Genomic DNA, 62,709 nt, shown 5'->3' on the forward strand with positions numbered 1-62,709 from the left:
GTAAGGCGGTATCAGGAAGCCCCACCAGGAAGGGATGCTTGAACAAAGTCTGACGGAGCTGAGGGGATGGTTTTGTGGTGGGGACGGCGGTGCCTGGCCAGGGCACAGCCAGGTAAAGACCCAGCGAAGGGCGGGGATGCTGGCGTGCGGAGGCCATCGGAGTGGAGTGAGGGGGCAGCGGGAGGCCGGAGGAGAACCCCTGCCCTGGGGCTGTGGCTCCACAGGGCCGCCGGCCCCCTGCACAGCCTGACCCACCCTTCTGCCCTCACCTCCGGCCCCTCCCCCTAGCTCCCTCTGCTCCAAGCAGCCCAGGCCTCTCCGCGGTCCCTCCCCGTTGTGCCGGGCACCCGGCTGTCCCAGGGCCCCCCCAACCCCCCCGCCAGATGCGCCCTCGCCCCGTGTCTCCACAGGGCCCTCACCGCAGAAAGGCCTTCCCTGGCCATCCATCTAACAGGTCCCTCTTCTCCCCCCACTTCTTTATTTTCTCCCTAGCGCCCCCGGAGGGCCAGGCTGCCCCTCTGAGGTTTGTCCCCGCCTGGAACAGCGACTGCCCCCGCCCACAGGGAGCCCGCCCCGCGACAGGCTCCTGGATCAAGGATCTGGGAAGGCTTCCCCGGCGGCGGCGGCGGCGGCGTCAAGGGCGGACGCGTGAAGGACCACGAGGGCCGGGCGGCCCCCACAGATGGGCTGCACGTGCCGGTGTAATTTTAGGTTTCCTCGCCCATGGCCCGCCCTTATTATTGTGCAATTAAAGCACTCGAGGCAGCCGATCAGGCAGTAAAAAACAGCGCATCCCAGTCAGCCACAGGGGTGGGGGGGCGGGGTCTGCTGCGGTCGCCGAAGGTGGGAGGAGGCCTGGCCCCGCCCCCTGCTCGCTGACTTCTCCAAAAAGTGCAACATCGTGGCATCTGGGTGGTCACTCGCCGGGTCGTGAGTTCAGCAGATACTTGTTGGGTACCTGTGCCCAGCAGGCCTGGACAGATGGCATGGGGACAGCCTGGCCCTCCTGGGGGGCTAGGGAGAAAATAAAGAGGGGCGGAAGATGGGGGCGTACATCTTAGATGGAAGGCCAGGGAAGGCCTTTCTGCGGTGAGGGCCCTGTGGAGACCCGGGGCGAGGGCTCACCTGGCCGGGGGCTTGCGGGGGGTGGGGGGGTGGGGCCTGGGACAGCCCTGTGCCCGGCAGGTGGGAGGGACCGCGGGGAGGCCCGTGGCGGTTGGAACGGAATGAGCGAGGGGGAGAGGGAGGAGGTGAAGGCAGGAGGGGACGGGGTGGGTCAGGCCGTGCAGGGCCCTGGGACGCGGAGGGCTCGGCTCTCACCCGGAGGGACGCGGGACCCCCCAGGGCGGCGGGCAGAACAGGGACGCGCCCCGCTCGCTGCTCACACGCGCCCTCTGGCGACTCCGGGGAGAACAGGCCGTGGGTGGCGCCGGGAGACGGGGCGGAGGGGACGGCGGAGGTCCGGGAGGGGTGGCGGGGGCTGACGGGGGCTGGGGAGGGATGGTGGAGAAGGAGGATGGGAGGGGACGGTGGGAGAATGGGGGGGGATGGGGGAGGATGGGGGAGGATAATGGAAAGGGCTGATGGGGTGGATGTGGGAGCAACGGTTGGGGTTAGGGTGGGGAGGTGTGGGGGTTATGACGGTGCCATGGTGGGCGTGGATAGTGGGACCTGACTTGGGCAGGGGCCGAAGAGGGGGCAAGAAATGGGCAGGTTCTGGGAAATGCTTTTTTCGTGTCCTTTCTAATGAAATATAGCTTATATGCGGTAAATGTAAGTACATCAAGTTCAGTGAACTTTTTTAAAAATTGAAGTCACATAAAATCATTCTAACGTGAACAATTCCGTGACATTTAGTACAGACACAACGTGCAACCATCACCTCTAACTCCAGAACATTCCATCTCCCTGAAAAGAAGCCCTGTCCTCATTAGCAATCACTCCCCATCCCCCTCCGCAGACCCTGACAACCACGAATCCACGCTCTGTGTCTGCGGATCTGCCTGTTCTGGACGTTTCCCATCAGTGGGATCACACACTGTGTGTCCTTTTGTGTCTGGCTTCTCTCACTGAGCATCGTGTTCTCGGGTCCGTCCACGTTGTAGCGAGTGTCAGTGCTTCTGTCCTTTTCCTGGCTGAGTGATGTTCCCGTGTGTGGAAGGACACACTGTGTCTATCCATCATCTGTTGATGGACATTTGGGCTGTTTCCACCTTTTGACTGCTGTGAATAATGCTGTTATGAACATTAATGCACAAGTTTTGGTTTGAGGAACAGTTTTCAATTCTTCTGAGTATACCTAGGCATGGAATTGCAGGTCATATGGTAATTTTATGTGTATCTTTTTGAGGAAATGCCAGTCTGTTTTCCGTAGCAGCTGCCCAATCTCACATTCTCTGGGCAGCTGGAAGGTTCTAATTTCTCTACATCCTCTCCAACCCTGCTTATCTTCCGTTTTCCTGATCACAGCCATCTTTCGGGTGTGAAGTGGTACTGCTGTGGTTTTGATTTTCATTTCCCTGATGACTAATGATATTGAGCATCTTTTCATGGGGTACTAGTCATTTGTGTATCCTCTCTGGGGAAGTGTCTATTTGGGTCATTTGCCCTTTTTTTTTTTTTTTTTTTTTTTTTTTTTTTTGTGGTACGCGGGCCTCTCACTGTTGTGGCCTCTCCCCTTGCGGAGCACAGGCTCCGAACGCGCAGGCCCAGCGACCATGGCTCACGGGCCCAGCCGCTCCGCAGCATGTGGGATCCTCCCGAATCGGGGCACGAACCCGTGTCCCCTGCATCGGCAGGCGGACTCTCAACCACTGCGCCACCAGGGAAGCCCGCCCATTTTTTAATTGAGTCATGTATCTTTTTGTTGTTGAGTTGTAGGAATTTTGTAAATGCGTTCTGGATACTTGACCCTCATGAGCCCAGCGAACATTTATAAATAAACACCGAGCAACTGTCACCCAGATGAAAATGCCGACAGAGCTCCCCAGAGGCCATCCTCACCTCTCCTGGCCACTACCCCCAGGTGGCCTGACTTCTGTCTCCAAAGACTCATGTTGGCTGTTCTTGAACTTCTTACCTGTGGAATTGCACAGAGTGTCCTTCACGGGACAACATTCAGTGCTGAGGTCCACCTGGCTGTCACGTGCAGTGGTCCCCTCTCTGCAGGGTCGATTCTGGGCATTTGGAAGGCAGAGGTGGATTTGCTAGCGGGCAGGACTGAATGGGGCCGAGAGAGAGAGGATCTCGCAGATCCCCCACCACACAGCCCTCACATCCAAGCCAGCACATCCCGGACGCTGTGCATCCTTGGTCTCTGTCAAATGTGTCCTGTCCACCTCTGCCCAGCCCAGTCCCAACGCCCTCCCACCTCCTCTGGAATCAGCAGCAGCCCCAGCCCGGTCTCTGTGCCACCCAACAGTGCCCCTTCCTCACAGATGCTGCAGGGTCTAAAACATTAACCAGAGCCCCTCGCTCCCCGAGGCTCCCCACTGTCCTCAAGACAAAGTCCACCCTCCCTGCAGGGTCCACCTCTCCAACTACCAGCCTCCTCGATATGCCCGGGAGTTAAGAACTTCCCGACCTCGGATCCAAGCAGCTCTCCCGTTCTGTGTCCTGCACCTCCTCCTCCAAGAAGCAGGTAGGGGTTCTGGTGACTCAGACCCCAAAACACTGTGAAACAACCATTTTGTGGATTCCGAGGGTCAGGAAGAGGTCGGGGATGCTGGCTGTGGACTGGAAGGCAGGTCAGGCACACACTGAAGACTCCACGGTGCCATCAGCCCAGCCCCCGGAGTTGAGCTTCGCAGCCGCTTTTGCATATGGGGATGCTGAAGCTCCTCCCCGACTTCAAGGAACAAGGAAGGAGTTTCTGTGGCTTGGCTGTGGGAGCTGAGGAAATGTTGGGGGGCAGAGTGGGCTGTGGGGGGCTGGGCACCTCTGGCTGAGAAGCAGGGGTGGCTGAGCATAAGTCAGGTGGCCGGAGGAGGGGGGCTTTCTGCGTCACCATAGCAACCCAGGCCCTGAGCTCCTAGGAAGGGCTTGGGGCAGCGATGGGGAGTTAGCCAAGCTGGAAGGTCAGAGGGCACAGTCTCCACTTCTGACACCAACTGCAAGTTCGGGGGTCCTCCAAACCACCCTCGGGTTTGATCATTCTCTGGAAGGGATTCGCAGACCTCACTGAAGGCACCTGAGAGGCTGCACAGGTTACCAAGGGAGGAGCGTGGGGAGGGCGTCTCGCCATCACCACCGTCCACTTATGCCCCTCCCGGCACCACAGGTCCCACACGGGGGGCCAGTGCCGGTGTGATGCCTGCTCACCCACCAGCTGACCTCAATCTCCAGGCCCACTGATGCCGTCACGCAAGGCCACCCTAAAACGCAAAGTTGGTCTTCCTGGCATGGCCAGTCCTGTCAGGCGGGACATGGATCACGTCGCAGACCTCTCTGGGCAAGGCTAAAGCCTCTACCGCCCGAGGGCATGAGGCAGAACCTCACCGCCCAGCCCTGTTGGGCGCCGTGTCTGTGCTGCGTCTGCCCTCGTCTCCGCCCCCGCCACAAGGGGCAGGAGACAAGGTTCTGGAGAGGCAACCGCGTCACAGAGAGGACGGTGACTTGTCAGGATTCAAACCCAGGCGGCGTGGTCCAGGCGGGCCGGGGGGCCTCTCACGGGGAGAAGGAGCCTTCCAGTAGTGGGAAGGCAGCCTGGGCGGGGTTGAGGGCTCGGGGTCTGCACCCGGCGCTGCTTCGAATTGCGTCCTGTCCCCTGTGAGCTGGGTGGCTTTGCGCAGGCCCCTGTGCCTCACCCGGCCTCGGTTTCCCCATGTGTGAGTGGGGGCGGCAGCGTCTCGCTGAGGATCCAGTGGGTCGTCCCTCTCACTCGGTAGAGGCTTCGTGAACGGGCCTTGCACGGTATGTGCGCAGCTTATGTGCCCTGGAGGGAGTGCGCAATGTCCCCATTGCACGGGGTGGGGGGGGGGGCGCGCGTAAACTGAGGCCCCAGAGCCAGGCCAGCTTGTTCGCAGTGGAGCCGGACTCCGGCCTCGGCCAGACGTTTCCGCGGGGGAGGGGTGCGCATCCGGGGTCCGCTCCCCACCCGCGGCTCCTTTTTATTGAAGTCATTTTTCTCCTCGCGTCAGCAGAGCCGGCTGCGGGCAGCCCCTCCCTCCCACCCGCGGAGGAGCTGAGAAGAAAACAAAGGCTTAATTGAATCCCACACTGGGGCGGGGGAGGTGGGGGAGAGGCCCTCGGCACTCGGAAGCCAGGGGAGCCCCGGCCTCAGTGGATCTGACAGGGCCTGTAATTAAAATCCTGATGTGATTAGATTAATATCGCTGCCCTCACAGCGACCGCGTGGGGAGCCTGAGACCCAGACAAGCCACGTGACTTGCCCAAGAACACAGGGCGAGTGAAAAATCGGGGGCTTGAATTCCGCCGTGGAACGCTCCCCTCGCTTGTCAGGGTTCAGATTCCCAGACCCCAGACATGGGTTGCCAATGACCAGGCCGGGGGAGGTGTATGCACAACGCAAGCTGCCGGGAAAGTGCATGGGTTGCAGGGCAGGGCGCCCGTAGCAGGCCTCCCATGCCAGGGTGTGGGGCCCTGGGAACCATGGAAGGTTTCAGAGCAGCAGGTGAAGGCAGGGGGCAGACTAGGGTGGGCAGTGCATCAGGGCTGTGGTGGGGTGGGATGGAGGCCTACTGCAGGCTGGATTCCCAAGCCCCCTGGAATGTCTCTGCTGCCCCAGCGCTCCTTCCCTGTTTCAGATTCTGCTCCTTGTGCAAAGCCTTTCTTGATGAATGCCCTGATGGAAGCTCACCCCCTCACTCCAGGGCCACCTTCTCCAGCTCTGTGGGATATACAAATCCCAGGCCTTCCCCATGCTGCCTTCCTTCTCTGCTTCCCTTTCCCGTGTCAGACTGGGGCACCCCAGGTCGGTGCTGTTCCTCTTTCCTCAGACTGGAGATGCTGTATCAGTGATCTTTGACTGCAAATGAAAAAAAAAAAAAAAAAGTCAAACTGGCTTAAGCAAAGAAGGGAATTTATTGGCCCTCTGAACTGAAATGGTGAGATGGACTTCAGGCGTAGCTGGATCCAGGTGCCCACCTTGTTGCCAGGCATTTGACTCCTCAACTTTTGCTCTGCTGTCTCCTGTGCTGGCCCCACTCTGAGAAAGGGGCATGGTTTTGCGATCTTCACCAAATCAGGTGCCTACTGCTAGTGGTGGACCTGGATGACCACAGCCCCCGCTGAGAGTAGGAAGATGTTGGATGGTAGCTGGGTTGGAAGGAGAGAGTGCTGACACCACCTTCATTTGCACCCTGGGCTGAACACTGGAATGTTCCAGGTGCAACAACAGACTATTCTGATAGGATCAATATTACAAGGCCGAGTATGACACTAACAAGGAGTATAAAAGGGGTGTCTGACCTCACTGGGGTGGGGGCTGACCTGGGGAAGAGGCAGTGGTTTGAGACCTCAAGGTAGAGGGAGAGAACGTGAGAGAGGGGGTTCCCAGAGGGGAACCAGCATAGAGAGGGGAGGGAGGGGGTCTTCTTGAGTCTATTTATGTCTTTGGGGGCATGCTTTTGGGGGCTGCACAGGGCAGCCACAGCGCAAGCGCACATGCACAAACACACGTACATGTGCACAGCCACACGTTACACAGCAACATTTGTGCACACAAGGTAACATACATGCACAGGGTGCACACACAGAAACGTGCACAATCCACAGATGTGCGAGCACACACGTGCACTCACGTGTTTATGCCCACACTGTCACACATGTGCAAACACGGCTGCACTCTCACATTCACATGGCTACACTAACATTCACACACACGTGCATAAGGCCTACAGCACAGTTACACATGTGCACAGAGGCGCGTGAATGTGTGCATGCACACATACATCACACACACACGCGCACACACCGGTTGCCCATCCATGAGTGGCTGGTGGGAAAGAGGCAAGAAGGCGCCCGGTTGCCCTGGCAACACATCCTGGAACCCGACCAGGCCTGGTTAGCGCAGCTCATCTGGCAGGCTGTCAGCAGGTGGGGGCTGCTCAGGACCCCAACCCGCACAAAGTTGGCGAGGGAACAGCTGGTCTGATTCCACACCCTGGGGCTCAGTTTCCCCACCTGTCAAATGGAGCAAACTCAGCCCACACCAGCTGCAACTCCCACACTCGCGAAGGCTGCGCAGTCCCGGGCTGCACAGACGCCCTCCCGTCCCTGTGCACTGCCTGACCCCCAGGCTTCCGTAATGGAAGGCCTGCCCCCCAGCCCGGGTCCCTGAGTGAAAGGAAGCCACTTCCCAGGGGATAGGGGAAGGCAGGGTCGGACCCAAGCTAGAAAGAGCGGGCAGTTCCTCAAGGGGGAGCAAGGGGGGAGGGCTGGGACCCTCGCCCTCCACTGCCAGCTCCCCGGTTCCCCAGCAACCCTGCAGGAACCCAGAGACAGGGTCAGGCCACGGCTTTCCACGGATTCACACACTGTGAGGAGCCTCCCTGGGGCCCAGCGCAGTGTTGGGGCTGTAGATGGCCTTTCACGGAGATCAACCTGCCAGCCCTGGGGTTGGAGACAGACACGACCCCAGACAGCCTGTGAGCTGAGGTGGGACAGGGAACACACAGCAGAGAGGGCCAGGAAGGCTTCCTCTATGAGGTGCCATTTCAGCTAGAGCCTGAGAGCAGGGAAGTTGAGGGGCAGGAGGCATTCCAAGCAGAGAGAACAAGCTGTGCGAAGGCACAGATGTGAATGGCCCAGAGCCAGCTCCCACGCCCCCAACCCACTGCCCCTGGCAGGGGGTCTCCAGGGTGTGTGACAAGGGTGGGGGCTGCCCTCCTGTCTGACTGCACGGGCTGGGGCAGACCAGACGGGAGCGAGGGGCAGGTCAGCGGCGGCGCTCCCGCTTTGGCAGCTGATGGCATCTGAGGGGGTCCCCCTCGACGACGGCCCTGTACGTCCAGTCTCTGTCCCCAGAAGGTCAGAGCGCGGAAGGGGCCGATCCTGGCATGGCTCTCCCCAGTGGCTGCAGTGAGGGCGTGGATTCATATCCTGGCTCTGGGCTAGGCTGCCTCGGGAGGGTGACTGAAAGGCGGGGTCTCCGCACCTATGAGATGGGATGCTCGTGGCCCTGGCGAGGCGCGCTCTCACGCACACCTGCGGGATGAACGTCTCATGTCCTCGTAACAGGGCCTGGGGGTCCCTGCCCTGCTGCATTCTCGCTTCCCTGCCTCCACTCCAAGCAGGAGAGGCCCAGAAGCTCTAAAAGGCTGGGGAGGGCTTCACTCACCCTGAAGGCTCACGCCACCCTCCCTGGAATTCAAGACAAAACTCCTCTCTTGTTATTAAACAGCAAAGCCAGCAGATCTCCACCCCCGCATCCCTGAAACACCTTTATTGCACTAAAAACAGCAGTTATAAACAAACACTTGGGGTAGGATGTCTTAAAGATGTACCCACAGTCAATTTCAAACACAGATGTCAAACAGTGCAGGGGCCTATAAAATGGGGGCCCCCAGAAGGAAAGCCAGGGATGTGAGCGGTCAGGGTCAGAGAAGGGGGCTGAAAGTCTGAGCATCTCACTCCATGCAGGGCTGTCTGCCTCCTCCACCCACAGGCCTGGCCCGGTGGTCCCCCGGAGCAGAGGGCCTAAGGGAGCAGGCCCAGGACAGAGGCCGGAGGGGGCACAGCAAGGGACCCTAGTGCCAAGGGATTTCGTTCTCAGCCTCAAGGGTGCACAGGTATGTCTCACCACATGTGCAGAAGGGAACACATGCTCCTCCCCCCGCCCCAGGGCTCTGGAGGGAAACATGCTCCTTCACCCCTCCCCCAGGATGATCTGGAGACCCAGAGCCAGTAGGGACAACGTTTGGACTGGGTGGGGCACCCCAGGATCCCCACAGACTGGCCGGGTCCATCCTTGCCCAGCAGGCAGCCCAGGAGAGGTGAAGGGGCAGAGCTGGCCTTGCCTGGCCCCTGCTTCAAACTGTATCGTTTCTGTTTCGTTGAGCAGGAAAGCTCCACAAAAATCATTCAAGGACCCACATACTGACACAATTAAACCCATGCAGCGGTCTTAGCAGCACGAAAAGCCACAACCAGGGTCTCCCCAGCCTCCCTTTTGTCCCACCCACCCTAACCAAAACCTATGTACACGAGTGGAGTAAAAGTCAAGGCCATCAGTCGCTGGGTATCACTTCCTGGGTAATGCACAGGAGCGGGCAGGGGCAGCAGCCCCCAACCGCAGGGGCCAGGGAGGAACGGGGCCCCCGGGCTGGCACTACTCTCTGGGCACGTTCTGAGAAACCCCTCCAGGGGAGGGAAGTTCCCGACGCCCAGCAGGGCCGCAGGGTCCCGAGTAGAGAAGGCGATGGAGGAAAACAGCTGACAGGAGGGCTGTCTCGCTCGAGGGGCAGGAGGGGAGCAATTGCCCCCATTTTCATCTTCTGGGACTTCCTCCACGGCTGCCCATCTTTGCCAGGCAGTGGCTCTCAGACGTGGCTCTCACCTCCAGAGCCTGGGAGGACTGAGGACTGCCCAGAGCCAGCCCACCCCAGGAGGGGATTCTCCCACAGCCCCGAGGGGCACCGTGGGCAGAACTTGGGCCTGGCCCTGATCTCTGGGGGGGCGGGGGGCAGGGTCTGGCAGGCCGGTGGCAGGAGGACACTCATGCAGCAGAGGAGAAGATATGACTGGGCCTCAGGACCGGCGGCCTCTGGGTCTGTGATCGGCCTTAGCTGCCTCCTGGCCCAGGTTCCAGAACTCCGGAAGGGGTGAGGCAGGGGCATGGAACTTGGGGCACAGGGGGACTCGGCCCTGCAAGCTGACCCTTTCTTTTCCCCCGGCAGCCCCCTCCCTTCTCCTCTGGAAACATTAACCCCTGGAAAACAGCATGACCCAGGACACCCCCAACATGGGCTGCAGCATCAGGGCCGGGCAGCCTGAGTGGAAACCACCTCCCCTGCCGGATCCGGGTGGGGGTGGGGTCTCCTCTGCCGGCGGGAGGGGGCGTGGGGGCCTTTACAAGAAGGGAAGCAGAGAGGTCAGGGGCAGCTCCTTCTCCCCGAGCACGGTGTCCCGCTTGAGGCTGCTGCCCTTGTTCACCACCTTGATCCTGAGCGCCAGCTTCCGCACGCTGGCCGGCCCCAGGCCGTCGAAGAAGAAGTCCTCGTTGAAGACGGGGTGGCGGCTGTTCTTGACGATGGTGCTGCGCTGCTTCTGCAGCTTGCCGGGCACTAAGCACAGGCCTACACAGCAGTTGATGCTGCGGGCGTCGCACAGCCGGTCGTAGAGGCCCTCGGCCGCCAGCAGGCGCACGCGCAGGCGGGCCTGGGCCGCCTCATACTCCGCCAGCAGCCGCACGCTGCCCCGCGGGCCTATGCGCACAGCGTGCTCCGCGCGGGGCGCCGCGCCGGCCTCGGGGCCGGGTTCCGGGGTGGCCCTGCGGGCCAGGCGGCGCCGGGCCCCAGGGCTGGTGTCCGGCGTGCTGTCGTCGGCCGACAGGGAGCCGTGGCAGCCCACCGAGTGCCTCAGCTGGCTCACCTTGGCCTGGCTGTCCTGGGCGAAGCCTTTGAGCAGCGACACGGAGCGCGAGAGCAGGGGGGACCCGAACGGCGAGGACTCGGCCGAGGACCCCGTGTCGCTCTCCCCGCCACTGACGCAGCGGCCCGGGCTCATGAGGGCACCGCCGGCCTCCCTGGGCGCCCCATCGCCCCCGTTGGCCTTGACGCCCCCCCGACGGCGCCGGGTGCCCGGGGAGCCCACCTGGGCCAGAGCCCCGTGCTCGCTATGGAACAGAGACTCCTTGCGCCGTGTGTGGGGGCTCTCGGCCAGCGTGGCGAAGCCATAGGATGTCTGGGCCTTGGGCACCGAGGGCAGCGACATGGCCCCCTGGGCCTGGGGGTCGGCGTTGGTGGCGGCCTCCTCGGCGGTCCAGTCCTCCGCGCTCTCGATCTGGATCACATGCCTGGTGGCCGCCTTCAGCAGGCTCTTGCTCTCGGCGGCCAGCTTGGCAGGCAGCCGGGGGCTCCGGGGGGCGCGGCGGGGCGCGGCAGAGGCCAGGTTCTGCTCTGAGGTCGAGGGCCCCAGCTCAGCCTGAGCCTCCGGCTCCGTGGGGCCGGCGGGCAGCTTCGGGGGGATGAAGAAGTCCGGGATCTTGTCGGGCGTGAGCACGTTGCTGTACAGGGGCCCCTTGGCGGCCCTGTCCCCACCCTCGCCCCCCGTAGCTCCATTCTCCCCTGACCCACGAAGCCGCTCCAAGAACCACATGTTGGTTTTCTTCATCGGGGCGGAGGCAGGAGCCTGGAGGGATCTGCGGAGCCTGGGAAGAGAAGCGGGGTTCGGGAGCTGCAGGCCCCCCTGCACGCGGGGGCTGGAAGAGGGGCTCCCGGCACCCGTTGGGGGGAGCCCTGCAGGGGGCCAGCGGGGTCAGAAGGCGCTGAGGCCCAGGACAGCGGCGGGGTGGGCTCGCCCCTCCTCTCCCCTCCCCGAAGGAATCGCGCTTAACTTCCAAGTGCCGAAGCCCGGCCCGGGAGGTGGGGGCGGCGCTGACTCTCGGGAAGCTCCCAGGGGACTGCGGCTCCACTCTCGCCCTCACCCCCGTTCTGAGGATCTCAAAGCGCTTTCTAAAGGGGTCCGCGCTCAGTCCAGGGGGAAGACACCCCAGGGCGTACGGTGGACCCTGGGGTGTCCCAGCTCCACCACCCCCCCAAGCTCCCACCCACCTGTGGCTTCTCCCCGGGCCGAGGGTCCAGGCATCCGGGGTGAGGGAAGGGAGAGGAGGTGAGTCTGGGGGCTGGCGGCGCGGCGAACCGACCCCTCCCCTCCTCCCCCCACCCCGCCCCGCGGGACTCGGCTGGGGGTGGGGCTGGGGTCCTAGCAGCCCCCGCGGAGCGTGGCAGGGCCCCGAACTCACCTGCCCGGGGATGGTGGCCGAGGCTGGCTGCTCCGCGGACACGCCGGGGTCTCGGCGCAAAGGCTGGGGGCGCGGGGACGCGGGCGCAGCCTCGGTCGGGCTGCAGCGGCAGCGCAGTCGGACTCATTCACCGGCGGCGGCGGCGGCGGGAAACCGCCCAGCTGGCCGCCGCGCCGCCGTATTCCTCCTAGTACGGCCGCCCTCCTCCCCCGCCTCGCTTGCCCCCGGGACCGGGCGGGCGGTCTGCGCAGCCCACGGCGGGCAGAACCGAGGAGCCTCACCGGGACTCGGGGACTGAAAGGGTGGGGGGAAAGAGGCAGGTGGTGACGGTTTGCTGACGCCCCTAGAAACCCCAGGCCCCTGCCTCAGTTCGTCTGAGGGCCATTTCCCGACTTACGCTGACGAGTAAAAGAACAGCAGTAATAATAACGGCAGCTGAATTTATTACTGAGCACTTTCTCAGTTCCAGGCTCTTAGCGTCCTCCCCCCAGCTCATTCCACAAAAACAGGCGGGTACGTTCTATGGCTGTCTCCAGTTTGCACATGAGGAAGGTGAAGGTTTCTTTCTAGAAACAAGGAGCTAGCCGCTGAGACGCGGCTCAGTGCAGACACCCGAGAAGCCGGCCAGGGCGCTGCTCCTTCATGGAGAGATGTTTATCGAGCACCTACTGGACACTGGGAACATGGCTGTGACTGGCATGCAGCTGCCAGCTTTGTGATGCGTCCTGGTCGGAAGGACGCCAATACAGAAATACACAGGTAAATACTAACCGTAGGTTTGGTGGCTCCCATGACAAAATGTAACAGGAAAAATGTGATTCGGGGTGAAAGGAGAGAGTACCCCCCTGCAGTTCACAGATGGATAAACCAGCAAGGGTAAGACCAGGAGACTCAGGCCTGGCAGCTCTAAGACCACAGCATGACTTGGGATTCCACCCTCCACCCTTGTGATCTGCTGGCCCCAACCCCCCTCTTCCTCACTCCTTCCTCCCTCCCAGCCTCAGTTTCCTCTTCTGGAATCCAAGGCCGAGTGACCAGTCCCAAGTCCAGCAAGATAATGTATTGCCAAGACTGATGCACAGCAGGGGATGCCTAGACCTTATTTAATTATCATATTCCAGGAGCCTCCTCTCTTCCAGAAATGTCCCTGAGCGTCGTCGTGGCTGGAGCTGGGATGGGGGCTGGTCTGGAGTGACTGCTGGTTCAACAGCAGAAGGGGGGACTGGGGGCAGACTGAGCTGGAGCTGGACAGAGGCCCCTCCAACACTTCCACTTGACCTTGGAGTGAGGTGGGGCTTAGAGTCCCATTGTCCAGATGGGGAAAATGAGCCTCCCTCAAGAGGCCTGTCTCAACTTTGCTCACCCAGCAAACATTGAGCCCCCCTTTGTTCTGGGGGCAACACTGGCGTGGCCACACAGTCTGACAAAGGAGGCAGATACCAATGAATGCATCACTTCACTGCCACCTCCAGGAAGCCTGCCCTGCCTGCCCCACCTCACAGCCCAACAGAGCCCGCGGAACACTAACTTCAGCTCTCAGAACACTAACTTCAGCTCTCATGAAAAATACCCTCGAGCAATTACTCGGTTCATGTCAGTCACCCCTGCTGGGCCTGGAGTGCCACAGTAGGAAGGGTGACCCTAGAACAATGCTCTTCCCTGCGGGGGGTCTCGAGCCACCGCCCAGGATGGCTGAGGTGACTGGCTCAGGCGTCCTGATGACAGGCCGGCCTGGGTACTGGGGCTTCGCTCCCCACACACCCTTGCCTCGCTGGGAGCGGGGTCTTCCTCCCAGCTGGGTTGGGGGAGGAGGGCAGTGAGTTTATTCTGTGCCGGTCTCTGCGCTGAGTAGCTCAGGATGCTAGTCTGGAGCCTTGTATCTGGGTTCAAATCCTGGTGCCAACTATTCCTGCTGTGTGACTTCCGGCAAGCGTCCAAATCTCTCTGTGCCTCTGTGTCCTCAGCAGTCCATGGGCATAACACCTGCCCCTGAATTGCAGCATCAGAGTGAAGATTCCACAGGGTGAGGTACTATTTGCAAAACGCTTAGTACGGGGCCCAGAAACGTGTGAGTTAAGTGTTGGTTCCACGGATGCTGCTACCGGTGAGGAAGGGGACTCAGTGGGGGAGGGGCCCCAGAACCTGACCCCACCACGGCCCAGCTCAGCCAGAAGCCTCACTCCTATCCCCACCCCATCACATTTGGGGAAACTGAGGCACGGCAGGGAGGGTGGGGGAAGGCACCTGGGGAAGGTCCCGAAGGCCTGCCCTGTGGGGCTGGGGACCCCACCCTGGGAGGGGCCCTTCCAGCTGGTCAGCTCAGCTCCGAGCCCAGCTCCATGTCCCTTTCTGTAAACAGGAACCTCTCCTGGTCCACAGAGCCCTCGGCTGATGGACGTGGCAGCCCCCCCAGGACTGCCCCCCTCAGCAGCAGCCTTCTTGGAATCAGAGATGGGGAGGCTGCAGGCTCAAGCTGGAGAGGGGGCCCCTCTGCCAAGTCCTCCACCTCATGCTGGGTGGCCTTTATCCTCAACACCCTGCCAGGGACCCACTGAATGGGGAGGGGGATGTGGCAGACCTAAGGGTGGCTGGGAGGAAGCACCAGGAGGTGGCTGGAAAGAGATCTGAGCTCCAGTCCAGAGGGGCCACCTGGTGCCCATTTGGCTCCAGGCAGCGGCCTCCCCTCTGAGCTCCGCCTCCTTCCCTGGAAAAGGGAGTGCAGGCCTGTCTGCAAGCTCCCGGCAGAGTCCCGGGCCCAACAAGGCACAGGGAAGCCCACGTCGGAGGAGGGCCATCATCCCCAGTTTACAGAGCAGGACACTGAGGCACAAGGGAGGCACAAGCCACAGGGCACCCAGTTCAGAAAAGGGAAGCTACTGGCCAAGGCAGCACGATGGAGTTTGAACCCCCGTCTCTACTGCCTCCCTCCCCAAGTCTCCCTGAGGGCAAAGCTGGGGCAAGCAGCATTTGTTGACTGAATAACTGAAGGTAGAATGGGGCAGGAGCCAGCTGTGCGGGACCCAGGCTCCCAGCCCCCGTCACCGTCGGGGACCCCAGGCCTGGCTTTCCCGACTCAGGGAGCAGCATGAGGGAGGTGATGGGGTTGGAATCCAGGTTCTGCCACCTCCCAGTGGTGTGGCCTTGGCAGTGACCTCATTCCTCGGAGCCTCTATTTCCTCATCTGTAAAGTGGGGAGAAGTTCAGGACTCCAAGTCTGTGCAGTTCTTAGCACATGCCCGGGGTGGGGTGCTAGATAGAGACTTTGAAGGGGAGCCTGGGCCTCAGAGGACCCAGAGATAGGAATGAATGGCCTACAAATCTCCAGAATCTGACACACACACACACACACACCCTGCCCAGTCCTTTCTGCCTGCCACCTCCTAGTCCCATCCTGTCCCCCACAGCTTAATTCCCACTTGGGAATCTTATCACCTCTGTGCTCAAAAGGCTCCAAGCTTTGCCCAGCTGTGCCCCCCACTCCACCGCCCCTCTGATCTCCCTTCCAGCCACTCTGGCCATCCTTCTGTCTCCTGAAGAAGCTGTGCTCCACACACCCAGGGCCTTTGCACACACCATCCCTTCCGCCCAGATCTCTCTCCTCCTCTCTCGGGGCCTCACTGCTTGTCCTCCAGATCATTCCCACAGAGAAACCCCCCTGGATTTCCTGGGGCCCCTAAGCTCCAGGGTACTTTCCTTCCCATGGTTGTCATCATACACTTAGCAGTGACCTGCTAATTAATGTCATTTGACAAACTCCACAAGAGCGGGTCTGTCTTGGTCATGTTGCATCCCCATTACCCACCAGGGGTCCTGGCAGGTGGATAAGAGGAGGTCATGAAGGCAGATTAAAGGATATTAGGATGGGGGTGTGGATGAATGGACAAATGAATGGTGAATGGGTAGTTAGATGGATGGATGTATGATGGATAGGTGGGTAGAGTGATGAACAATGGATGGACAGATAGATGGGTGGGTGAGTGGATGGATGGATGGATGGATGATGGATGGATGGATGGATGGGTGGGTGGGTGGATGGTTGGATGGATGGATGGATTGGTGGCTCTGTCTCCAGGTCTCTGAAGTAAGAGACATGGCATCAGAGTCCCCTTCTGGCTCTGCCTTTTGATGGCTTCCCCCTTAGTTACACGCAGACCAGAGTGGCTTTCACTGCCCACACCCTTACCAGGTCCCCCCACAGCCTGGGACAGAGCCTGCTGACAGCAAAGAAAGCACAGCCCCTCCCCAGAGCCAGACCCTGGGTAGGGGTGTGGCCCAGCCTGGCAGGGATGTGGTGAGGCTTGGGGTGCCTCCTTGGGAAGGATGCCTCCATGTTTTTGGGAGGAGTTGAAGGAGGGTCCTGGGGAGAGATGGGGGTCTCCCTGGGACGTAGAAATCATGTGAGGGAAGGTCAGGAGAAGAGAGTCGGGTGCCAGAGCAGGGAGCTGGGCGTGCGGGAGAAGTAGGGGCTTTGAGGTCGATAAAGGGGCCTGAGAGAGAACTGGGGTCTTCTCAGGAAAATGAGGAGAGACATTGGGAGACCAAGAAGCCAGGCCATCTTTCAGGACAAGTTAGGAGCTATTTGGAGAAGAAAACAAAGAGGTTTTTGCCAGATATCTGGGGGTATCTCGAAGGACAGAAGCTTCTGGCATTTGGGAGATAGAGTGTTTCCAAAGAGAGGCTGGGGGTATGTTTAACAGAGGAGCTGGAGTGTGCTTTATCTCAGGATAAGATTGAGGTTCTGGGAAATGTCAGGGGATCCGGCCCCACCCCAACAGGGCCACAGCCAGGGCCTGGCTCCCTCTTCCTCCGGCCGCGGGGAGGCCAAATCCGGTGCTGCCTTGGCTTCCCCCCCACCAGGAGACTGAACCCAGACCCCCTCCCCGAGAGGGCCTTGTAAGGTGCAGGAGGTCTCACGTGCCCCGTGGTCATTCCCAGGTTTAATTACAAACTGAGTCCAAGTGTCCAGTGCAGGGTGACAGCTGGGAGGGCGGGGGCCTCACAACCAACCCCACCCGGGTCAGTTGTCTTGGGGTTGCCTGGATGCCCCCCATCATCCCAAGGCTGCCCCCCCACTTCAACATCAGCATTTGCCCTGGCCTGAGGGCCCAAAGCACCTTGATTCTCCCCCCAAAAGACAACTGTGCACTAATTTTTCAGGTGGAAAATCTGAGCCCGGCCAGGACAGGAATCCATCTCCATGCCAGGGAACTGGGGACCCGCTGGTTCCAGGGAGGTGAGCTGACGTCCAGCTGGGAAAGGAAACGGTGCCTCCTTGCCCCATCAGGAACCTGGGCCAGGGCTCCGAGATAGATGGCTGCTTTTTGATATATTTTCTTTAAAGGCGAGAAAAGGCTCTGTCTTTGGTATGTGTGCCCTCACTCCAGGTGAAGGCTGGCGGCAGGCAGAGGGCTGTGGGAGAAAGGGGTCGTGGGCTCCGTCTCCTGGCGGGGTTGACCCAGCCCAGCCCAGGGCCAGCTGGAGAAGGAAGATTCCAGAGACCCACGCGGAGGAAGGAGAGACAGCGGCGATTCCGGCCCGACCAGGGTCCAGAGAAAGGCTGAGGGCCCCTAAGGCCACCACAGGGCCATCCGGGGGGGAGCGGGGACAGGAGCCACGGGCTGAGAACCACGACCTGGGGGAGAAAGAGAAGGAGAGGTCAAGGCTCAGCAGAGACAGCAACCGGAGACCTGGCTTCAGGTGTCAGAGGCCTCAGTTACAAGGCAGCAAAGTGAGCCAGCGTCAAGCCTCAGGCTGAGGGCCAGGGTTCAAGTCCCAGCTCCTCCATGGTCTTGCTGTGTGACCTAGGGTAGTCCCTTAACCTCTCTGTGCTGCTGAGAACGCTCTTAGCAGTGCCTTTGTCAGAGGTGCATGGGAGTCGGTGAAGATGTGGAGAAGGGATGAGCTCAGGGCCTGGACGCAACAACTGCTGCGTTAGCAGCTATGATTACCGCCATCAGTGTTGCTTCTTGGGTCACAAACAACTTAGGGAGAAGAAGGGAAGCAGGTCAGACCCCGGCACGTGCACACACATGGCCCCACGGCGCCGCAGATGGTTTCAGGTGTTCCACAGGCCGCCCCCATCCCTGGAGCCCTGCTCCAGATTGGGAATCCTGTCTCTGCCTGCGGTGGTGGCCGAGGCCTGGCTGGGGGCAGGGAGCAGGCCAGCGCTGAGTGGGGAAGGAGGCAGGAAGAGACTGTTGTCATGGGGACGGCAGAGCAGCCCAACCTGGCCCAGAAGCGCCTCTCAGCCTTTGGGGAAATTCCACCAGCCCCTTCCCTCTGCGAGCTGAGCCCCCGGCTCCCAGCTTCCCTGTATCCCCGGGCCCTGCCTCTGTCTGCTCCCCAAAGACTGCGGCTGCCACCCAGACCCCTCTGCGCCCCAGCTCGGCCGCATCCTCCCCTGCCTAGCCAGGCCCCCACCTCACCCCAGCCCCGCACCCCCCCAACCAGAGAGGCCCTGGAATCACCAAGACCTGCCTGTCCCTCGCCCACTCAAGACTTCCCGAGGCTCCAGAAGCGACAGGCACGGGTGGACCTTCTCACCCACTCACCTCGCCTCACACTCCAGCCCCGCCAGACCCACCTCCTCCGGGGGCCTTTTACCCCCAGTTAAACACAGAGTTACCCTAAACAACTCAGAGCATGACTGCTGATGGGCACAGGTTTCCTTTGGGGGTGATGGAATGTTCTGGAATTAGATGGGGTAAGGTGACACAGCTCTGTGGAGACACTGAAACCCACTGAGTTGTGGATGAATTCTGTGGCATGTGCATCTTAGTGTTTCAGACGAGAAAAATCTGGCAAATGTGGGCTGGGAGCCCACGGGGCCGGACGCACCTGGCTCAGGGCTCCCGCTTGACGACACCACGCAGGTGGAGCTCGCTCTCGGCGGCCACGATGGGCTGGCCATTCTGCAGGTGGTAGTCGATCAGGTGGCTGATGCTCTCGAAGAGGACGTCCTTCGTCCGCACCTGTGGGGCCAGAGGCCTCAGCATCACCACCATCAGAAGCTTGTCGGAGAGGCAAACTCTCGGGCCAGCCCCAGACCTGCTGATGGGGAGCTGCATCTTCACGAGCCCTCTGATAGCTCGCGCTCAAGGCTGAGGACCACTGGGTCCAAGACTTCAACCACAGAATCAGCCTCAGAATTCCAGAACTACGTGTGGACACAGGCTCCAAAAGCACCAGCACTCTGGGGCCACGCTTCCTGTAGCGGGTTGAATGGTGCCCCCCCAAAAAAGATACGTCTACATCTTAACCCCTGAAACCTGTGAATGGGCTCTTGTTTGGAAAAGGCCTCTCTGCAGATGTGATTAACATGAGTTCACCTTGATGGATAAGGAAGATGTGGTCCACAGGTACAACGGAATACGACTCAGCCAGAAAATAGAATGAAATAACGCCATTTGCGGCAATGTGAATGGACCTAGAGATTATCATACTAAGTGAAGTAATTCAGAAAGAGAAAGACAAATATCATATGATAGCACTTCTATGTGGAATCTAAAATATGATGCAAATGAACTTATTTACAAAACAAAAACAGACTCATAGACATAGAGAACAGGTTTGTGGTTGACAAGGGGGAGTGGGGTGGGGGAGGGATGGATTGGGAGTTTGGGGTTAGTAGATGCAAACGATTATATATAGAATGGATAACAAGATCCTACTGTAGAGCACAGGGAACTATATTCAGTACCCTGGGAAAACCATAATGGAAAAGAATATAGGAAAGAATGTATATACATATGTATAACTGAGTAACTTTGCTGTACAGCAGAAATTAATACAGCATTGTAAATCAACTATACCTCAATTTAAAAATTAATTTTAAAAAAGAGTAAAAAAGGATGAGTTCATCTTGGATTACTCAGGTGGCCACAAATCCAGTGACCGGCGTCCTTATAAGAAGAGAAAAAGCTTGGACACAGAGACACAGGGAGGGGCCGCGAGAAGACAGAGGCAGTGACTGGGGTGATGCGTTCACAAGCCAGAGAACAAGAAAGTCCGGCAACCATGAGATGCTGAGGGGGAGACCCAATCCTCCCTCAGAGCCTCAGAAGGAACCAGCCCGGCCAACGCCTTGGTGTCAGACGTCTGGCCTCCAGAGCTGGGAGAGAATAAATCTCTGTGGTTTTAAGCTGTCCAGTTGGTGATCATTTGGGAGGGCAGCACTAGGAAATGAATACACGCCAGGAATCTTGTAGACATGGATCTGAAAATCAGAACCACCAAATCTAAAAGCCACCTGCATCTTAGAATGAGAAAACCTTAGCATCCTGCGTATAGACCTGGACACAACACAGACCCGCTGGCCGCCAGCTGCCAGACATTCATGGGCGATGCCAGACTCGCTGGCCACAAATCACCCGGGGAGCGGGCTGGCAATGCACATGCCTGGCCCCACGGCAAACCACCTATTTCCCAGGCATTGGGGACAGGACCTGGGAACCTGCATGTTAACCAAGTATGTAAGGAGGTTCTGAAGCTTCTATAGTGTCTCTCATCCTGGAGATCTGTTTACCCGAGAGGGAATTAGGCCTGGGGGAGGGCTGACAGCACGCCAGGCTGAGGTCACAGCTGTGAGCACTGCGATCAGACACGAGGGAGGAGGTGGCTCAGGGAACTGACAGAACAGGGGCCTGGAGCCGTGGCCCCACCTGGGCCAGGCCACACAGTCGCCACCCCAGTGTGCCCCGTATAGGGCACAGAGCACACGCAGCCCCTCAGGGCGGCGCCGAGGATTCAGCTGGAGGTGGTAAAAGCACTTGGTAAACTCTGAGAAGGCCCTTAACACTCCACGCTCCTTCTCACCAGGGAAACACTCTACAAAGCCCAAGGCCCTTGGACAATGGAAAACCCTTCAAAACCCTAGCACTCCTTGCAAATTGGAAAATGCCTTGTAAACCCTAAGATGCTTTAGGAGCTATAGAATATGCCAAACCTCACTGACGCAAGGCAGCTGCAAGATGCATCACAATTTATGTACCACAAGAAGAGGAAAAAACCTCCAAGTTCAGTCATGATAAAAGTGATGCAGTTGATGGTTAAAAAAAAAAAATCAAGGGCTTCCCTGGTGGCGCAGTGGTTGAGAGTCCGCCTGCCGATGCAGGGGACACGGGTTCGTGCCCCGGTCCGGGAGGATCCCACATGCCGCGGAGCGGCTGGGCCCGTGAGCCATGGCCGCTGAGCCTGCGTGTCCGGAGCCTGTGCTCCGCAATGGGAGGGGCCACAACAGTGAGAAGCCCGCACAGCAAAAAAAAACAGAAACAAAAACAACAACAACAAAAAAAAAAATCAAGACTTTAGAGATGTCAAAGTGAGAGGAAAGTGTGTACCAGAGGGTTGAAGCAATTCCGTTAACTTGCAGGCCCTGAAACTCCTTGTAAATGGAGACGTGCTTTGTGACCCCTCAGATACGTTAGAAATTGAAACGACCAAATTTATCGCTCAAAGACATCACTGTTTGCAAGATGCGTTAGCGATGATAGAATGTGGGGGAAAAAAGTGCATCTTGCAAATGATGGAATATGTTACTTTGTAAGTCCTAAAAGGCCTTGAGATTGGAAAAGGTTTTGTAACCCCTCTAAATGCTTTATAGACTGGGAAGTCCTTTGTAAAACCTAAAAGTCTTCTAAAACTGCAAAATACTTTGTAATTCTAAAATACCTGGTAAAGGGAAACAGAGTAAAGGGCTCTGTAATCTGAAAAATACTTCGTTAAACCTAAAGGGCGCTTAAAAGGCAGGCGCCCTGGGCCTTGGGCTGAGGGGAGAAGCCAGGTCCCTTCCCTGCCCAGCCCGGCTCCACACCTGCCCCAGGCCCCCTCCCCAACCCCACCCCACACAGCCTCCAGCCCCCTTCCAACCCCTGCCCCGCCCCCGCGCCCACCTTACCACACCCTCGGGGTCCACGAGCAGCAGGTGCTTGGGCTGCCCTGCTTGCATGCCGGTGAGGACATACTGCCCCGGGTTGGTGACGCTGTCCCGCACAAGGAAGTCCCCGTCCACTCGAAGCAGTTTCTCCGCCGCCCGACGGCTCATCTGGCCGTGGTACCAGGGCTCCTGCCGCAGCTGCTCCTCCGTGGGGGCGATGGGGGCCCGGCGGGTCGGCGGGCTGGGCCACTGGTCCTCCGCGGGAAGGGGGGCTGCCGCCGGACCCGCGGCCACGGAGCACTCGTGCAGCCTCAGGGCATCCTCGAAGGGTCCTGTGGGCAAAGACCGTACGGGAGGCGGGGGGAAGCTGCCTCCTGCGGGGCTGGAGGGGCCGGGGCTGGGGGGGACCTGCTCCTTCACCTTTTATTGGTTCTATTAGTAATGCAATATATTCTCTTGGATTATCTAGGCATGTGCAAAGAACAAGCATGTCTTTGTTTCCAAGGTGCACACCTACTTCTTTTTCTTGTCTTGTTACACTGGCTTCCTTCCCAGTGTTGATGCCTCTTGTTTCAGCAGCTCGTCTGACCGCACTGGCCAGGACCTCCACTCCATGCTCCACCTCGGTGGTAGGCAGCAGGCATCCCTTTCTTTTCCAAACTCTAATGGAAAAGCTCCGGATGGTCTTCCTAAGTTTCCTAAGACTCCCAGCAAGCACCATTGTGACACTGTGCAAGCCAGTCACCCTCTCTGAGATGTGGCCGCATAGCTAAAACACCCTGGAGTACAGTCGCAGCCCTGACCCCTGCCCTGGTGTGTCTGTGCTCTGCCTCCACCCTTCTTCCACTGCTGGTCCCTCCGGATCACTCCTCCCTGACTCCTCCAGTGACCTAGGGGAAGCTGACCCAGCCTCCCGCTCCCAGGACATGTGACCAGTCCTGGCCAATCAGCATATTCATCTCGCACCCCTGGCCTAGTGATTGGCTGGGGGATGAGCACATGACCCAAGGAGGGCAAATCAGAGGCAACCCCAGGATTTCTAATGGGCGCCTGGCAACAAGCATCACTTTCTCCACTGGGGTTGCTGGACCATCTGGCTGGTCACCCAAGGGGACAGCCTGCCTCAGAAGGAGTTCACACCCAGGGAACCTCCTTTCCCATCTGAAATTGCTGTGAGGGGCCAGCAGGGCCACAGCAGGTGCAGGTGTCATGTCACTACCGTAATGACAAGAAATCGAGTTGTCGGTGGGGGGAAGGAGGCTTTGCAAACTGTGAAGGAAGAGATTTCCAGGGCTTCTCTGGTGGCGCAGTGATTAAGAATCCGCCTGCCAATGCAGGGAACATGGGTGTGAGCCCTGGTCTGGGAAGATCCCACATGCCGCGGAGCAACTAAGCTCGTGCACCACAACTACTGAGCCTGCGCTCTAGAGCCCGTGAGCCACAAGTACTGAAGCCCGCGCACCTAGAGCCCGTGCTGCGCAACAAGAGAAGCCACTGCAATGAGAAGCCCGCGCACCGCAACGAAGAGTAGCCCTGCTCACCGCAACTAGAGAAAGCCCGCGTGCAGCAACGAAGACCCAACTCAGCCAAAAATAAATAAACAAACAAACAAACAAATAAATAATATTGATGTTGTGGGAAAGGAGGGTATTTTGGACCCAAACCTCCTCCATCAGGCTGAGCCCTCCCTCAGGCTGGGGCATCCCAGAGGGAAGAAGGAATGGGCTCCACCATCAGCTAGTCCCTTTATCAAGACGTGGATTAGGCCTACCTCCTCAGACTGCGGGTCCCCCATTAGGCTGGGATTTCCATTTTAAGGGGCTTGGGCCTCCTCCCTCAGACCATGGAGTCACATGAAGAGGAAGCTTAAACTCCCTCATCAGACTGGGGAGACCCAGGGATGGGGAGCTAGGCCTCCTGCAGACAGAGGCGTCCCACAGAGAAGAGACGCCTGAACGCCCCCCATCACACTCTTCCCCCATAGAGAGGGAGCTGGGTTACCCTCAGGAGACTGGAGGGTCCCACCGAGGAGGGGGTACCATAGGAAGCACACTTCCCCACCCCAACCCTACAACCTGGGGAGAAGTCCCAAGGGGAGGACGCAGGGCATCTCCCATCAGGCCACGGGCTGCTCGGGCCCAGCCTCCTCCAGCAGGCTGGCTCGCCCCCACTTACTCATGTCGAACAGGTCCTTCTTGGGGCTGTCCTCAGGCTGCAGGGGCTCCGGGCCGTCCAGACCCTGCGTGTTGACGTACAGGTGGTCCTCGTAGTCTCGCGGGCCCCGGGCGTCTGCCTGCACGTAGCCATCCCCGGGCGGGGCTGGGGTTGGGGAGCCAGGGGGGGTGGTGGTGTCAGCCGGGGGACCCCAAGGACAAGGGCCCTGAAGGGCAGCCCCGCCGACACCTGTCTCCCTCCAGGAAGGAATCCCCACCCTTTTGCACAGCAGGGCCCCCCACACACACCCACGCCTGTCTGCCAGGCAGGAAAGTGGCCAGGGGGCCAGAGCTTCCCAGTTTCAAGGGAAGGCAGGAACCCCAATGTTTATGTTAAATCTCCACGTTTAAAAAATAATAACAGGGCTTCCCTGGTGGCGCAGTGGTTGAGAGTCCGCCTGCCGATGCAGGGGACACGGGTTCGTGCCCCGGTCCGGGAAGATCCCACGTGCCACGGAGCGGCTGGGCCCGTGAGCCATGGCCGCTGAGCCTGCGCGTCCGGAGCGGGTGCTCCGCAACGGGAGAGGCCACAACAGTGAGAGGCCCGCGTACCGCCAAAAAAAAATAATAATAACAATAAAATTCTGCTCTCCCTGTAATTATGTTATCAACATGATACACGGTCAGGTCATTTGTTTGCTTGCGTTCTATTTTAGGCTTTCCTTTCTTTTCTTTTCTCAGTTTTGTTTTTGAATGTATAAAGCATTCACATGGTTCAAAAGCCACACCACCATGAAAAGGTATCCTTGGTGGAGTTTCTCCCCGGGTCCCTCAGCACCTGGGTCCAGAACTGCTGGATCCTCACCAGTTTGCCTCTGCCCTGTTCCCAAGGCCTCACCACCGTGTATTATCAGACTGTTGGATTTTCGCTGACCCGATAGGTGAGGAATGGCATCCTGGGGGAACTTAATTTCCATTTCTCTTATTTTGAGCAAGGTTCAGCATCTTTTCCTAGGTTCAAAGGACACGTGTGTATTTTTTTTCCCCAGAAGTGTCGATCCATTTCTAAACGTCTCCATTTTTAATCGTTGGCAGGGAAATAATGACCTTTGAATACACTGTGGCCAAATGCAGCCCAAGGGCCTGCAGCCGCAGATCTCTGCTTTAAGCCAATTATATCCTTAACCCTCACAGACACCTGGGCTCCTACATCGGCTCCACCCTCTGTGGGCATGAGCAAGTAAGGTCACCTTTCAATGCCTCAGTCTCCTCCTCTGCAAAATGGAGAGAATGGGAGTAGCTTCCTCACTAGTAGGGGTGAAGATGAAACCCTCTGGCTATGATTCAATATGTGTGCTGATGCTGCTCCAGCCCTGGGTGGTTGATGGGGGCCGAGGGGCCTCAGCCCAGGCTTCCCAGTCTGCACAGAGGAGGCACAGATTCTCCTGGCCTCTTATAATCAAGGTGAAGTGAGAAGGAAGAAACCTGGGTTGCAGGAGTCCAAAGAGAGAAAATTCCTGGGCATTGGAGCTGGGGCATTGACATATTGGTAGGAGTTCTTGGCCAGAGACTTGGGAAAGGCATGATAAGAAGTGATAACATCATGTGCAAAGGCTCAGGGGTAGGAAATGCTAGTGAGCCCTGGGAGTCAGGCCTGAGCAGCCCATGTCCCAGAGAAATAGCTGACCAGGGCCAGATGACGGCTGGGCACCTTCTGGGCACCCAATGCCACGCGTGTTCTTTAACCACAAGCTCTGGGAGCCAGTAAGGCTCTGATGCTCGGCAGTGAAATGCCCAGATTGTTTGGGAAGATCTAAAAAAAAAAAAGCCCAACACATGTCAGCGCAGCTGTGAGGGAACAGGCAGCCACAGCAGGGCTGGTGGGCAAACACGCTTCCCGGCCACATCGGGGAGCCATTTGGCAGCTTCCCTACTGTGGCTGACATGTGCACTCCATCCACAGCTCAGCATCCATGGGAGGTACACACGGGGGGGCCCAAGGGGTCTGCCACCCATCAAGAGGGGGCCACGTCAATAAGCAACTCCAAGGACAGGGGACTAGCACCCAGCCGTTCAGAAGAGCACACGGACGCAGCCAGAGCCCCAGAGAGACCGAAGGTGTCTGCAGCCTGCCTCAGGGTCCTGACTTCTTTGGGGGCCTGTTGGTAATAAAGGCTGAAAGGAGACACAAAACTGCCAGGGGAGTGAGGTCGCGACCTCGGAGCTGGGGCAAAGGGGATTTTAGGCTTCTCTGTCACTGTAAATGTTGTATAACGTTAACATTTAAATGGCCGAAAACTCTACCATTTTGTTAAAAGCTCATGATACCTGGCGGGAATGTAAATCGAAAGGGCAGCTGTGTGATTTCTATCACATGGAACAGCAGCCACTGTCCCGGGTACGGATTCTACGGAGGCCCTTGAACAGAGCTGAGTGGTGGACGCTGTCGTAGCGAACACCTGGAAAGTGCCCAAATGTCTGAGCGAGGACAGTCCTTCACGTGGCAGGGACTATGCCGTGGTGAAAAAGAAGGGGGGGCGACTGCCGTGCCCCGATGTGGGGAGGATTCCAAGCTGGGTTGTTACGAGGGGAAAGCAAGGTGGAGGGGTCGATAGCACGCCACCGTCTAAAAACCGGGGAAAGCCATGTATGTCAGAGTTGACTTGAATGTGCATGCAAAATTCTGGAAAAACCATGGAAACTACTAACAGCGGTTACCTGATTAGGGCAGTGGATAAAACAAATGGGGCAGGGGGACTGACTTTTCACTGGATGCCTTTTTATACTCTGGTGCTTTGAACCACGAGATGCAGGACTTATGCCCAAAATACAAGGAAACTGGTCTGCACAGAAAAAAAAAAGCAGACGCTGTCAAATCTCTAAGAGCACGGGGAGTGAATACAATCTCGCCGGTGAAAGTGGAGTGACCTAAAGAGTGGAAGCAGTGTGAGGGGGCGGTGGGGACCCAGGGGGAGGGCTGGGCCCCCCACAGTCCAGAGAGCGGCCGACCATACCTGAGGGGCCCACGTCCCACTGCGGGCCTCGGGCGTCTCTTCGAGCAGGAGATGCTCCCTGAAAAAGGGAGAAGGGGTCCTCCGGCAGTGTGCAAGCCCAGATCCCAATCTCCCACGGCAACCCTCCTGATTGGCCTGTAGCACCCCCTCTTCACAGCACAGCACCCCGGTCTCCCACACCAACCCTCCTATAAGGCAGATTCGAAGCTCGGCTCTGAAGCCGCCCCCCCCCGCTCCCTGACCTCAATCTGCCCGCGCGCCCACCACACGCCTCTGCTCCAGCCTCATGGGCCGACCCCACTTGGAACGCCTGCCCTGGCACATGCTGACTCATTGCACCTTGATGTCCTTCCCTGCACTGCTCTCCTGGGCAACGTCTATTGACCCGTCAGGGCCCAGCCCAAACCCCGCCCTCAGGGACATCCTCCTGACCAGAGGTGGTCAGTCTCCCTGGGGTACGTTCTCGTTATCCTCCTTGGAAGCCCTGATTCAATCACTGCTGTACCCATTTCCTCAACGTCTGCGATGGGAATCCCGTCTGAAGTGTCAAGAATAGGGCCGAGCAGATCTGGGCCGTTTGGGGAGGGAGGAAGGAGGCGGGGGCGGCACAAGAGACCCTCCTCTAGGAACCCGGAAAACAGGAGCAGAACGAGGGGCTGGGGGTCAGGCCCCCCTGGGACGCCCTGCCCACGAGGTCCCAGAGGCTGACCTGGCCAAGGGCCCCAAGGGCACAGGGCTGCTGCGTGGGGGTGAGCCTGGAGTCCACCAGCCCGCCCAGGGGCGGCTCCTTCCCAGGAGTGCGGTTGTAGTAGTTGTGTTCTGCCTCGTCCTCGTCCCCCCAGGCCGAATCCTCCGGCCCGGTCAGCCTGTGGACACAGAGCCAGCAGGAGCACAGGCCCCAGCAGGGGACGGGACGGGGGAAGGGGCTGGCTCCCAACAGGGTGTCGAGGACTCCAGGCGGAGCTTTGCAACGTGCGGCGGGCAAGCCAGGCCCAGGGACCCTGACCGCCCCCCATCAGCTGGGCGGTGGCACCAGGAACTGTTGCTGATGGAGGGTCTGGGTGCCCCTTTCTGTCCATCAGAGGGGATTCTGCACGAGCCTCAGCACTTTGGCTGAACCAAGCAGGGACTCAGAAAAGCTGGTCTCCACCCCCTTTGCCCACGCCAGTCCCACTAGAGAGCCAGGGCACAGCGCCAGGCTTGCACCCAGAACCTGGAAGCCACGGCTTAGGGTGGCGACACCCCTCAGCCTTGAAAACGCCCTTGCCCTCTGGCCCTGGATGGTGCCTTCGAAATTTATGCCATGCAGGCTCATCCAGGCAAGTGTGGTTCCTAAGAGCAAAAGAGGGGAAGCCTCTGACTGCTGCTCCGTCAGGGAGGGACAGCAGGTCGCAGTGGGGGCCCCAGAGGAGGGCCCTGCAGCCCGGGGAGGAGAGGGGCTGGGGCGTGTGCGAGGGGCGTGCAAGCCCCTGCGAAGGCCACAGGGGCGTGTCCAGCTGTGCACGCAGGCCCCTCATCGCTGCATATCGGACTTCTAACAAATTCATTTATTCACTCCTTATTCTAGCCAATTCCTGTCTGTCCAGATATTTAAACAGCCGACCGCAGGCCACTGCCTGTCTCTGCCAGCCCAGGAGCTAAGGACGGTTTCTACACTTTTACGCCACAGAACTGTTAAATGGCTAAGAAAACATCCGAAGAACACCATCTGATGACATGTGAAAGTCAGACGAAATTCAGAGTTTGGGGGTGTCCATAAATAAAGTTCTGCTGGCACACAGCCCACCGCCGATTGCTCACACATCCTCCTTGGCTGCCTTCCGCCACAATGGCTGAGACAGCAGGACGTGCAGTCTGGCCCTTTGCAGAAGCGCCAGCCACCCCCGTGCAGACTAACAATGACAGTAGGACGGCCACCACCCGCCAACCAGTTCCCTGAGCCCTCACCTCAGCCAGGAGTGGGGATATTTTTATCCCAGTTTTACAGATGCGGAAATGGGGTCCTGGTGGCCAAGCTGTGGGCCACGAGGGGCACAGAGCAGGGAGGGGACAAGGATCCAAGCCTGGGGAGGAGGGGCAGGGCCGGCAGAGGTGCGGGAGGACGGGGCGGACAGGCCGGTACCTTCCCGGGGGGACGACAACCCTGGGGGGGCTGTGCAGGTATTGTTTGAAGCGCAGCTCGAAGGCTTGGCCTACGGTGCTGATGACGCTCTGGGCGAGGCCCTCGCAGCACTCCAGGATGTGGCAGGCTGGGGGTCGTGGCGCAGCATCAGCAGGGCCTCGGCTGGCTGACGCGCTCCAGCCCAAGGGCCCCTCCCGCCCCCACCGGGCCTCACCTCTCTGGTTGATGGGGTCCTTGGCCACGTAGGCCACATAATCTGCCATGTCCTGGGGAGAGAGGGCAGCGGGCAGAGGAGTGCCAGCAACGCGGGGGGTGGGACCGACGGGCACAGGCAGGGGGTCTCGGGGCTGGGGGGACAGAGGGGCCGGGAGTCCACCCCCAGTCCCGGCCTTACCGTGTCACCACCCGACGCAAAGGAGATGGACTGCATGTGGTGGTTGGCGATGATCTGGCCGAAGAGAGACCACCAGTCACGGGGCTGCCGCTTCAGGGTCGGGGGAGGAGACAGGGGCTCGGGCCAGTCACTAGACCAAGGCCACAGGGAGGCCGGAAGGACAGGGGTGAGGGCATGGAGACATCCCCTCCACAGGACGCCAGGATGACCAAGAGCCCCACTGGACGGGTAGCCCTGCAGCCAGGGCAGGACGCAGAGACCCACGGCCACGCAGCCACACGGGAGGGCAAACCCGCCCCACACTGGTGGGCATTCTCACACGTGCGCACGTGGGCGCCAGGCTCAGACACGTCACCACACCCCTGACACAGACACACGTGCTAAAATCCACACGTGTCCCGGTGCGCAGTTCACAACAACACCTGCACTTCGCCCAAGGGCCCGCGCCCAGCATGCCTCCAGGCTTCACCTAGGTGAGTCCAAAGACCCTGCCCTGGGCGGGGCTGGCGGAGGCTGGGGGTGGGGCGGGCGGCTCTCACCTGGCGCGTGGCGGGAACGGAGAGGTTGAGGCCGTCGATGGAGATGCTGATGGCGATGCTCATGCCCGCGAAGCGCAGGTTGCTCTTGCCCAGGATGGAGGCCAGTGCCTTGTTGGGGGCCTGCGGGGGCCACAGGGCACCAGGAAGGTGGGCCCGCAGTGGGGCTCCAGCTGGGGCAGGCCCCGGGATGGCCACGTGTCCCCCACTCGCTCCCACCCGGAGGCCATGGGCCCCTCACCCACCTTCTTCTTCCAGGAGCCCCGGATGCCAGGCACGGCCTCATGGAGCCGGTTGATGGCTTCCCTGTGTGGGCGGAGGGGGAGGGGCTTAGAGAGCTTGGAGTGCAGGGAGCAGAGGCTCAGAGAAGGGGGTAGGGTCAGAGGGCGATGGGCTGAGGAAGGGGTGCAGTGGATCCTGAGCCGGGAGGGGCTCAGAGGAGGGAGGAATGCTGGGGCACCTGGAAGCCTGGACCAGGGGCTCCGGGCTCCCAGCCGCCCACCCCGTGTGCCCCGCAGGTGCCCCTGCCCTCAGCTCTCCCCCTCCAGCTCTTTCTTTCTCAGTGACCAGCGGACCTCTGAGCCACAGCCCACTTGACAGATTTGGGGGTCAGATTTGGGGTTGCTGACACAGCCCTTCAGCTTGAACCCCAAGTTCTGTGTGGCCACAGGCTGGCCAAGCTTCCCATCTGTGGCATGAGAGGATGACCTCTGCTCTGGGCCCCCAGACACAATGGCAGAACCAACCCCCCCAAACAGAATGGGAGAGACTTCCATGGAACGGCTCCTCCCTGCGGAGGGGCTGGAACTTTTACAGGATCCTGAGGGTCAGATGGACACACAGCAGGCTCTCAACAATGTCGGTGCTGTGAGGGGAACCAAGCCCTCACCCCGCAGGTGGGAAGGCAAAATGGAGCAGCAGCTGCTCAAAATGTGAAGCAATCCCACCCCCAGGTGCACACCCTGGAGAACTGAAAACACACGTCCACACAAAGCCTGCCCGTGGGCGGCCACCGCAGCTCAACTCACAACAGCCCGAAAGGTAGAAAGCAGCCGAATGGCCATCAACTGAAAATGGATAAACACCATGTGGCCCCTCCACACACAGGACCATCACTCAACCCTGAGAAAGGGTGAGTCCCTGACACTCGCTACAACGTGGATGGACCCTGAGAACACGATGCTCAGTGAGAGAAGCCAGACACAGAAGGACACACAGGGTGTGATTCCATTGATGGGAAACGTCCAGAACAGGCAGATCCACAGACACAGAGAGTGGGTTCATGGTTGTCAGGGGATGGGGAGGGGGTGGGGTGACTGCTTATGGGGATGGGGCTTCCTTTCAGGGTGATGGAATGTTCTGGAATTAGATCGTGGTGATGGTTGCATAACTTCGAAAGCAGCAAAATACATCGAATTTGTACACTTTGATGGGGTGAATTGCTTAATATGTGAATTATATCTCAGTAGAGTTTTTTAATGTCTCTGGTGAATGCACTAAGTCAGTTTTCAACATGCAAAACAATGTGGGCCCCTCCTGTCTCAGCCCTGGTTGTACCCTTGACTCTACATGACTCAGGTCCAGGCAGCTCGGAGCATCATGACACCACCATGCCTTCTCTGCACCAAAAAAAAGCCGGGACGGTGGACATGCCCTGGTCACCTTGGATGGGCTCCCAGCCCCTTGCAGCCCTGCCCTGAGTCTCAACCGGGAGCCAGCAGCACTGCCCCCCGGGTGCCAGGACATGCTGGGGCGTCCTCAACACCCCTCGTGGGACCCACACACTCTCTGAGGGATGGGCTGTCGTCTCCAGGTTATGGCGATCATCTAGGGTCCGGAGAGCGTGGGTGACCGGCAGGCGGGGACAGAGCTGGGACTGTGCCCCGCCCCAGATCGCTCTGACCCTGCAGAGCACTGCTCCCCAAGCCGGGAAGGGGGAGGGAATTGTCGCCGAGTCCACCACCCTCACCTCCCAGCACAGAGCTACACACCAGACCCCCCACCCCCATAGCCGGGCCTCACCTGGTGACCTGGGTGCGAGTGCTGAAATCCAGGGAGCGCATGGAGCGGAGGACTTCGATGCAGCCCATGTACTGAGGGGAGAGAGCACAGGGTCAGCGCCAGCCCAGCAGAGCCCAGCTGGGGCCTGACCGTGGAACCCAGGCCTTCCCTCCAGCGAGCTCTCCACCCTCCCCTCCCGCCACCCTGGGCTCCAGCCCCCGCCTCTGTCCTTATGAGGCCCAGCCTGGTTGCCACAGGGCCTTTGCACCAGCCAGCCCCAGCCGTCCCTTCCCCCATCTATTTGCGGACTGGTTCCTTCCCCAGCTCCAGGCTCCCGGTCACCTCCTCAGAGCTGCCCTCCCTGACTGTAAGGGAGCTGTTCCCTGGAAGCGGGGGATTCCTCCAGGCTCAGTCCTGGCTGTTCATTTAAGCGTCTGCTGTTCATTCTCTTTCTGCTCCACTAGAAGGTCAGCCCAGGAGGACTGGATGGTGGCGACCCTGTTCACTTCTGCATCCCCAGGGTCCAGGACAGGGCCTGCGAGCAGGCGGGACAGAGGACGTCGGGCCCGCGAAGCCCAAAGCTTTGACTGTCTGACCTTTTCCAGGGAGAGTGTGCCCACCCCTGCCCAGATTACCATTTCCATGGAAGGTAATTCGGTAATTCAAAATCTCCAAGAGACGATGCTGAGGGACAGAGAACAGCCAGGGGAGGGGGGGCAGAGCGGCCAGACGATGGCCACCAGCACCCTCCAACGTGCTGTCTGCACTGCTGGGAGGGGACCTGGGACAGCCATGTGCAGCGTCTGTTGTATGATCCCATTGATGGGAAACGTCCAGGACAAGAAAATCCACAGGGACAGAGAGTGGGTTCATGGTTGTCAGGGGCTGGGGAGGAGCGTAGGGGGTGACAGCTAATGGGGACAGGCTTTTTTCGGGGTTGATGGAATGTTCTGGAACTAGATAGATTTGGTGGTTGCACAACCTTGTGAACGTACTAAATACCACTGTACTGTGATTTAAGACGGTTAATGGGGGACTTCCCTGGTGGCACAGTGGTTGGGAATCCATCTACCAATGCAGGGGACATGGGTTCGAGCCCTGGTCCAGGAAGATCTCACATGCCGCGGAGCAACTAAGCCTGTGTGCCACAACTACTGAGCCTGCGCTCTAGAGCCTGAGAGCCACAACTACTGGGCCCGCTCGCCTAGAGCCCGTGCTCCGCAACAAGAGAAGCCGCCGCAATGAGAAGCCCGCGCACTGCAGCGGGAAGTGACCCCAGCTCACTGCAACTGGATAAGGCCTGCGTGCAGCAACAAAGACCCAATGCAGCCCAAAATAAATAAATTTTTAAAATAAAATTTAAAATTAAAAAAAGGGTTAATGGTAGGGACTTCCCTGGTGGTCCAGTGGTAAAGAATCTGCCTTCCAATGCAGGGGACGCAGGTTCGATCCCTGGTCAGGAAACTAAGATCCCACATGCCGCGGGGCAACTAAGCCCGCGCGCCACAACTACAGAGCCTGCGCACCTCAACAAGAGAGCCCGCGTGCTACAAACTACAGAGCCCATGCACCCTGGAGCCCGCAAGCCACAACTAGAGACAGAAAAAAAACCTACAGGCCACAACTAGAGAGAAGCCGGGCGCCTCAACGAAAGATCCCGTGTGCCGCAACTAAGACCTGACACAGTCAAAAAAAAAAAAAAAAAAAAAAAAAAAAAGAAAGAAAAGAAATAAATAATGATTAACTTAGTTATGTGAATTTTATCTCAATTTTTAAAAATATTGGGTTTCCCTGGTGGCGCAGTGGTTGAGAGTCTGCCTGCTAATGCAGGGCATATGGGTTCGTGCCCCGGTCCGGGAAGATCCCACATGCCGCGGAGCGGCTGGGCCCATGCGCCATGGCCGCTAAGCCTGCGTGTCCGGAGCCTGTGCTCCGCAATGGGAGAGGCCACAACAGTGAGAGGCCCACGTACCGCAAAAAAAAAAAAAAAAGAATTATTTATTTACTTACTTATTTGGCTGTGCCGGGTCTGAATTGCGGCACACAGGATCTTTTAGTTGCAGCATGTGGGATCTTTTTTTCTTTAGTTGCGGCATGCGGGATCTTCAGTTGCGGAATGCAGGGTCTTTAGTTGCGGCATGCATGTGGAATCTAGTTCCCTGACAAGGGATCGAACCCAGGCCCCCCGCACTGGGAGCGTGGAGTCGTAGCCACTGTGCCACGGGGAAGTCCCCTCGGCTTTTAAAAAATGACACACGCACACGTGCTTTGACCCTGAAACTCCATTTGAGGACTTTATCCCGCAGACACACCAGTCTGCGGGTTCCCTATGTGTGCACAGGTGGCTGTTGGGAGCCATACTCCACCTTTGCCCCAGGGCTCCGCCCCACCCCCCCCGCCCCCCCCGCAGGACTGGCGCTGGGGAAGGTGCGCGCATATTTACTGCCACCACAGCCCGCTGCGGAGTATGCCTTCCTATGCTGGCCCCAGGGTGCCCTGCCCCGCTCTGCAGCCCTGCCCCCCGCCACCTGCCCCTCCCTTCCTGCGGGACTTGCAGCACTGGAGGAATAAGCAAGAAATTGCAGACACCCCAAAACTTGACACATCTAGGGTTGTGAGGTCCAACCCAGGACTCCAGTTAGGTTGGAATTTCCCATAAACGATTAATATTTTCTTAGCATATGTCCCAAATAATGCACAAAACATGCTTATACTGACAATTGTTCGTGTTCACGGGAACTTTAAATTTAACTGCGCAGCCTGTATCTTTGCTAAACCTAAATAAATTGCGGTACTGGGAATGGAAGAGTCTGCAGTTGTAAAAAGAGCAAGGTGGGGCTTCCCTGGTGGCGCAGTGGTTGAGAGTCCGCCTGCCAATGTAGGGGACAGGGGTTCGTGCCCCAGTCCGGGAGGATCCCACGTGCCGCGGAGTTGGATGGGCCTGTGAGCCATGGCCGCTGAGCCTGTGCGTCCGGAGCCTGTGCTCCGCAACGGGAGAGGCCACAACAGTGAGAGGCCCGTGTACCGCAAAAAAAAAAAAAAAAAAGAGCAAGGTGCCGACTAGAAGGCACAGTGCCTTTTGTGTGGACAAGGGGGCCAAGGAGGACACGTGTATACAGTATGTGTGGACAGTGTGTTTGTGTGTGTGCGCACACACATGTGTGGGTGACAAGCTCTAGCAGGACACAGTAGCTGCTTCTACAGATGCTGTTGGCTGACTGTAAAAGTGGCCACCCATTCCTCCCCTCCCCTATCCAGGCCCTGAGTGACCGTGATGCAAGCAGCACATGGACAGGCACGGTCACCCGTCACCGGAGCTTGCTCCCCTGCTGCTCTTGGGACTCGGCGACCCTGCCAGGGTAGCCTGCCTGATGACGAGACACATGGCCCACCCCATCTCCCCAGCTGACATGGAGCCAACCACCATGTGAAGGAGACCATTCAGCCCCAGCCGACCCACAGCACCACAGGAAATAAAAAGTGTTTGTTGTTTTCATGCACTAGGTTGTGCGATGGTTTGTTACACAGCAGAAGTTCCCTAGACAGTGACCAGGAGAAGAGAGGGAGCAAGCCAAGTGAAGATCCGGGCAAAGGGAACAGCAAGTACAGGCCAGAAGCAGGAACAAGCTGGGAGAGACCTAAGACTCACTCCAGTGTGGCTGGAGCAAAGAGAGATGAGAGGATATGGGACCCTGGAGCTGTAATGAGGGGTTGGGTTTCATTGTGAGCAACTTGGGGGGCCGTGGGACAGCTTTAAGCAGGGAGGTGAACTGATGTGTATGGATGGATGATGGATGGATGGATGGATTGATGATGGATGATGGATGATGGATGATGAATGATGGATAGATGATGGATGGATGGATGGATTGATGATGGATGATGGATGATGGATGATGAATGATGGATGGATGATGGATGGATGGATGGATTGATGATGGATGGAGGATGATGAATGATGGATGGATGATGGACAATGGATGGATGGAGGATGGATGGATGGATGGATGGATTGATGACGGATGATGGATGATGGATGGATGATGGACGATGGATGGGTGGAAGATGGATGAATGACGGATGGAGGATGGGTGAATGATGGATGATGGATGGATGGATGACAGATGATGGAAGGATGATGGATGATGGATGGGTGATGGAGGGACGGATAGACAGGTCCACAGGGACTATGTGCCAGGCATGCGTTAGACATGTAGAACCTCGAAGAGAATTAGCTGTGGTCCCTGCCCCCAAAGTAGACTCTCACACTGAGTGGACAGCGTTGGTGGGTGCTGGCTGCTCCACAGGTACCCTCCCTCTAACAGAGCATGCGTCTGTGTAGGGTGTCAGTACTGCAGGGCCCCAGGGTGTGAGGGGTCTAATTCACCCTAACTAGTGTACAGCTCATTCTGGTTGTGTGACTGAAATTCTCCCAGTGCCCCCAGCCCCTCCCTGGGTGAAGTGGGTGCACAGCTCAACTGCACGGGAGAGGAGATGCAACACAGGTCCCCTTCCCGGAAGGTGGAGAACACACTACGAAGGCAGGGAAGGTAAGCAGGTGGCTGAAGCGAGTGCCAGGCAACGATGACGCTGATAAGCCACTTGTCGCATGTCGGGCCCTGTTCCAAGTGTGCTGCGCACATGACCTGTCAACCCGCTCCACCCAAAGCCCGCACTACGGCGACAGCATGACCCCTAGGGAAACAGCCCTGAGGGCTCTGTAACCTGTTAGCAGTCACAGGTCGTAGGCGGCAGAAATAGGATCTGAACCCACAGCCTGGTCTCTGGAGTGTCCCCCGGCCCCGCGGGAAGTGGTGAGGACTGCAGCAAACTACACACTCAGGGGCCAGAGGGGCCCAGTGTTGCCAGACCACCTGAAATCCAGGGTTTTTGCCTGAAACACCCCAATTTGTAAACAATGACAAGGAATTTTTATTTTTAAATAGAAGACAGAAAAAAAAAAAAAGGCAGAGGTCAAACTCAGCCTTGGGCCTGCCAGGGAGCACGACCTCTGACCTAGGATCCCAAAGTCTCCGAAGGCAAGCCGTGGTGTGTGGGTGACAGCCCCAGGAGGGTCTGTCCACATGTCCAGCTTCACAGCCTGTGAGAGGGACCTTAGTGGAAGGGAACCTCTGCAGATACAACCAGGTTGAGGATGTCAAGGTCAGATGGTCCTGGATTTAGGATCGGCCCCCAATCCAATGCCACACGTCCTCACAGGAGAAAGGCAGAGTGGGGCTGAGAGACAGACATGCAGGGAGAAGGCACGTGGAGCTGGAGGCAGGGCTGCGGCCCCAGAAGCTTGGAGACAGACACTCCTTCAGAGCCTCAGAAGGAACCAGCCTGCCAACACCTTGATTTTGGACTTCTGGCCTCCAGAACTGGGAGAGAATACATTTCTGTAGTTTTAACTGCCCAGTTTGTGATCATTTGTTACAGCTGCCCCCGGGAGACCGACAGAGAAGGCCGGGAGGGGACCCCAAATGGTGGATTTGCAACCCACCTTCCCCTTTGCCAACGCAGAAACAGAGGCAACCCAGAGCCCGCCCTAGGACGTAAGGGGAAAACTGAGTTACAAGTGGGAAAACTGAGGCCCAGAGCAGGAAAGGGACCCAGCCAAGTTCACACAGCACACCAGGGCAGACACAGGACGAGCACCCAGCTCACCACGCTCCCCGCAGGACGCTCCACCTCTCATGGTGACATAGGTCCTGTACCATTACTACTTAGTGTTTTCATTTTACATAAACTCCACTGGGGCTTCCCTGGTGGCGCAGCGGTTGAGAGTCCGCCTGCTGATGCAGGTGATGCAGGTTCGTGCCCCGGTCTGGGAGGATCCCGCATGCTGCGGAGCGGCTGGGCCCGTGAGCCATGGCCGCTGAGCCTGCGCGTCCGGAGCCTGTGCTCCGCAACGGGAGAGGCCACAGCAGTGAGAGGCCCACGTACCGCAAAAAATAAAAATAAATAAAAATAAACTCCATTTATAAACATAACTGAGTTTATTTCTGAAGGCAACTGTAGGAAACAACCCCAAAGTCCATAAACTGCTGAATGGATAAACAAAATGTCATCCGTCCACACACTGGAACATTACTTGGCCATGAAAAGGAGAGAAGCCCCACCACTTGCTACCACGTGGATGGACCCTGAGAACACGACGCTCAGTGAGAGAAGCCAGACACAGAAGGACACACGGTGTGTGATTCCATTGATGGGAAATGTCCAGGACAGGCCAATCCACAGACACAGGGAGTGGGTTCCTGGTTGTCAGGGGATGGGGGGTGTGTGCAGAGTGACTTCATGGGGATGGGGCTTCCTCTGGGGTCATGAGAATGTTCTGGAACTAGATCATAATGAGTGTTTCACAAATTTGCAAGTGCACTAAGAACCACTAAATTGTACAGCTTAAATGAGTAAGTTTTATGACACTGAATAACATCTCAGTTTTTAAAAAATGTGCATGGGGAAACAAAACCAAAAAGGAGAAAGCAAAAAACAGAAAAAGAAAAGAAAATGTGCATGAGTGGGAATTCCCTGGCGTTCCAGTGGTTAGGACTCCGAGCTCGCACAGCCGAGGGCCCGGGTTCAACCCCAGGTCTGGGAACTAAAATCCCACAAGCCGCATGGTGCGACCAAAAAGAAAAAAGAAAGAAAGAAAAAATGTGCATGAAGAAAAGAGGAAACTGCATATTGCTACCATAAAACTTGGGTTTGATGCCTAGCAGTGTTTCCTAATAACCATTAAAATAAACACATAGGGCTTCCTTGGTGGCGCAGTGGTTGAGAGTCCACCTGCCGATGCAGGGGACACGGGTTCGTGCCCCGGTCCGGGAAGATCCCACATGCCGCGGAGTGGCTGGGCGCGTGAGCCGTGGCCGCTGAGCCTGTGAGTCTGGAGCCTGTGCTCTGCAGCGGGAGAGGCCGAAACAGTGAGAGGCCCGCGTACCGCAAAAAAAAAAAAAAAAAAAAACCCACGTAATTATCAAAATGAAAAGTGTCCATCCAGGCAGAACTGTCCATTTTTGCTAAGACGAGTTCGTGAACGTTTATTGGGCACCAGGCTGCTTGCAGAGGGTCAGAGTCCCCCTCCACAGATGAAGCTGAGGAATAGACACACAGGGCTCTGGGCGGAGGGGCCCGGATGGTGGGGACTTGGGGGGGCCAGCGAGGGGGCCCCTGGCAGCAGCAGACTGCCTTGCACGCTTGAACACACCTATGTTACCCTTCCCTTTTAAAGGTCTGACCAAAAAATAGTACATCCCCACAGATATGTGTTGATTATAACGGAAACAAATGGGGCCTTTACCAGGGAGAAACGTCACCTTAACTGAGTGCGTTAGTCTCCTGGGGGGCGGCCTCGAACAACAGAGACTCTGTGTCTCCCAGTCCGGGGGTCTGATGCCCAGCGTCCAGGTGAAGCAGGGCCACGCCCCAGCTGGAGGCCCAAGGGAGGCCCTTCCTGCCTCTTCCAGCTACTGGCGGTGGCCAGCAGGCCTGGGCTTGTGGACACATCCCTCCGGCCCCTTCCTCTGTGGCCTCTCCCTGTGTGCCTGTGTCCAGATTTCCCTCTTTTGAGAAGGACATCAGTCACACTAGATCTAGGGCCCATCCTGGTCTAGGAGGACCTCACCTTAACCTGATTGCACCAGCAAAGACCCTATTTCCAAATGAAGTCACATTCTGAGGCCCGGCGGACATGAACCTGGGGGGACGCCACTCTGCCCCGTATACCAAGCGATCAAAGTTTCCAGCAGCTGTGTCGGGATGCACGGGAACCCCTGCCTCCTGACCAGACGCACAGAGGGTGGCAGAGCTGGCCTCCATGCTCCCTGCCAAAAACGCACAAGGTGAGCCCGCCACGAGCATCATGAGACCAGCTGAGGGGCGACACAAACTCAGGGGCAGCCTGCAAAATCATGGGGTGCACTCCTCCAAAATCTGGGGAGCCCTGCACTGACGCTGGTCCTGGGTCCCCAAGGACTTCAGAGCATCCTCCTGGGCGTCCGCGTTTGTGAAAAGCCCTTAACCTTCACCATGACTCCAACCTAACACCATTTTACACAGAACTCGAAGCATCTAGGACATTTTTTGTTTGTTTTCTTTTCTACTGTGGCAAAATACATGTAACATTAAATTTAACATTTTAACCATTTGTAAGTGCACAGCTCCGTGGCACTAAGCACCTTCACATGGTCGTGCAACCATCCCCACCATCATCTCTAGAACTTTCCCATCTCCCCAAACTGAAGCTCTGTCCCCATGAAACGCCGACTCCCCACCCCTCCCCCAGCCCCTGGCCCCACCATCTACTTCCTGTCTCTGTGGATATGACTCCCCCAAAGACCCCCCGTGCGTGGAATCACACAGTATCTGTCCTGTGTCTGGCTTCTCTCACTGAGCGTCACGCCCTCAAGTTTCATCCATGGTGTAGCAGGTGTCAGAACCTCCTTCCTTTTTAAGGCCGAGTGATATTCCACTGTGTGGCTGGATCACGTTTTATTCATTCACCCATCAATGGACAGTTGGGTGTTTCTGTCTTTTGGCTGTTGTGAATAGTGTTGCTATGAACATGGGTGTGCAAATATCTGAGTTCCTGCTCAATTCCCATAAGAGAAAAGTACTTATCTCCTCCCTAGATGCACACACACACACACACACTCAACCTCACCCATTTAGCCAGTCATATACTTATAATCCTCCTGCTCTTTCGGATTTATACCAAGAAGTAGAATTTCTGGATCACATAATAATTCTATGCTTAACTTTCTGGTATGGTTTTAATACGCATTGAATTTAATGAAACTATCTTGTATATTGACAGAAGGCTTCATTTTGTGTCGTTCAGGCTTTACCAAGGGTTGTCCGCTATTTTGAAAATCACATGGCCTGCAGCAACTCTAATGGTGGTACTGGAGCTGCCAGAGTAACCCTAGAGCTGTTTGTAGCTGTCGTGTGAACGGTGGCTTTTGTCTCTGTTGCTGTGCGCCTAGAGAAGCTTACACGTTTACACACTGAAACATATTCTATGTTATTGTGAATTGCTGCCTCTGTGTTTCTCCTTTTTATTGCTGTTTTATTACCTCGTATTGATTTGGGGGGAAAATAAATGTGCAGGTAGGTGTTATATATATGATGTTCATTTCAGGGTGGAGGTTACAAAACACTAGTTATAAATGAGCAGTGGTTAATTCAACAGTGTTGCAAGCAGTTGGCTTAAGCTGGTGGTTCTCAAACATGAGTGGGTGTTGGAATCAGCCAGCAGGCTTGTAAAACATTGTTCACCAGGCCCACCCCAGAGTTTCTGACTCAGCAGGTCTGGGGTGGAGCCCAAGAATGTGCATTTATAACAAGTTCCCTGATGTCTGGGCACCACACTCTGCTCAGCATCGGTTCAAGTCAATTTGGTGGCCCACCTCCCCTGCCATGAATGGAGCCTGACATCTCCGGCCAGTGAGGTATGGGGAGAAGAATGAAAGGGATGGCCTTTTCTTCCAGTGGACATGGTTGGATCTGCATGCGATACCTGGTGCTGTGGCCGCTCTTTTGTGACCATGAGGACAGCTAAGCCAGCATGCTGAAGACAGCAGTGGAAAAGATGGAAAGACCTGGGGCTTCAGGGATACGGTCAAGTCATTGAATTAATCCACCCTGGAGCCATCCTACCCCTTGCCTTCAAGGAATCAGCTGCATTTGCAGCTAAAAACACCTGAGCCCAGCTAACCTCCCAAGGTTCCCCACGCACCACCACCTACGAGACCAGCCTTCAGGAAAGACTGGGCGATGGAGACAGCCAGGCCTGGGCCCCTGGGGCAGCTCTCAGTCTCTCTGTGCCCCATTCAAAGGCTTCCTCATGAGAAACTCGAGAGAGCGGACAGTGAGGGCACCTCGAAAAGCAGAAAGGGCTTGTTAGTAGAATTTTCGTAAAAGTGTAATAGGGAAGAAACCTTGTATTCTATTACAAACTAATCACTAGGGGGATGTTGCCTAAAAGCTTAAATTAAACACAATGGCCCATCTCTGAGAATCCTGCCTCCTGCAGGAGGAAGAAATTAACACCTGCCCTCCGGAGGCTGACGGGAACCAGGAAGTGCTTGGCTTTAGTACGGCCCCTTTCACTATGAAAGAATCCTGCACGCTCTCTCAGGGAAGATGGCTCTTTGGGACGCAAATCCACTGTCTTCTCCAGATCAAGTTGCTATTCCTTGCCCCAACGACTCGGCTCTCGATTTATTGGTCTGTCCTGCATAGACCAGTACAAGCTTGGATTCGGTAACAAAAGGAGAAGTGCCCAGCGTGGAAACAGCCCCGATGGAAGGAAATGGGATGGATCCACAGACGGGGCAAGTATCCATCCAGACCAGAGCCGTCCAACAGGGGGGCGGAGTGCCAGGCGACCACTTGAACTTAGCTTAAAGTGAAGCAAAATTAAAGTTGAGTTCTTCAGCTGCCCCAGCCCCATTGGAGTGCTCGTGGCCACACGTGGCTACCAATGGGACAGCACGGATCTGGAACATTCCACGTCCGCCTCTGGGCGGCACTGGTCTAGGCTAATCCCACGAGCAGTTTAGGGAACGTCACAGGACACTGTCTGGGGCTTTCCGGAAAAGGCATCCTTATTCACAGAAGGACCTGGCAGGAAGAGGGCTCTTTTCTGGAAAGTGAACTCTCTTTTCTGAGAGTTCCACAGAGGAACCGATCTGAGAAAGGAAAGGCACGGCAAGGGTGCTGCATGCGTTTCTGGGAATGGCTGTGACAAAGCCCCACAAGCTGGGCGGCTCAAAACAGCAGAATTTTCTTGTCTCTCAGTCCTGGAGGCCAGACACCTCTCACCCAGGTGTCGCAGGGCCGGGTCTTCCTGGAGGCTACAGGGGAGGCTCCTTCCCGCACCTTCCAGCCTCCGCTGTAGCTGCCCTCCTGCCTCCCTGGCCTCGAGCTGCGTGGCCAGCGTCTGCACGCGTGTCTTCACATGGCTTTCTCTCAAGGCCACCAGTCACTAGGTCCAGGGCCACCCTAATGCAGAAGGACTTCTTCTTACCTAATGACATCTGCAAAGACCCTATTTCCAAATCAGGTTGGGGACACTATTCACCCCAACACAGATGAAAAGAATGTGAATCCATGACAAGGTCACCAAGCTGTGAAGTTAACCAACCCCAGAGCGGCCACCTGCCCAGGGCTGCTTCTCACGTGAGATGATCAATGTCCTCGTGGGTCTAAACTGCTCCGAGTCAGGACTGCAGCGATGCCGCTAAGGGCACCACAGCTGCTACCACCCTCGCCGGGCTCCTTGACGTGGCTGTGCCTCCGTTTCCTCCCCTAGAAACTGGGTAGGAAATCTCAGGGTTGGAGGCTCCACACTAGTGTCTAGAAACCCAGGTGCCCTGATTGCATCACTGCTCGCTGCGTCTCCCTTTTCTTGTCTCAAAACAGGGACCATTACAGGGTTTTGTGAGGGTTCTGTGACATTAGGTAGGTGAGTGAGCTGCTGTATTAGTTTCCTCTTGCTGCTGTAACGAATTACCACAAATTTAACATAAGTGTATTCCCTTACAGTTCTAGAGGTCAGGAGTCCACAGGAGTCTCACGGGGCTAAATCCAGGCGTGGGCAGGGCCAGTCCTTCCGGAGCCTCCAGGGCAGCATTGGTTCCCGCCTTTTCCAGCTTCTAGAGGCGCAGCATCCCTGGCTCTCGGCCCCTGCTGCATCCTCACAGCCAGCAGCGCAGCATCTCCCATCTCTCTCTGCCTCTGACCCTCCCACCTCTCTCTTATAAGGACGCTGGGATGACGCTGGGCCCCCCGGGGAATCGAGGGTCCTCCCCATCTCGGGGTTCTTAACTTAATCCCTCCTGCAAAGTCCTCTCTGCCTTGTGAGGTGACACATCCTCGGGGCCCGGGACCAGGACGGGGACGTGTTTGGGGCCGTTAGTCTGCCAACCACCCTGGTAGTTGCCAGGTGGCAGCAAGTTCAGGCTCTGAGAGGAGCCTCAGCTGTGGGTCTGGTCCTGGATTCTCACCATGTAACCGCCCTGCCTCTCCGTGCCTCAGTTTCCCCACCTTACGTAAGTGGGGACACACATCCCCTCTTGAGGATCCAGGGTCAGACCTGCCTGTCCCTGCGTAATTTGGTATACGGCTGCTCCTGCCTTGACTTCACGCTTCTCTGTGAACCGGGAGGGGGCTCTGTGGCTCCCAGGACACCTGGTGGATGTGGGTGCAGGGAGACAAGCGGCTCCCAGGGGAAGAGCAGGGCACTGAGGCTGGTTCAGGCCCCGCGGGGCCGCGCCTCCCAGGCAGCCGGAGTCAGGGCACCACACCCATCAGCCAGCGACTCCTGCCGGCTTGTCTCCAACATGGATGCTGTGGCCCCTCTCTCCCCAGCCCCACGCTGCCCTGGTCCATTGCATCTCTGCTGGCCCGACTGCTCCCCAGCCTCCTCTTAGGTCTCTCTGCTGCCCTTCCAGCCCCACCTCCAGCTCACTTCCACAGGAAAGATCCTTTCAGCTCCAACGCTGCCCTGCGACCCTGCCTAGAACCATCCAAAGCCAAGCTTCTCCCCACAGCCCCCAAATCTTATTCCTGCTCTTCTCCCTCTCCATCAGCCCCACCACGTGGGTCTCCGGCGGCTCCCCGAATGTGCCCGCTGAGCCCCTGCCTCGGACTCTCTCTCCCCAGTCGTTTCACGTCTGGGGCCGCAGTGGCTTCAGGTCTCAGCTTAAATGTCATCTCCTGAGAGGCGCCTCGCCCACCAGCCCGGCTAAAAGCAGCCACCAGTCTCTTGCTCTGACATCACTTGATTGTAATTTCTGCACAGCATCTACCAGTGTCTGCCATTTCCCTGTTTGTCTCTTATTTATTTACTGTCAGCCTCTCCCTCTAGAAATCTGAGCCCCATAAGAGCAGGGATCAGACCTTTCCCATTTCCTACCATACCATCAGCACCTGGCAGGGCGAGGCATGCATTAAATATTTGCTGCATCGATGAAAACGTCAAGATCATTGGAATAATCCAACAGCCTGCACTTCAACGACACGAGTATCTGAATTCTGAACACTCCTAATCCCCGTGGCCATGGCCGGTGGGCAGACACAGCTCGCCCCTGAGGGGATGTGGTTTGAAGCCCAAGGCATCACCCACAAAACATCTCACTACAAAATCAGTCTTGAATCCAGTGAAGCTGAGATTCAGCAAAAGAAGGGGCCACAGCCAAGTTAGAAGACGCCAGGAGAGAACAGACAGACCCAGAGTTTGGGGCAGCCTGAGGCCCGGCGTGTCTAAAAGGCTTCCGGGATGCAGTGGACCCTGCCTGGACCACACATGGACGAAAGTCAAGGCCACTGGGGGCCGCCACAACAAAGCACCACAAACTGGGGGCTTAAAACAACAGAAATCTAACCCTGACCCTACAGTTCTGGAGGCTGGAAGTTGGGAATCAAGGTGTGACAGGGCCCTGCTCCCTGGGGGTGAGGGGCTCGGGGGAGGGCCCTTCCCGCCTCTTCCAGCGTCTGGTGGTGGTGAGCGGCCACCCTCAGTGTCCCTTGGCTTGTGGACGCATCGCTCCATTTCTCCCCTATTGTCACGTGGGCCCTCCCGGTGCGTTTGTGTCCAAATCTCCCTCTTCTTACCCAGTAGGGCCACCCTAATCCAGTGTGATCTCATCTTAACTTGATTAGGTCGACAAAGACTCTATTTCCAAATAAAAACCATATTCACAGGTTCCAAAGGTCATGAATCTGGGGGGATACTATTCAACGCAGTACGGGGGTGGGGGGCAGGGTGGGGGAGAGGTTGTAAAAGAACCAAAGACAAAACAACCAACTGCAAAGACACAGACCTCCAGGATCCTGGCCCCAAAAACCAGACTGAGGCGCTGTGAATACTGCCGGACCCTGGATGTGACAATGAACTGTGTACGGGCAGGGGCCCGGTGGGCCGCGGGACCGCACGGAAGCATTTTACGGAGCGTCTTCCCCCCGGGCCGCTTGCCTCCTGATGGTTCATCAAAAACTACACACACGGGCAGACAGGCTGAGCGGGGAGCGTGCAACGTTCACAGGCGTGGGTGCAAGTACGGGCCGGTCATCGGCCCACGTTTCTGTACGTCCAAAATGTTCATAATAAAACCAGGACAAATGAAGACCTGTTCCCTTACAGCACCTTCCAAGTTCCCGGAGTCTCACATCTCGAATCCTGGGGCCTAGAGGGGCCCGGCCCTTCTGCGCCCCACCTCAGGCCAAGGTCTCCGGTTCTGTTGTCTGGGAAGGAGGTTTCAGTGGGGGTCTGGGTAGCAGGACGCCCCCCCCCGCCCGCGTCTCCTCCCCCCACCCCGCCGCCAGACTCTGGCCGACGGAACGGGGGCTCCGCTTAACCCGCGCATGCGTGCCCCCCTCCCACCAGCCGCCCTCTCCCCGCCCCTCCCCACGTGACGCCGTGGGAACCTGGACCCCAGCGCCTCCCGGGTGGGGGCGGCCCGCTGAGCGCGGGCTGGCGCTGGGGGTCTAGGGTGATGGAGGGAGAAGGAGGGACGGCAAGAGACCTGGCTCTCGGGGTCCAGAGTGTCCCAGAGAAAGAAGTGGGGGATGGGAGCCCCTGTGCCCAGGCTGGGGCTCCGGGGAATATGGGATCTCAGGGTCGCGCCGGCCCACTCACCCGAACGATGTAGGAGACCCCGGGCCCCAGGACCCTGGCGTCCGGGTGTAGCCAGCCTTGCGCCGGCTTGTGGATGAAGCTGCCTTTACGGATCCACTCGTCGGCGGCGGAGTCCGGGGGTCCGGTCGCCCCCCGCGACCCCCGCGACCCCCGCGCCCCGGCGGCCCGGCAGCGGCTGAGCGCAGGCAGGGGGCAGGGCGCGGTGCAGCGCGGCTCGCAGGTGCCCAGGACCGCCGCCGCCAGCGCCGGAACGCCGGCCGAGCCGGCCGGCTCGGGCTCGGGCTCGGGCTCGGCCCCCCCCGCCGCCCCCGCGCCCCCCGCCGCCCGCGCCGCCGCCGGGCCGCGGCCCAGGAAGCCGGCTGGGGCCGCGAACTTCCACTGCGGCATGCGCGGCAGCAGCGCGCAGAAGGTGGTGGGCGCCTCAGGCTCCGGGGGTGCGGGGGGCGCGGGGGCCGCGCGCCCGCCCGGACCCTGCGTCATGACCGCGGCCGCCCGACCGAGCCCGACCGGGCGCTGAGCCTGGCGCGGAGGAGGCCCTCCCGCTGCCTCCCGCTCGCTCCCCGCCCCCGGCCCGGTGATGTCATCCGTCCGGCCCAGCGCGCAGCCGCGGGGGGCTGCGCCCCTGGGACCCCCGGCCCTCGGCGCCCCGGCGCCCGGCGGGGAGGCTGGGGAAACTGAGGCCCTCCGAGGGCACGAGCGCTGACTTGGGTCCGACAGCCAGGGAGGGAGCGAAGTTTCGAACCCAGGGCCGGGGCAGCGACCCCTCACTTCGCCCGAGTTCCTAGAAGCACAGAGGCGGGAGAGACTTATAAATCATCTCCTTTCTTCCCTTTTCGCCGTGGGGAAACTGAGGTCTGGAGTAGGGCGGAGGCGCGGTCAAGGAAGGAGAGCGCCCCAGCCCCTAAGCTTAGCCCCTCCGTTCCCACTGTTCCTGCCGGAAGTACTTGAAAATCAGGCCCTGCTTTATTTCCTGACAAGGGGACCTGAGGCTCCGAGAGGGGAAGGGGTGTGCGCCCGAGGACACGCAGCGCAGACTCGGGCCCTACGCTGCCTTGCCCTGGGCCTCACTTTCCCCGGCTGTAAGCCAGGGGCGCGGGCCGGAGGGTCACGGGCTCCTCCTCCATTTCTGGGGGGGCCCAGTCCGGCATCAACTCAACTGAACTCCAGGGCCTGAGCCTCCCAGGCCTGCCGGCTTGTCCGTCCGCCAAAGCCTCAAGGGCTGCCGCCTCTGCACCGGGGAGCGGACGGTCTCGGTCACCCCAGGACCCAGCCTCCCTGCCCGGGGCTGGCCGATCCCCTCCCCTCCCCCTCCAACCCCGCCCCAGGCAGGGCCGGCTGCCGGGAAACAAAGGGAGGGGCCGGGGCCGGGGCAGGTGGGGATGGAAGGGAAGGAGGGGCGAGGCCGCTAGGGGCCGGATCGATAAATCAGAGCGGTGAGATCACCGAGCGGCCGCCTCCCGCGGGCCGGGGAGGAGGCGGCGATGGGGGCTGGCGGGAGGGGCACGCGCGGCCGTGATTGGCCGACGGGCTGGGCCGGGGGCTGTGATGCCCGAGGCCCGAGCCTCTCGCCTAGGGAGCCATTGTGCGCCTGTGGTCCGCGAAGAGCCGGCGAGGAGAGCGTGGCCTTGGGTCGGTGTGGGGGGGTAACGTCTGGCGGGGTCTGGAGCCCCCCACCTGGTCTCTGTGCGCTCTGTGTCTGTTGTGGACTACAAACTTGTGGGCTGTGTGAGGGTTGGGTTGTGTGTATCTTGTGTGCGGATGTGACCGTGTGTGTGTCCAGGTGTGGGGGGCGGGGAGAGAGAGAGGGAGGAGGGAATCTGGGTTCCCTCCCAGGTGTGTGTGTAGGGGGTCCTGGTATGTGTCCACCTAGTTGGGTGAAGGGTGTGTGTTCAAGTTTGGCATCCCAGGCTGGTGGGAGAGGGACAGAACAGGAGAGAGCTGACCCCCACCCCAGGAGCCCTCTGGGTCCTAACTACTGTGCCCACCCCACACCCCACCTCCACCCCCGCTCCGTGTCTTCTCCTCCAGGGAGTCGAGGTGCAGTCTGTCCCTCCCAAGCTCCTGGGTTAAAGTCTTTCTGGGCTGGGGTTTATAACGTGTCATCCCATGGAGGGCTCGGTTATAGGACTCCATCCACGTGTTACCTTCCCGTCCCTGGGAAAGAGCGGCAGGAACAGGGCCCAAAGGGCAGGATTTGCATCCTGGCATCAGAAGGACACACACTCTCAGTGCCCTCAGACAAGTGTCCAATCTCCCTGAAGCCCAGTTTCCCCTTGGTAAACATGACCTGCCTCCTGAGTGAGATGATCTTATCAATATCTAGAACACGGTAGGAACCTACTGATGGCAAATGTTAGACTCCATCAAACTCCTATGCATCCTTCAAAGCCCAGCTTCAGTGTCCCTTCTTCCAAGAAGCCTACCTGGCTAGCTACCCCCACTCAAAGCCCTGGCCCCACCTCTCGCTTCCTCTACCCCTGGATCCCATCTCTGGTCCCATCCAGACCCCCAGGGGCTGCAGAGTTGGGGGTCTGGATCTTGAGAGCAGTGTTTGGGTTTCCTTCCTGTGACATGAACAGACAACGCGTGTGTGATGCGGACAGCTCCTGGTGCCGCGGGGATTTATTGGCAAGCAGCTAGAGGGTGCGGAGGGGCAGCAGGGCTGTTTCCAGCCTGATTCGGGGCCGGATTCAGTGCTTCCATGAGTAGCAGGAATGAGTCCAAGTTTGGCAGAAACCCAAGCTGTGCTGGGGACCCAGACCCTAGTGGGCAGACGCTGAGTTCTAGGACACAGGAAGCCGTGCCTCCAGCCAGCAGCTCGAGAGGACCAGAGTGTCCCTTTTTCCACCTGGCCTGGCCTGACCTGGCCTGGTGTGACCCGGAGAGAAGAAACTGGGACGCTGGAAGGAGGCTCTCCCTGTCGGGACCACGGGGTCACAGCCCCCCCGGGACTGGAGAAAGCAGGTGCCCTAGAAGGACCTCAGACGGTTCAGAGAACAGGAAGAAAGGAGGCACCTTCTCCCCACCCTGGCTTCTCCTAGGCACGCCCACCACCTGCCCACACCCCACTTCACAGCATGGGAAACTGAGGCTCAGCCCAGGCCAGGGGTCCTGTCCCCCGAGGGCATCAGGGTGCAGTGTCCGCGGCCATGGTGGCGGCCCGTTTGGAGTGGCGGATGCCCATGGTGAATGCCGGGGCCCTGGCCTTGGTCATGGTGACCTGCTCGGGGCTGTGGGTGCCAGGGCCAGGCGTCTCATCCGGGGGGCGTGGGGCTCGGGGCCGCCCCAGCATGGTGAAGGCCGGCCGGCGCTGACGGTAGGCGTTGGGGTCCGGGCTATCATACTGGCCTGGACCCGGTATCTCAGTGGGGTCCTGCGGGGGTCGGGCGGGGGGCGTGCGGCCTGCTGCCGTGTAGCTTGGGCTGCTGGGCTTGGTGAAGATCTGGGAGCCCCAGAGGGAAGGCAGGGTGTAGGTGTTGGGGGCAGGGGCTGAGGTGTCCAGGGGCCGCGGGCGGAAGCGGGAGCCCAGGGTGAAAGCTGGGGGGGTCCGCTGGCGCATGGGGGCCACCTTCTCTGGGCTGTAGGCCCCAGGGCCGGGCGTCACCTCCAGATCTGTAAGAATGGGGCAGGAGGGTTGGCAATGGACAGGGTCCTCACCTCCTCAAGGACCTGGCATGGCTCCCTATCGCCACATGCATCGTGGAGCTCACAGAGCCCAACCTCCATCTGTTCTCTTTCAAGCCTCTGGCCTTTGCCCAAGCTCCACCCTCTGCCAGGAATGCCTCCCATTCCCCATTCCCACCTCCCAGGAGCTGCTTTCCCTCCTTCAAGACAGTGCAAAAGGCCCTTTCCCCCTGCTGCCTTCCCCGCACCCTCCTAAGCAGAGCCCTCACAGCCCTTCCTGAGATCCCCCTGGGTGGGTCTCTCCGCCTCTCCAGACATGGCCACACTGAGGTGAGATGGTCCCCACCTGGATCTAACCACACCAGGCTGGGGTCTCACAAAAAGCAAGGACATGTCAAATATACTTCAACTCTCAGCAGTTGGCTTAGTACATGTTGGAGTGGATGGGTGAGTAGAAGGGTGGGTAGTGAGTGGGTGGATGAGGAGTGAATGAGTAGATGATGGATTCAGGGAGTTGTAGCTGGATTGATAGCTTGTGGATGGATGGGTGGATGGATGAGTGGATCATGGGTGGATGGGTGGGCAGGTGGATGAATGTGGATCACGGATGGATGGATGGATGGGTAGACGGATGAGTGTGGATCATGGATGGGTGGATGGATGAGTGAGTGGATCGTGGATGGATGAGTGGATCATGGGTGGATGGGTGGGCAGGTGGATGAATGTGGATCATGGATGGATGGATGGGTGGATGAGTGTGGATCATGGATGGATGGATGGATGGGTGGATGGATGAGTGTGGATCATGGATGGATGGATGGATGGGTGGGTGGTTGGATGAGTGGATCATGGATGGATGGATGGATGGATGGGTGGATGGATGAGTGGATCGTGGATGGGTGGGTGGGTGGGTGGATTAGATGATGAATAGGTGGATGGGTGGGTAGGTTGGTGAGTAGATAGATGGGCAAATGTATGAATGGATGGATTGATGGATCAGTGAGTGGACAAGTAGCTGTGTGGTAGGTCAAAGATGAAAGGGCGGGTGGATGGGAGATGCGCTGTAGGTGAGAGGGAGCTGTCTGGAGCCCGCGAAGGGGATGGCTGCATTTGCCACAGTCCCCCTATTGTCTCCTGATGCTGAGGATGAGCTCCAGCTGCCCTCGTGGCACCCTTGGCCATATGTGCCCAAGATCACGTCACCCTGGGCCACTTCACCCATTCAGGTTCTCTCAGGGCCCCTGGCCCCTCTTTCTGAGTCCACTGGATTTTGTCATTCCAAAGACACTGAAGGTCTAAGAACTCGGGGGTGGGAGGCGAGAAGAGTACGGAGGCACAAGATTCGCTGAGAGCCTGAAGGGGCAGGGTCCTGGTAGGGCAGCACAGGTCAGATACTCACCCCGAGACTTGCCCCGGCCCTGCATGGAGTAGGCAGGGGTGCAGCTGCGGCCAAAGCGGGTGACTTTCGGGTCCAGGAAGTAGACTGGCCCGGGGCTGGTCTCCTGTGGAGATGCTGGGGAGAGGAGCCCAGGGTCCTAAGGGCGCCTCCAATGACCCCACCGCCTACTCGGTGCCCTGCTTAACCCTGAGGCACTCCCACCCCCCGAGGCCCCTGGCCCCATCTTGGAGGGCAGGGACTCAGCCCACTGAGGTATGGTTGCCCTGACCTGGGGGCCCTGGGTCTTGCTGACCGTCTGTGTCCCTGCAATCAAAGCTGTCCCGTTTGCTGTGCCCCACCCCTGACCTGTCCTCTGCCAGGGGCTAGGGGACCAGCTCCTGGACCATTAGAATTCTGTGTAGAGTGAGAGAACCAGGCCCGACTATGGGTCCAAGGAGAGCCCGTCCAGGGCCTGGGCTTGCCTGCAGGTGGCCAGCCTGAGGGAGGGGCTTGTGTCAGGCTCTGAGAGCCAGGTCGTGGGGAAGCTCTTCGCCCAGGTCAGCCTCCTCTTCACACTAGCAGGATGTGAAGATGGACATTGAGATGATCCACAGAAGGGGGTGGTCCAGTGCCTGGCACTTAATAATTGGCACGGGACTTCTGTGGTGGTCCAGTGGCTAAGACTCCACGCTCCCAATGCAGGGGGCCCGGGTTCCATCCCTGGTCAGGGAACTAGAGATCCCGCACGCCACAACTAAAGGATCCTGCATGCCACAACAGAGATCCCAAGTGCTGCAACTAAGACCCAGCACAGCCAAATAAGTAATAAATAAATAGATTTTTTTTAAAAGAAAGTGGAAAACATGCACCGATTTAAAAAAAAAAAAGGGACTTCCCTGGCGGTGCAGTGGTTAAGAATCCACCTGCCAATGCAGGGGACATGGGTTCGATCCCTCGTCCGGGAAGATCCCACATGCCGCAGAGCAACTAAGCCCATGTGCCACAACTACTCAGCCTGCGCTCTAGAGCCCACGAGCCACAACTACTGAGACCTCGTGCCACAACTACTGAAGCCTGCGCACCTAGAGCCCATGCTCTGCAACAAGAGAAGCCACTGCAATGAGAAGCCCACGCACCACAATGAAGAGTAGCCCCTGCTCGCTGCAACCAGAGAAAGCCCGCGCACAGCAATGAACACCCAATGCGTTCAAAAAAAAAAAAAATTGGGACCAGTTACTATGATTGCCATTGTTACCGTCTATAAGCCCACTCCAGGATAAATGCACATGCATCTAAGTACAGTAGGTCTGACAAGGATCAACTGGTTTAAGTACTATGCGTATGTGTGCACACATGACACGGTACACACATGAAGCATGTCAAATGAGCACAAATGAGCACAGTCCAACTCATGGCATTTCCCACCTCGACACCTATGCTGCAAACTCTGCCTGGAGTCCCCTTCTTCTCCAGGGGACTCCACCAAACTCCTACTCATCCTACAAAGCCCAGATCCCATGCCTCCACATCCAAGAAGTCTTCCCTGGGCACTCAGCAAAGTCTACAGTAACCACCACTACCCCCGACTCCCCAGCCTATCTGTCCCTCTGTCCCAGGATGGGTCCTCTGACTGGGATTAGAACTTGGCAACCCAGGTTGCTCTGGGCCATAGGCTCGGTTCTTGATCCTTCTTAGTGACAGATGTGATGCTGATTCCCTCGTTTGCCTTCTGGGGCCACTCGCAGCTTCCTGAGTTTTCTCTCACTTTGGTTTGGGATTGTTGCTGATTCTGAAGGCTGAGAAGAGGCTGCTGGCACCGCACCTCCCAACAAGCCCCTGTCCACAGGAAGCGAAGTCCCCACAGAGCAAGGACCCTTCCAGCCCCCAGCCCAGCCCACTCGGGACCCGGAGCGCTCTAGAAAGTGGGTGAAGGAGCGTGCGGGCAACACCATGAAGGCACAGGCTTGCAGACACACGGCAGTGACGCCATCCACACGATGGGCCGCTGGCTGTAGCTGGGGCCCCGTGTCCGCCCCATCACTGCATCCAATGCTCACTGACACCCTGTCGCACCCCTTCCGGCCCGGAGGAAAGTGGACATCACAGAGGCGGGGTCGCCCACGGACCAGGCCAGCCCCACAGCCTGCTGTCTCGCCAACCTTTCCTGTCCAAACACGAAGGATTCTCCTTCCACCCTCCCCGCGCCCCGTGGGACCTCACGGCCCAGGAGCCCCCATCCCGCTGACTGAGGACCTGGGGCGGCACTGACACCCACAGCCCTTCTTTGTGGAGCTCTGACTGGAGACCAGGCACTGCTGTAGCCACTTTGAAGGCATCCAGTCCTCACTTTATGAACGTCTCCAGACATCCAAGGTGTATTTAATCCTGACCGCAATTCGGTAAGGACTGTACCGTCATTGTTTACAGAGGGGGAAACAGACACAGCTTGCCCAAGTCAAGCAGCAAGGAATTTGCAAATGCCCTGCAAAACCACACACTACTCCCCTTCCATAAGGCAACAAGGGACCAGAGAGGCACAGCAGCTTTCCTGAGGTCACACAGAGGGGGTTACCTTGCACACTGTCCCGGCTTCCTGCCTGACTGAATGAGAGCTTGGATCTAAGGGGGTGACGAAGTACTCTGGGTGAGAGATTGGAGGCCCACCTCTCCCACACCAGCCTTACCCTCGCTGGGCCTCCGGAAGAGCGAGTAGGCGGGACCAGCCACCCTGGTGCAGTCGTGGTTGATGTAGCCGACGGTGGACGGCAGGGCGTACAAGCCTGGCCCGGAGTCTGCGACCAAAGCCTGAGGGTCACGGCCAGGGGCCATGCGCCCTAAGAGATGGGAGAAGACAAGAGACCAGCCCCTGAGGCCCCACCTGGCCTCCCAGCCAGTCTCCACAGCAGGGGTGTGGGAGTAGCAGCTGCCTGGGTGGTAGGGGGAGTGGCAGGGGCTTTGTGAGTCACAGGAGTTACAGGAGGGAGGGGCTGCAGGGCTGGGGCACCCTGGGACTGCTGAGGCCCAGACGCACAGATACACAGTCACAGGCGGGGAAACTGAGGCCCAGACGCAGAGATACACAGTCACATGTGGGAAACTGAGGCCCAGACGCAGAGATACACAGTCACAGGTGGGGAAACTGAGGTCCAGACGCAGAGATACACAGTCACGTGGGAAACTGAGGCCCAGACGCAGAGATACACAGTCACAGGTGGGGAAACTGAGGCCCAGACGCAGAGATACACAGTCACATGTGGGAAACTGAGGCCCAGACGCAGAGATACACAGTCACAGGTGGGGAAACTGAGGCCCAGACGCAGAGATACACAGTCACAGGTGGGAAACTGAGGCCCAGACGCAGAGATACACAGTCACAGGCGGGGAAACTGAGGCCCAGACGCAGAGATACAGTCACAGGTGGGAAACTGAGGCCCAGACGCAGAGATACAGAGTCACAGGTGGGAACCTGAGGCCCAGACGCAAAGATACACAGTCACAGGTGGGAAACTGAGGCCCAGACACAGAAATACACAATCACAGGTGGGGAAACTGAGGCCCAGACGCAGAGATACACCGTCACAGTTGGGAAACTGACCCCTGGACACAGAGATACACTGTCACAGTTGCAACGTTTGGTGGCCTCTGCAAGAATGTTAGTGCTACATAGGCCACCAATCTGACTCCAGCGGCTTTGCTACAGATGGAGAAACTGTGGCAGGGCTGAGGCGGAACCGAGATCCCAGGGTCAGTGTCAGAGTTAGGGAGGCTCAGCTCCCCCACGGACCACTGCACAGGCTCCCAGGTTCTGCTGCTTTCTCTGAGACAGTTATCACCAGTGAATACACTGCAAAGGCTTCTTGCTTGTTTTTCCTCGTGTCCGTCCCCCAACGGGACCTCTGCTGCTCTCCTGACCACTGTACCCTCAGCACCGGGAAAGGTGCCTGGCCTTTAAGACACTCAACTCATGGGCCCACAGGAATGCCACATTCACACCCATACTGCGGGAAGGAAAACTGAGGTTTGGGGAAGCGCAGGGGCCTAGAGACTCCCTCCTCCAGCTAGGCTCCCACACATTCCAGACGCCCCAGCGGGGCAGGGGCATTGGAGCAGGGAGGGTCCCACCACCACGGCCCCCTCGCCTACCTACCGTTCTCCAAGGGGGCTACCCCGCAGGACTTCCTCAGACCAGTCTCCGGGATCTGGCACTCGGTGGTCCGCCGGCCCAGGGCCACCGGGGTCAACCGTGGAGCAGGGTCGCAGGGGAGGGTCCCCATGGTGGGCAGGGGCGGGTCCGGGGCTCCTGGTGTCAGCTCCTTGGCCACACAGCTCTGGGCTACAGGTGCCGACACCTTCCCCGATCCTGGCGGCTTCTGCGGGGTTCGCAGAGCCCCGGGCAACCACACCCTCCAGACGGCACAGACGGCCCCTTGTCTGTCGGCAGGGAGTCTGGGGCCCTGGCCCGAGCAGGCTGGCCAGCGGTCACTGGCCTGGAAGTGGGGCCAGGATCGAGTGTCGGCCAGGCAGCTGGATAGTCCAGGAAAGAATCCGGTGTCAGCAGAGCCAGTCCCCCGGGAGCCAGCTGAGCTGGGCAGCCCAGGCCAGAGCAGGCCCTGGGGAGCCGGAGCTGCAAACAGGACACCCACAGCCTGGTGGCAGGAGGGACAGGTGAGGTCATGGGCGGCCTGGCCCCATTTCTACAGCTAGGGAAACTGAGGCACGGTCCAAGGTCACCACTCTGGGAGCTGCTTCCTCCCCTCCTTCCTTCACCCAGGAAGGACTTATTGGGCACCTACTGTGTACTAGTTTCTGTTTGGTGCGACATGATGGAAACAGGCAGACGAGGCGTTGATGTTTTCGCGAGGGGAGAGAGGAAATAAGCAATAAATGTATAAATGAGCACACCATATGTTAGAAGGTTAAATGTCCTGCAAACATACAGCAGGGCAGGGAGTCGGGGACAGCAGTGCAGGGGCAGGATGAGAGGTCACTGCGGTGAGAAGGTGAGGGAACATCATTTCAGGATAGGCAAGGGCTGTGCCGAGGCCCCAAGCAGGAGCTAGGACGGCAAGGAGGCGGCAGTGGTCCTCCAGGACAGGCCCCTGCCTTCCAGAAGCCAACAGGGATTTACTCCATCCCAATGCAGAGTTTATTTCCTTGACTGCACCGAGGGCTACCACTGTGTCAGGCTCCAAGACGGGGCTCCGGAAAACCTGGCTGAACAGAATTCACATTCCTGTCTCTTCCTGGCATCCTGGTCTGTTGTTGTGTTGTCAGCCCCTTTAGAACTGCAATGTGTTACCAGCTGTATTGAGTTACAATTCACATACCATACAATTCATTCCACAATGTATCTTCCATGCATTCTGTAACTTTTTAACTTTTTAATCAAAAAGTCACCGTCTGTGTCAAAGGTCATAAAACTTATATTAGAAAAGAAGATCTTAAAATCAATGACCTAGAAAACTGTAGAAAGAATTAACAAAGCCCCCCCACCAAAAAAGCTGGCTCTTTAAAAGGATCAACATCAACAATTTTTTTTTTTTTTTTTTTTGCAGTACGCGGGCCTCTCACCGTTGTGGTCTCTCCCGTTGCGGAGCACAGGCTCCGGACGTGCAGGCTCAGCGATCATGTCTCGGGCCCAGCCGCTCCGCAGCATGTGGGATCTTCCCGGGCCGGGGCACGAACCCATGTCCCCTGCATCGGCAGGTGGACTCTCAACCACTGCGCCACCAGGGAAGCCCAGGATCAACAAATTTGATAAGGCTCCAGCTGGACTGGTCAAGAAACCAATGAGGTGAACCAATCACAACATCGGGAACGGAAGACGGGCAACACTGCAGACCCACGGGCTCAAGGGGTAACGCGGTCTGTGTGAAGCCAGAAAAAGATCTTTTGCTGAGCGGGAGCTGAGGTGCTTTCTGCGCCCGCATCATCGTGTTTAATTAACCCAGCATCTCGTAAGAGGTACTGATGCTGACCCCTCTGTGGTCACAGGAGGGGAGATGAGGCTCAGGCAGGGAGAGTGACAGGCACAGGACTCTTGACTCGGGTTTTAGAGCAAAGCTTAGGGTCAAGGGCTTCTCCCAGGTTCTAATTCCCGCTCAGCTTTCTGGGAGTGCTGAAATCCTCTGGATTCCCGTCGCCCTAAGGATAAAATCCAAGCCCTCCCTGTCACACAAGGCCCCGCACGGTCTCACCCCCACTTCCACCTGCCCCAGACTCCTACTTCTCAGCCCTGGTCCACACCCACTGCGGCCACAGCAGCCGGCTTCCTGCTCCTTGGGTGGGAATCTTCGGGCCTTTACCTGCCCACCCTCCCCCTGGGATGCACGTTCTTCAGATCAGCCCACAGCCAGCTCCATCCTCAGTCACCTGTAGGCCCCAACACTGGACAAGCTATGTGCTTCTTTCCAGAAGCACACAAACTCCAGAGCCATGGACAGAAGTGGGCGCTGAGGAGGGAATGGGGGATAAATACCCCACCTCCCTCTCCTTCTGCCTGTTAGTGCCTCCCATTGACCCACACTGGCCAGACTTGCAGGAGCCCAGGGACACCTCACTGAGGTCAGCCTCCGGGGCCCAGGGCAGGCAGAGGAAGGACCCCAGCCCTCCCCATGCCTGGGGCCCCCAGCCCAGGCTCCATCAGCCAGCCCTGGAGTGAAGACAGCTAAAGACACTGGTTCCAGTCAGGATTCGGCCCCCACTGTTTCCTCTCTGAGTTACAGCCCCAGAGATGAGACCCTACATTCAGATTCCATTTCCCCTCTGTGCCCTAGGAAAGAACCAAGGGCTAACACGGAGTGCGGGGTGGGAGGGACAGACTGGACCAGCAGCCTGAGCTGGGAAGGGTGCTCTGGGGACCTCCAGGCCCAGCCCCCTCCCCGCCTGAACTCGGCACCCCCCAGCCTGCCGGCCCCCCCACTGCTGGCTTACTTGTCTCTGCAACTCCAGCCCAGAAATCGTCACTCCACCAGGTGAGCTGAGGTGCCAATTAGCTCAAAGCAGATGCAAACAGCCGTATTTTAATCCAAACTGACACAGGGGCAGCCGAGGGCAAATCAGAGAACTAGTAAAAGGAAGCCTAGCTGGGCGTGAGAGCAGGGCTCAGGCCCAGCCACAAGGCCGAGGTGCGGGCAGTGTCTGGGGAAGACTGCAAAGCCGAGCCGATGCCTGGATACAGCTGGTGCTCCACCAATTTCAGCCCTTATCACAGTTACTACTTCAACCAGGATTCAGCTGTGCGTCAGGCACTTTCAGGTACTGGGGAAACAGGGGTGAACAAAACCCATAAACTCCTTTCCTCCTCTTTTTGTGGAGAGAGGCAGGCAAGTAAGTCCGCAGGTGTTAAAGGCAAGTAGCAAGGAGGGGCCGGAGGTGTGGGGAGTGCAGCTGGGGAAGCCTCACTGAGCAGGTGTCACTGGAAGAGAGACCAGAGGGAGGTGAGGAGAGAGCGGGGGAGACCTGGGGAGAGGGCGCACCTGGCAGGGGCACCGCCGGAACAAAGGCCCTGGGACAGCATTGCGCCCGGCGCGTGGGAGATACCGCGGGGAGGCCCGTGGCGGTTGGAACGGAATGAGCGAGGGGGAGAGGGAGGAGGTGAGGGCAGGAGGGGACGGGGTGGGTCGGGTGGTGCAGGACCCGGGGGCGCGGAGAGCTTGGCTCTCACCCGGAGGGACGCGGGACCCCCGAGGGCGGTGGGCAGAGCAGGGACGCGCCCCGCTCGCTGCTCACAGGCGCCCTCTGGCGGCTTCGGGGAGAACAGGCCGTGGGCGGCACCGGGAGCGGGGGCGGAGGGGACTGCGGGGTCTGGGGGGGGGGTGCGGGGGAGGGATGGTGGGTGTCAGGGAGGATAGTGGGGAATTGCGGGCTGAGGAACTGTGGGGCCAGCTTAGCTGGGCTGGAGCAGGAGGGAGCGAGAAGCAGGTGAGTTCTGGGTCTACTTTTTTTTTTCTTTTGTGGCCGCCTTGGGTCCTCGTTGCAGGGAATAGAGGCTACTCTTTGTTGCGGTGCGCGGGCTTCTCATTGCAGTGGCTTCTCTTGTTGCAGAGCACAGGCTCTAGGCGCGCGGGCTTCAGTAGTTGTGGTGCACGGGCTTAGTTGCTCCACAGCATGTGGAATCTCCCCAGACCAGGGCTCAAACCCGTGTCCCCTGCATTAGCAGGCAGATTCTTAACCACTGTGCCACCAGGGAAGCCCTGGGTCTACTTTAAAACTAGAACCAACAGGGTTTGCAGGCAGATTTGATGTAGGCAGGGAGGGAGCTACGAGCCTCCAGGATTTGGTCTGCTCACCTCAAAGAATGGAGCTGCAGGTACCTGGGAGGTAGCAGAGGCAGGAGGGGCAGCCTTTACAAGATCATGAGTTCAGTCTTGGGATTGTGGGCTTGGGGCTCCGTGGGACATGCACAGAGACACCTGGTCAGCCAGCTGTACAGGGTGGGTTGTTGGTTATCTATGGGCCCTGTGGGTTCAGAGACACCTTGGCCTTTACCCCGAGGGAGGTGGGCGCCCTGGAGGGTTTGAAGCAGAGGAGGCGAGTGGTCAGTATTAAGAGAAAGGGAGGTGTCAAGAATGGCTTTGACCTGAGTCTCCTGAAGGAAGCTGACCTCAACTGAGAAGAGGGCCCCAGTTGCTTTCCTTAGTTGTTTACTGTCTGATTCTGCCCTGCTCCCTCCTGACACACACACACACACACACACACACACACACACGCAGAGGAAGAGGCGGAGGCTGTGCGTGTCCTGTCCTGGGGTCCAGCACATCACCAGTCTAAAGCAGGCGCACAAATACCCTTAAAAGAAAGGGGTGAGGGGTTGTTGACACTGCTGCGCTGAGCCGAGGTCTCCCACCCATCTCTAAAACCATCTGGGAGCTAAAAGTGATTTTGCACCCCAGGAAGCTGAGTTACTGGATTGCCTGCTGTTCTGTCCCTGGGGGGGGGGAGGGGCGCAGGCCAGGTGTTTGCGGGGACACCACCCCATGCAGTGCCAGCTTTCCCCCTGCCCTCCTGGCCTGAGATCTGTCACTTCCCACCTCCCTGGGCCCTCGCAATTGTCCCTTATCCGGGCCTGACTCAGACTCACGTGCCTCGGTGGCCGCCTGCCCCTTTGTTCCGGGGGCGGGGGTGCTAACAAGGAAGACTTGTTCTTCCAGGGATCAGGACTCAGAGAACCTGCCAGCTTCCCTCCTGCCTCCATCCGGGAAAGAGGCGGCAGCGGCTCTCCACGTGGGACCAAGCCAAGCAGGGAAGGAGCAGCTCTCCTGTTCTGCTGGGTACCCCGCTGCATGCCCCCCGAGTCCCCATTATGAGGATGAGCACACGAGGTCCAGAGGGAGGAGGGGCTCGAATTGGGGGGGGGGGCTGGAGAGTGTCTCAGCAGGCTTTCCTGGAGCCCACAAAGTCCTACCCAACCGCGACCAGGTCCTTTCTCCCCTCTCTGGCTTTATCCATCCCTCCAGGGCCGCCCCTCTGGCCTCCCAGCTGCAGGGCCTTTGCACTCACTGTACCTTCTACCTGGTACACTCCTTCCCACATAGATGCTTCCTAATTCTTTTCACTTCCCCCAATTCACTTTGCTCAAACCTCCACATCTGCCCACCCAACTTCATCCTACAACTTGCCCCATGTCCACACTGCCAATCCCCCTTCCATCTTTTTCTTTTTCCCACAGTATTTATCACCCACTAATATAGTATAGTATTTGTCCCCAGCACAGTGATGGGCTGGAGCTCATGAGAGCTGACTTAGCAAGTTGATGTCATGCTGGCAGCTCCCATCAGCCACGGTGGGAGTATTTACACCCAGGAATCAGCATGAAAAAAGCTACAGAGCAGGGCTTTTTGCCCTAAAGTGCCAGCTGTTCAACATTTATAGGCACACTGTTGCCTGTTGATTATACTTGTTTATGCCTCCTGGTTCCCGCCCCCGCCCCGTCTCCATAAGAATGGAAGCCCCTCGGGGCAGGGTCGGCCCACTTTGCTCTGTGCTGTCACCCGGGCACCTAGAACAGTATTTGGCAACTGGTGGGCGCTCAATAACTATTTGTGTCTTAATGAGTGACCCTCATTAGGGCCCTTGAGACAAAACCACCCTCAGCATGAGTCTGGTCATCCTCCAGCGCTAGAGAACACACTCAGGGCCCCAGCACCGTGACCCTGGGCCGGGCAACAGGACTCTGGCCGCCTGGCACGGACTCCATCACAACACACAACCCTCGTCACGACCACACCCCAGCCGCTGAGACGCCCCCGCAGCCCCGACGCCACGGCCCAGCCGCGGCGGTGCAGGGGCGGCTCCAGGCCCGGCGACGCTCCTCTGTGCGTTCCTCGGGGCCGACGCCTTCCGGTTCGGGGTGGAGGACCCCCGGCCTCGCCTCTTCCCCGAAGCCACCCCAAACCGCCTCAGGGGCTTCCGCCCCGTACCTCCCCGTCCAGGTCCCGGGCGATGCCAGCGCAGCAGGAGCACTGGGGGCGGGACCTTTAAGAGGCACAACGCCGCTGTCATTCGCCCTAAATTACGCGCAGACGGACACCCCCTCCCCAGCCGCCGAGTCGGGCCCGAGGGCCACGCCACCTCGTTGGCCAGTCGGGGCTAGAGAGCCCCTGCGCTGCGCGCGGTCTTGTGGGAAACGTGCCCCGGACCGCCACCCTGGCGCCCGGGGCATGCCCGGACTTGTAGTCCGGCAGCGCGTGGCGGCCGCAGAAGACGCTGGTACGCGCGGGTGGCGGGAGCCGGGACCCGGGCGCTCCTGCCTTAGTGGCTGCAGGATGCGGCGCCTCCCGGGGCCGAGCCGAGCTGAACCGCCGCGTCCTGCTGGCCGAAGAACTCGTCATCAAGGACGGCGGCGCGGTGGGTGCACCAGTCCCGCCCAACACTGACCCTCAACCCCGGCCCGACCCTGACCTTCAGCCCCGACCCGTAACCTTCGGCCCCGGCAGGATCCTCAGCCCCGATCCCTGACCCTCAGCCCCGACCCCTGACCCTCAGTCCCGGCAGGACCCTGACCCCCGGCCCCAACAGGACCTTGATCTCAGCCCCCACCCT

At 58.6% G+C, this 62,709-nt stretch overlaps 3 protein-coding genes across 4 annotated transcripts; all 3 read right to left on the reverse strand.

The window, feature by feature from the left end:
* Window positions 1–10,029: 10,029 nt before the first annotated feature.
* Window positions 10,030–11,301, reverse strand: C2CD4C (C2 calcium dependent domain containing 4C; the record flags this gene model as incomplete). Its single annotated transcript, XM_079703862.1, has 1 exon — window positions 10,030–11,301. The coding sequence occupies exon 1, from the start codon at window positions 11,290–11,292 to the stop codon at window positions 10,030–10,032; it is 1,263 nt and encodes a 420-aa protein (XP_079559988.1). The 5' UTR covers window positions 11,293–11,301.
* A 5,547-nt stretch (window positions 11,302–16,848) lies between these two features.
* On the reverse strand, window positions 16,849–47,144 carry SHC2 (SHC adaptor protein 2; the record flags this gene model as incomplete). Its single annotated transcript, XM_079703827.1, has 13 exons — window positions 16,849–17,555; window positions 18,761–18,894; window positions 21,819–22,129; window positions 23,973–24,116; window positions 26,965–27,022; window positions 27,674–27,830; window positions 29,087–29,213; window positions 29,301–29,352; window positions 29,481–29,534; window positions 30,020–30,139; window positions 30,262–30,322; window positions 32,039–32,109; window positions 46,665–47,144. 12 exons carry the CDS (start codon window positions 47,142–47,144, stop codon window positions 18,766–18,768), a joined length of 1,764 nt encoding a protein of 587 aa, XP_079559953.1. The 3' UTR covers window positions 16,849–17,555; window positions 18,761–18,765.
* A 2,647-nt stretch (window positions 47,145–49,791) lies between these two features.
* On the reverse strand, window positions 49,792–55,940 carry CIMAP1D (CIMAP1 family member D; the record flags this gene model as incomplete). 2 transcript variants are annotated; one of them, XM_079703530.1, is made up of 4 exons in its annotated part: window positions 49,792–50,276; window positions 51,688–51,801; window positions 54,351–54,458; window positions 55,814–55,940. In XM_079703530.1, 4 exons carry the CDS (start codon window positions 55,938–55,940, stop codon window positions 49,792–49,794), a joined length of 834 nt encoding a protein of 277 aa, XP_079559656.1. The 2 variants fall into 2 exon arrangements, with proteins under 2 accessions (XP_079559656.1, XP_079559655.1); XM_079703529.1 differs by having other exon boundaries at window positions 54,351–54,500.
* Window positions 55,941–62,709: the final 6,769 nt, after the last annotated feature.

Source organism: Hyperoodon ampullatus, assembly GCF_949752795.1.
Source record: "Hyperoodon ampullatus genome assembly, chromosome: 4".
Classification (NCBI taxonomy): domain Eukaryota; kingdom Metazoa; phylum Chordata; class Mammalia; order Artiodactyla; family Ziphiidae; genus Hyperoodon; species Hyperoodon ampullatus.